This window comes from Prunus persica, chromosome G2 (assembly GCF_000346465.2).
Source record: "Prunus persica cultivar Lovell chromosome G2, Prunus_persica_NCBIv2, whole genome shotgun sequence".
Lineage (NCBI taxonomy): Eukaryota > Viridiplantae > Streptophyta > Magnoliopsida > Rosales > Rosaceae > Prunus > Prunus persica.
This window is the reverse complement of record NC_034010.1, coordinates 14,428,613-14,498,809: the sequence shown is the minus strand read 5'-3', so window position 1 is coordinate 14,498,809 and position 70,197 is coordinate 14,428,613. Positions and strand designations below refer to the sequence as shown.

Genomic DNA, 70,197 nt, shown 5'->3' with positions numbered 1-70,197 from the left:
GGCTGAGGAGCTGCTTGTCGAGGTCGGTGCGCTGGGAGAGGAGGCTGTCAAGGTCCAGATCTAGGGATCGCTGGTAGGCTATGCACTCGTGGAGGAGGCGCGTCATTGCTCCCACGTCCGTCAGGGCTCGCACGTGCGAGAGCGCCTCTTGGGTCCCGAATTTTATCGACGGTTGATCCGCCGGCTCCATTGCTTCTCTCTCTCAGATGGTTCAGTAGTTTCTTTGGACTGTTGAAGATGGAGACGAAGAGGGAGAAAGCAAAAAATTACCGAACGCAATAACTGAAAATGCCGAATTATGTTCACCAAAAAAAAAAACAAAAAGCGGAATTATAAACAACGGGGGGACCCACAAACATAAAACCCACACTGCGAGGAGAGACAGGTACATTTTACATAGGACCTGCTCCACGGAATAGCTGCTCCATCAGATGTGCTTTTTAATTTCATAGAGCATCTCCACCCATAAAGGTTTTATAGGTGGAAATGCTCTAAGAAATGTCTTTAAAAGTTAGAATTCGATACACTTCTCTAAATTTAAAAAGTGACTGAGTCATAGCAAGGGCTGCCACTATTTACGTGAATAGTATCAGCCTTGTCATTTGTGGTTCCACCCATAAGGGCTAAGTCTAACGTAAATACTATTCATTGTATTTTATTTCCTATTTTTTTATACTTTAAACCATTAAATTTGATAATCTTTTGTAATTAAATTTTTGGATAAGATTTTTGGTTGCCACGTATCCATTATTTTTCAGAAAAGATTTTCGGATGAGAATCTCGGTTGCCACGTGTCTTATTCCAAATAAAATTTTCGGATATTTATTAAAAAAATTATAATCTCAGATTTCAGATATGATTTTCACCTTCTAAAATTGTGTCACGTGTCCCATGTCAAATAAGATTTTCGGATATTTAAAAAAAAAAATTATATTCTCATATTTCAGATAAGATTTTCACCCTCCAAAATTGTGTCACGTGTCATCTCTATCTTCTGAATCCCTCTATAAAACTACACCATGAGCTCATACATCTCACACCATCTCTTATATATTCCTTCATTTCTCATATTTTACAAAACACATTCTACTCTCATTGTCAAACTTGAGGAGGGTGTTGGAGAGGCAACAAAAAGAAAGGGAAGAAATCTGGCGTAGACGTGTTGAAGAAGATCGGGACGCTGATGAAGAAGAGGAACAAATACTTGCAGCAGCAGTGTGTATGCTTAATCAATCAAGGCAATACCGTCGTCATCGTGCCCCAAATGTGGACAGACGTAGAGAGTCTCAGGGTAAGAATCTCTTGGAGGATTACTTTATCCCAAATTCGTTATATCCTGTTTCTAAGTTTCGAGAGAGATATGGAATGTAGCCACATTTGTTCCAAAAAAATCATGCATGATATTTGTAATTACGAGACATACTTCATTCAAAAACATGACGTTGTTGGAGTTTTGGGTCTTATCCAGGAGCAAAAACTTACAGCTGCTTTGCGGATGCTTGCTTATGGGGCATCTGCAGAGCAGGTGGATGAGATTGAAAGGATTGGAAAATCTACTATCCTAGAGTGCTTTGTGAGATTCTGTGATGCAGTGGAAAATTTGTACACGAGGGAGTACCTTTGCAAACCCACGCCAAGGGACCTGCAAAGGCTTCTACAAAAAGACGAGGCTCGGGGTTTCCCAAGAATGATTGGAAGCATCGATTGCATGCACTGGCAGTGGAAGAATTGTCCTACTGCTTGGCAAGGAGAGTACGGGAATCGGAAGGGCCAAAAAAGTATAATTTTGGAGGCCGTAGCTTCATGTGACTGTTGGGTTTGGCCTGCCTTCTTCGGGGTTTCCGGATCTCAGAATGACCTCAATGTCCTTGGTCAATCCCCGGGGTTCGACGAGGTATTGCGAGGTCATTCCCCCCAGGTCACGTACCAAATCAACAATACCGTATACTCTGGTGTGTACTACCTTGCCAACGGAATTTATCCTAGGTGGATGACATTCGTGAAAACAATTCTGAATCCTCAATCCGAGAAGGAAAGAAGCTTTGCTTCCTTTCAAGAAGGTTACAAGAAAGACGTGGAAAGGTGTTTCGGTATCTTGCAAGCTCGTTGGACAATTATTAGGGGTACTGTTAGGATGCTAGATGAGGAGGTGCTGCGGAGTATTATGATGACTTGCATCGTCCTCCACAACATGATTGTGGAGGATGAGTGTGACTACGATGCTCTTGAGGTGTTTAAACCCAATCCCATGAACACGACGTTGACAAGAATATAAGAAAGGCCGATGGGACCAAATGGATTACCAATGGAGCCCGAACCGTTACTTCGGGATGGTCGATTCAACAACCCCATGGTTGATCGTTATCAAGAAATGCAATCTTCATATGTTCACGAGAGACGTCAAGTTGACTTGATTGAGTACTTGTGGGAGATGAATGGCAATCATAATGGATGAAGTCAAGATTAGTGCTTTGTTTGGAATTAGGCTTTGTTTTTAATTATGCTTTATTTTGTGTGTGGTGTTTTTTGGAATTATACTTTTTATTATTATTATTATGCTTTTATGTATGGTTTGTTTTGTGTGTTGTTTGCAATAAATTAAGGTTTGTTTTTAATTAATGTTTGTTTTGATGCTCAAACGTTTTTAATAAATAGTCATATTATTTAATGCTTTTTGTATTGAATAAAAAGGAAACAATACAACAAATTAAAGGATAACACAACAATACAACATATGGCAAAGGTGTTTCAATACAACCTAATAGTTTTCATCATTTAACCAATCCGTATTGCTAGGTCCGTCGTCATGGAAAAGTTTTCTTCTCATCACATCCCTTCGTCTATGCTTCCAATAGGCCTTTGTTTCATGAGACATATGACTCGTATCCATGGCCATGATTTTCATCTCTCTATCATCCATGTCTTTTTCTTGTGCCTGTTGTTGTTGAATTGCAAATGCTTCCTCTCATGCCATGTCCGCTTCATCTCTTTTCAAGTCTCTCTTAATTCTTAGTGAGGTGTTCTTAGCTATTTGCTCCAATAATTGTACACATTCATTGTTCGAAGTGCCCCCTTTCTTGGCCTTTGCCGCCTTTCTCTCAATAGGTCTCGGCAGACGTGGGAGTGGTGACTCCGTTTCCATTGGAGAGTCTAATGGTGAATAGGTTGATGGCGAATCGTGGAGCAGCATCTCATTCAACACAACAGCGGACCGGTGGGAATAATTTTGAATTTCGAACAATCCTTCACAACTTCCCAACATTGAAAATGCACGAAACTTTTTTTGCCTTGCCCCACGGTACCGAACCACATTTGTGCTTGTATAATCTATTAAAAATAAATAATTGGAAGTGCAAGAAAAAAAAAATTTATGCAAGAAAATATAAACTATTTTGAAATGCAAGAATAAAATTGATTATGCAAGAAAATATAGAAAAATTGGAAATGCAAAAAGAAAAAAAAAGATTATGCAAGAAAAAGAAATAGAATATGCAATAATAAAAACAGTTACATTAAATTGATTAAAATGGCAATTATAAATATTTTACCTCATCGGATAGATTTTGATCGCTTCGAATGTTCTCCCTTGCTTTTGTCAAGGCATCCCTCCATTTTCCTAACTCTTTATTCAGAAGTTTCCATTTACTAAACAAGGCCATTTCGGTCCGAATAGAACCCGATCTTTGACAAAATTCTCCATGAATTTTGGTCCACATATGATGGAACTTCATCTCATTGCCCGTGATAGGGTCATGACTAACGTTCACCCAAGACTGACACAACGCAATATCTTCCTCAGTTGTCCACGAGCCTCCGGCTTCGACAGAAGATGCCATTTGTTTTTTTTATACAAATAGAAAGTAGTAGAAAAATGTGAGTGGAGAGTAAAAAATATTGGAAGGAGAAGAGTTTGTATGGAGAATTGGTGTGGAAAGTGAATAATGTGAGTGGAGAGTAAAAAATATTGGATGGAGAAGAAATTGTATGAAGATTTGGTGTGGAAAGTAAATAAAATGGTTAGGTATTTATAGGGAAAAAATACATAATTTTTTGGTATTTTTTATAAAAAAAATTCAGATTTTTTTAGCCAAAAAAACGAGGACTATCGAATTTTTGGAAAAAAACCGATCAGAGAGTCCCGGTGACACGTGGCACATGCCCGTTGGTACGGTAAAAAAAATTTGAATTACCGCGCGATAACGTCACCGCCCTCGGGCTGAAGCCCAGGCGAAACCGCCCCTTGGGCTTGCCAGGGCTGGTGGGACCTAGGGCTTACCCGGACCTGCTGTTGAGCGCTGGAGCTCGTTTGGGCTCGCGAGGGCATCCTTTTGCCCCGTTTTGAGTGCACGCTGGACTTGCTCTTAATTATTTAATTGTATCATGATACAATTTTGAATCATTTTAAGTTTCAATTTTGAGATGACCAAACATGGTGACTGCTTCAGGACCTTTTCTAGTTTTGGCAGAACTTCTGGTTTTTGAGTTTTTTGTTTCTTCTTCGCTACTTCTGTATTAATGAGTTTCTAAGTCCAAATCTAATGAACGACAGTAGTTGAATAAAAAAATAAATAACAAATATGTGGTTTGAAAGTTGGAATCCTTATTTGCCACGACTCATGCATGACATGTATATATGTTTATTACTAGAATGTTGCAAACTAAAATGACAAGAACAATGGATCATGGTTTCACCTTTTTGTGGAACAAAAGTATGTTCTCCTAATGTTGGTCCACAACTGTGCTACCAGGTTATCAATCTCTTTGTCTATTTGTTGTTTAATCTTTTATTTGTGATGTGAAGATCGATAGAATGAGGGTGAAGAAGAAAAACAGTAAGAAAGAAACAAAAAGAGATAAAGTCTTGGTAACCTTCCATTTTTATTAACTTTTGAACTCTTTGTGTGTGTGTGTTTGAGTGATAGAGATGCAGATTTCGCTCGATTCTCGAAGGATTGGTGTGGCAACTGCTCTTGAAGCCACGGCCTGTGGCATCCATTATACTTTCCTCAATTTTGCTCAATGAATTGAATGATTATGGGTTTGAAAGGTATGCAAAGATCCCAGATGAGGAAGATGTGCGACGAGAATTACAGTGAAGACACTGAAATTGTAAGCAAGATGACTTCTACTATTTCAGGCTTGCAGCAGGGCAGCCACCCAAAGTGCTACCCTTTCGTAGCGGGTAAGTAGAGAGTCTTTGTTTCAACTTCCTTAATAACTTATTATGTGCCCACCATGTTCTTGTATTCAAATACTAAAGCCCCATATTGAAAGTAATTTTAGATATTTTAATTTTTTTTCTTACCTTTTTTTTTCTTAATTTCGGAAAGGACATAATTGCATCTGCCAAGCATTTTGTTGGACAAAGAAAGGTGTAAATGAGGGGAATAATTTATCATTTTAGGCCTTTTCTAACCCAAATGGGGCTATAAACCTAAATTTTCCTCCTCTAAAAAGTAACTATTTGGGTTTTGCCCGAATTCAAACTGTTTTTTCTCCAAACCCTCTAGACTCAAATTTTAAGTCTGCAACTTTATTAAATTGTTTAAGAATAGTTTAAGTCATGGATAATTTTTCTTCATATAATCTTTTTAAATAACTTCATAATTTAATTTTTTGCACAATTTGACCTAAAACAATGAAATTCCACAAATATAATTTTATTCCAAAAGAAAACATGGAAAGTGTGAGAATGAAGAAGATGATGTGCTTGAAATGAGCCAAATCACACTATATGGATGCTTGGACTCGAACAGGACTTTTCTTGAGAGGAGCATTTGCTCCAAATCACTATACTACTGGGTTCTTTGCAAAAAGAAATTCATGGATTTTTTTTTTTTAAGACATGATATATACGCTATATATCGGGAGACACCAAATAGAAAAGGGATGTAAGTAGACACCAATTTTGGGGATAGTAGATCCGACTCTGGTTATGAGATGTTCATTGGTATTGCTTCTAAAAGATGACGAGGCAAATATCAAACTAATTTCAAGGCTTCTTCTTTTTTGGGTCAAATCGAATGAACCGAAATGCATTGATAATAGGATGGAACCAAAAAAAGAGACTCCCAAAGTACCAAACTGGCCAGCACATGATCACTGAGCACAGACCGCAAAACAAAGTAAACAATATTACAACACCTAACATAGCACAAGGACCATGTCCAGATAACCAGTTGTTCGGTGAGAGACAACAAGACAACCTCAAGCTTAGAGGAGTCAGAGCCATCCAAACTGGCACACAGCATTTGGCACTTGTTGGCGGGCAAGGGAGACCATCGTTGTAGAGAACATGCACAAGTGAGGTGGGGGGAGGAGAGGGGGGCTGGATGTCCAGACTCCCGGGCTCAACCTCAATAGTGCGATAGTTGCCAAATGATCTGTAGCTTCGTTTCTAGACTTGCGCATCCAAGTCCAGGTACAATGTTTGAAGTTGTGATGATAATCGCGAATTCTAGTAAGAATGGGGTACAGACACCATCGTCCCCTTCGGATATTGCCATTGATGCTGTCCACGAGTTCCTTTGAGTTCGATTCGAAACAAGCACAAGTAAGACCCAGCTCCATTGCAAAGAGACAACCCTTAAGGGCGGCATTAGCTTCAGCCATGATTGCCGACTCAACCGAGAAAGGAATGACGTTGGTACCCACAAACATTTCATGCGCATTACGAATAATAATATCCACACCATCTCGGCGAGAAGAAGAGTGCCAAGCCACATCAATCTTTAAGTTTGGAGTGATTGGAGCATACCATAGGCGCGTAGGGATGGGTTCATCATGTCTGGTCATTTTATCCCTTGTCACGTCCAAAATCATATTAAGCTCTGTGAGTTGAGAGGTGATGGATTGAATGGTGAGGATTGGATTAAGGGGCACATCATCAAACATGGCTATGTTCCTTGCTTTCCAAATAGCCCACGCAGTGATAGTGATTTGGCGTAAGATGTGCTTTTGTGGTGCACTCCAAAAGCCATTGATCCAATTAGGTAACACTTTGCCTTTCAATTCTATAATTAAGAGGACCTCCAGACCATATTAGACTCACCCAAGGACAAAGCAAAATAAGGTGCTCAACAAACTCCTCATGCTCTTTGCATAATGGGCAAATGGGGGTTTGTCTGATCTTGCGATTGAAAAGAGCCAGTTCAATTGCCAAAGTTCCGTGAACTGTCCTCCAGAGGAAGTGTTTCATTTTGAGGGGGATTGCTGCCTTCCATAGCAAATTCCAAACTTTTAGGCTGACCTCAAGAGAGTAAGATGGTCGATGCTTCATATTGGAAAGATGTTGGTGTCAAACCCCAATTTTTTTTAATTTTATTAGGAGTGTGAGGTAAAAGAAAAACTAAAACTAAAAATTTAAATATCAAGAAACATGAAGATTGAACATAAACTTCTATTTAAACCGAAGTACTTTACATTGTAATTTTACATGCAAAATAACAGGAAAGTAACAGACTTTTAACAAAACATCCAAAATTATCCACAATTCGTTCTTCTTGTTTTCTCGTCACAAACTAAACTTCAGATTCAAAACCTGCAATAAATTCATTAAGGGGGAGCACTACATGCTTAGTAGGGGTCCTGTGTCTTATGTAATTAGCGAGATTTATAATGTACAATTTATGCAAGGTATGAATGAACTTCAATTCTATCCAACCCGTTAATCTATATAATAGGGCAAGCAAATCTGCATGTGCCACATCATGCATTTTACCACTGTGATTCCGAATGCCCTATTATATAAACTAACATCTATCTCAGTTATCCCATAATTCTCTTTTTGCTAGTCATCTTGTCTACACTATTGATCTCTAAGCCCAAATCACCCAATCGACAATTATACCGCCGATTTCCTAATCTACTGTGCACACGGGCTCGCCTAAACTTAGTCCCTACAATGGTCAGACTCAACTACACAAAAGAACATTCCCATTACCCTCTTTTCCATGATTTCTTTATCAACCCAAGAATTCCAATCACCACCGATAACATATGAACATGTCAATATTAATCAAATTATAATGATAATTGACAATATGTAAACACCAATATCAAGAATAATAATCAAATAATATTACCAAGCATAATATAGTATTCACAATATTTAATTAAATCAATTTATGTAAAGCTTCCCTAAGAAAAATCCCTACCTCATATCCAAAGCTATTGTATAACTCCCAGTCGCAAGTCCAAACACTTTAAGCTTCTTCAAAATCTCACCATACTTTAGTTCTCACTCTTCTCTTTCTCTATCTACGATTTTTAGGAAACTAAAGCAATTTGAAGAACCTATGATACAAGAAGCATTAGGTAGTGCTATTTATAGGACGCTAAAGTCGGCAAAGATATAGATGAAAGCTTAATATTGTGTCACACAACTAGTCTTCAAGTTGCTAGACTACTTGGGTGGCTTGAAAATAATCTGCCACCCCAAATAGCCTTATGCGTTGGCTTTGTAGAGTGCTTAGTGAGCACTCTCCAATTAAGATTATATATATATATATATATATGAATACCAATTGTGCTTACACCTCTTACTTACATATCCCACCTCATGCTCTAACTGGATTTGAGGACTCTATATTTGCAACACGTCAACCTTTAACAAATGCTTAGTAAGCATAAAGGCCATTCTAACAGCTTTTGTAAATATATATATATATATATATATATATATATATTTTCAATTATTCAGTTTTGAAAACTAATAATTATAAATATTTAATTTTATGAAATATTAGTATACATATTTAAAAATATGGGGTTTCACAGTTGGACATGAATAGAATGGTATCTTGGTATGACGGAGTACAACCCATTCTTTTCACCTGACTAGATCAACTGGTCCTTAGTTCCCATATTTCCAATTGGGATGCGTTAAATCACCGTAGCCTCTTCATCCGTTATGAAGCCTCTGATTGGTTCCAGATTCTAAGTCTTAGAGTCCCAATCAATGATGGTTTTCCACTTTCATGTTGGCATAATTGATTTGGAGTTGAGGTTGCAGCTGCCCACAAGGAATGGTTGTGACCCATCTATCAATCCATAGCCGAGCACGAGAACTAATCATAATCTACCATCTAGCTCCTTGGAAAATAATTCTCCTTCCTTCGATGAAGCTTGCCCAAGCCCAAGAGGGTCTTCCTCCTTTTTTGGCTGCAAGGAAGTTGTCAATGGGGAAATAACGAGCTTCAATCACATTTGCCCAAAGGGAACTAGGTTCAGTATTAAGTCTCCAGCATTGGCGGGTGAGGAGGGCCAAGTTGAATTCATGGAAGTCACGAAAACCCATGCCCCTACTTTGCTTTGGTAAGCTTAGAGTTGCCCAACTAGCCTAATGCACTCTTCTTTCATCCCCCTTTTGACCCCACCAAAACTGAGCGACCTCTATTTCCAGCTTTTGGCAAAAAAAAAATTTGGAAATTTGAAGATTCCCATAGGGTATGTCGGCACCAATTGGGCCACGGCCTTTATAAGAATCTCTCTGCCCGCTTGAGACAAGAGGTGTTGTTTCCAACCGCCAACTTTCCTTAGCAAACTTTCCTTTAAAAGTCAAAGCCTCATGCTTGGACCTTGCCCAAAAAGTTGGAAGACCCAAGTATTTTCCAGGATCAACAACAAGGGTCATACTAAGACAATTGCTTAGCTCTGCTTGCATAAACATTGGAGTATTCAGGCTGAAGAAGACGCATGACTTATCAAAGTTGATGAGTTGGCCGGAAGCATGACAATAACCATTTAGGAGCTGTTTCACATTTTGGCAGTTCACAAGATTGACCTTCAAGAAAAGAAGGGCATTATCTTCAAAGAACAAGTGGGAGATAGTAGGACCATTTCTCCCAATTTTCAGCCCCTGTAATAAATTAGAATGACATATTTTTTAATTGGGATAGTGCCTCACTGACAAAGAGAAATAAATATAGGGATGAAGGATCTACTTGTCGAATTCCAAGGGAATGTGTGAATGCTTTTCCAGGTTTTCCATTGATGGTGACAACAAACTTCACAGTTCTAATGAGACTCATAATTAGGTTGACCCAACGAGGATCAAACCCCATCTTGAGCATAACTGCCTCAAGAAAGCTCCACTCCACTCAGTCGTAGGCCTTGTTCATATCAAGCTTGATTCCAAAATCATATTTCTTTGTGGTCTTCCTCAGTTTTAAAAGGTGGAGGATTTCATAAGCAATAAGGATGTTGTCTTGAATTTGCCAGTTGGGAACGAAAGCATTCTAAGTCCGGATATAAGCTGCGGAAGGTAGTGTTTCAAGCGGTTCACCATGACTTTTGATAGAATTTTGAGAGGGAAGTTGCATAGACTGATGGGATGGTACTCGGAAACATTCTTCGGGTTCGGGACTTTTGGAATAAGCACAATATTGGTACTATTCAGGGCCCCGAGGCTGGTTCTCCCAGCAAAGAATTCCTCTACGGTGCCCTGGATATCGTAGTGGACAATCTCCCAGTAATTTTGATAAAAGATCCCCTGATAGCCGTCTGGCCTGGGTGCCTTGAGAGAGCCCATTTGCAATGCCGCCTCCTTCACCTCCTGAACAATTGTGTCTTGCAACAGTGCATAGTTGGTTTAATTTGAAACGACATGATCCACATAACATAAGATATCATCTCCATTATGCGCAGCCTCGGTGGAAAAGACAGTCTTGAAGTGGTCCTAAAAAACACGCCGAGTCTCATAATCTCCAGAGTACCATTGACCGTTGTTATCTTTGATCCTTACAATTATGTTCTGTCTTCTTCAAGCAATTGTGGAGTGGTGAAAAAAGGCAGTATTGGCATCCCCTCCTTTAACCACTTGACTCGAGACTGCTGGTGCCAGTTTTTTTTCTCCTGGGCCCAATTCTCATTGATCTCAGCTGTTATCCTTTTGATATCATCATGATTATTCTCCCAACAGGGCTGTTTTTCCTGCAACATACAATTCTTGGAGTTTTTCTTCTTCTTATTATTCATAAACTTATCCTTACTCCACCGTTGCAAGAGCTTAGAGCATGTCTCAAGCTTACGTCTCTATTTCTCAATTGACGGATCTTGAACCTGAGAAGCCCAGCCTCTCTCAACAATTTGTCTTACTTCCTCATCTTCTGCCCAGTAGGATTCAAATTTGAAAAGTTTCTTCCCTCTTTGGAAAGGTTGGTTAGTCTCCAGAATGATAGGTTTGTGATCGGATCCAACGGTGGGGTGGTGCGTGATCATTGAGTTTGGCCAGAGTTCCTGCCAATTCAAGTTCGCTTTTTATATATCAAGTCTCTCTTGGATGAAAAAGTCATTCTGACGTCGCGCCCTCCACGTAAAGCACGAGCCTTGGTAGCCTAAGTCCAAGAACTCATCCTTTTTCATAAAATCCTGGAGAAATCTTGGTATAGAAGGGGAGGGGTCAATTCCTTCATTTTTTTCAAAAGACCACATGATCTCGTTAAAGTCCCCTCCGCAGAACCAAGGAAGGTTCGCATGAGGGAAGTCAGACTCCATATTGCCCCAGAAGTCCTCCTTCTCTTCTCTGTACGGAGTGTCATAGACCCAGGCAGCTATGTTTTGGATACCAATTTTCCCGTTTGTCATTCTCGTATCAATAAAGTTTTTCAAGAAAGCAATTATTTCTAAGTCATAACAGTTGTTCCATTACAGACTGAGCCCCCCCAATTGCTCAGATTGGTGGGACATAGAACCCATGTTGACAACCATAGCTTCTTTGTACTGTTGTTACTCACCTTGGTCCCCATTAAAAGCACAACAGTAGGCTGATATTTATGGATGAGCCCCCGGAGAGCTCGTACTATTAAGGTCAGCCTTATGCCTTGACAGTTCCATAATAAGTAGATCACTGATGTTGTGCGGCTGTTGTAGGCCAGCCTTTTGCTTGAGTTATACAGACCTCAGTGAGATTTGCTTCAACAAAGACATCCCTTTTCGTGTTCTCTGCTCGTCTAGTGGTACTGCTCTCTCCACTATTTTGCTTCCTTGCCTTGTAATACTTTCTCTTGCATTTTTCGCTGCTTTGGGTAGTTGCCTTCTCCGTTGCAGTTTTCTGGATTAATCCTGGGTCATTTGCTTTATTGTGGCTTTTGTGCTTCTTTCTTGGTGAGCCCAAATTGCAAGCTTGTTCCCCATTGAGATTCCTTTTCAGGCCCACATTATGGAACATGGTTTTCACTTGCGAAACAAATCTGTCTTATTAACTAGACTCCTTTTTGTTTAGAAAAACAAATAGCATAAATTGATTAAAATACTTCCAAAATGTGTCTTATTTATATCAGTACAAACTATTTTAATAATTCCACTTAAAGTATATACATGTATGTATATAAAAGTATGTGAATTATTAACTAGACTCCTTTTTGTTGAATTAATAAAAGGAAATCTTTATACATATGATTTTTTATATCACAAATAGTCTCTGAACTTTTTGAAGGCCCTCATTTTAGTCTTTAAAATTTCATGTCATCAAGTCACCAACTTTAAAAGGGCATTTTCATTACAATATAGGTCATTTTAGTCATAAAACTAACATTTTTGCTCCAAAATATCATATTTTCTCCATTTAGTTACATTAATGAGAGCAGATAGCTTTGTTGAGCAAAATACGTGAGATTTACTTTTTGTTATGGGTAGATAGGCTATGTTTTGACGAAAATACTACTTTAAAGTTGATCATCTGATCAATTTTAACGAATATTTTGACAAAATGCTACGAGATGGACTATATTGATGTGTTGAGCAAAACATTAAGGACCAAATTGATTGATTATAAAGTTGAAGGATTCAAATGAAAACTTTTGAAAAGTTCAAAGACTATTCGTGATTATAAAAAAAAAACCTTAAAAAGAAGGCTAAAAGTCATTTTTTGTCCTTGTAATTGACCTATTTTTCTTGTCCATGTACTTTCAATTTGGTCAATTGTGCCCTCGTAGTTTCATAATTGTAGCAATTCAAGGACAAGTCACGAATTCTGTCAATTTCTTTCACAATAGCAGGGTTATTTTTGTCTATTTATGCCATTTCTAGTTCTATAATAATAATAATAATAATAATTACCTAAAAAGAAATATGATTATCCTTGAAATTAATCTCAATTTTCTTATTCCAATTTTATATCCAAATAGCCTACATCAGACAAATAAACTTGCATTCATCATCACAACCTTGACATTGTGAAAATCAAGAGTGACAGAAATACTCTTGAGACTGTGAAAATCAATAATGACGGAAATACATTTGACATTGTGAAAGAAATTGATAAAATTCGCTACTTGTTCTTGAATTGGTATAATTATGAAATTACAAGACAATTGATAAAATTGAAACTACAAGTCACAATTGATAAAATTGAAACTACAGGACGAAAAGTGAAGAAAATGTAACTTTGGCCTAAAAAGAAATATGTGTCAAGTCCAAACGTCGACTTTAATCTTCTACTGTTTACATTGTCTGTACGGAGACACTCACAGAGCAATTGCTCGCCTGTTGATGCAGAGATCATAACGTTAGTGTTGGATCCTTCAAACTGAATGAGCGAATCTTGACCGTCCGATCTCGTTCACATTGCCTTTCAGATCCAACTCTCTGGCCGCCCATCTCGACCCTGATCTCCTCCCAACGATTGTATTCACTAACAATTTCAGGTGCATAAACCTCTCCCCTCATTTTTTCCATATCAAATCTGAACTCGTTTCATGGATGAATTTTTTATTTAGTCGCTGGTTTAATTGTCTGTTTGTTGATTTATGGATGAATGTGGACAGTTTTCTTCGGTTTCTGAGATTTTTATGTAGAAATTTGGAAGTTTAAGCTTTATTTCACGTGAATTATGATGGGTTGGTTTTGGTTTTGGAAGATTGAAAAGTGAAATGAGTTTTTATTTTTGTTTATACTTGATTTTCTTCTTTAATTGTTGCTATGTGCCGGAAAATAGTGAATTTTACTTAAACACTGTATAATTTGCAAGTTGCTGAACACATATATGCAGAATTCTAAAAATAAATACAACAAAACATATATGTTGACGCATGTCAAATGATGTCTGTCAATCAAACAAGGTTTACAAAGATTTTATTCGATGAGTTCTGCCAAAATGGATGAAATGTATGTTGTCAGATAGGGAGTTGTGTAATTACATGGCAAAGAACTAATAGCATGTTGACTTGGTATTTGGATAAATCATCCTGATCAATAAGAACCGTTTTGGGTCATTTTAATTAATATGAAATAACATAAATTCTTTAGTTTCTGTGGCATGCTTGATGGTTACTGTAGATTTCATAATTTCATATAAACAGAGCTTAATCGCTGTTCCTGTTAGTCCCTTCGAAAACCATTATCATTAGGCTACTTGTGCAATTGAACTAAACTGAGGAAACAAAAAAGGAAAGGAAGGAGATTTTTCCCAACTTAGCATTTTTCTGATAAGAGTACTACCAGTCATCTCAGATCATGAATCATTTTGCCATGGTGGTCCCATTTTTTTTGACATACCTTTTCTTTCTTGGGAGTCTTCAATTTTAAAGGCAGCATCCTCCATATTGGTTGCAGTAACAGTCTTTTTGTTTTTGTTTTAATTTTTATAATTTGAAACAAAATTTGATTAATATTAGCAATCAGATATTACAGAGGACGAGGTGGTCACTGAAGCCAAATATAAATGCAGGTAATGGTACAAATTTTCATTATGATGACAAAAAAACTGCCTCCTGCAAAGTAGAAGCCCTCCAATTTGCGAAGATAGCAAAAAAAAAAAAAAAAAAAAAAAAAAAAACAGAAACCTGCGAACAGTAACAGGCGTTTGTTGCTCATGATCAAACCACTATAATTTCCTTTCTGTCACTTTGTTCGCATGTTATACTCTGTGTTACACAAGAGAATGTTTAATGCATCTATTACTAGTATTTCACTTTTCAAATTGCTCTGCTATGTCAATAGCTACATTTTAGGTGATTCCTTCCTATAGGCTACAAGTTCAAGTGGGCCTGTATCGTAGTGCTTCTGAAATGAAACTAGTGGTGATGCTTTTTGTTCCTATCCTCTCAAATAGGAATATGTTTCTTTTGAAAAGAATTTATGGAAGTTCCATCTGTGAACTTATTTTAGTAGTCCTGCACTCTCTTGTTGATCTATATCTGAAGCAAGCCAAAACAATTGGTTCACCTGCAGACGGCTTCTATGGGAACAGAAGAGATTAAGAAAGATGTCAATGGCAGCAATTGGCAAACAGATTTGGCCTATGACCAGTGGAAAGCACTCCCTGTTTCTGGTCCACGACCACCGGCTCGCTACAAGGTACACCTATATTACAATTTTAAAGAAACTCTAAGATTAAATCAAAGGGAAATATCTTCTGAAGTCCACTTTCTTTCTTCCCCTTGATTTGTAAGATTAAAAGCTTTTGTTTTGATGGTAAGTGCACAAAAAAGCTTTTGTTTTGATGGTAAGTGCACAATCAAACTTTTTGTGTATCTTTAATGAAATATACACTCATTATCTATCACAAATATATTTTTTATTCGTTTTGAAAAAAAAGAAAAAGAAATCGTTGACTAAATACTTACCATGCTGTTTTTCTTTCCACTATAGCATGCTGCTGTAGTAGTCGATGAAAAATTATACATTATTGGTGGGAGTCGTAATGGTAGGCACCTATCCGATGTTCAGGTATTGTACATGCTCAATTTCTTTTTGACTTTGAGGTCCTTCTTTTGCTGTAATGTAGTATTGGACTCTTCTTGCAGGTCTTTGACTTTAGAAATTTGTTATGGTCTAATATAAAACTGAAACCCAATTCCGATAAATTTGAAGACAGTGGCTTGCAGGAAGTTCTTCCAGCCATCTCTGCTCATAATATGGTAAAAATTCATGTGCACAATTTTGCGTTTGTGTGTATTTATTTGTTTATATTTGCCCTATACTCCTTTTGTTTGGTTTTCAGTAGGCAGTTGAACAATTTTGTTTCTGTCTTAATAGGTTAAGTGGGGAAACAAAATTCTTCTTCTTGGTGGAAATTCGAAGAAATTGTCTGACAAAATAATAGGTTTGTTACTTCAACAGCCATATTGTTAGTTCATGGATAGTGTAGATCTCTCCTGAGACATTTGATAGTGCACTTTAATTTCCATATTGTTAAATCCTTATGCAATGTTAATGGACTTGTAGTGTGGGTCATTGATCTGGAAACGCACCTCTGTGGCATCGTGGAGACCTCAGGAAAAGTTCCGGTATGATGATCAAATCCATGTTTTTCCTTGTGCTTTGTGCTTTCAACTGTTTCATTATTTATTATTTATTTTTGTTTCAAAGTTGGGTGAATTATACTTTTGCCCCTGTGCTATCACTTTGCCATATTTTTTTTTTTCAAGTTGCATAAAATAAACTTTCCCTAGGCAAGTGCATTTCACATGGATGTTACATCCATCTCAGCTGTAACACCCGAATAATTTTGTGATGGCAAAGTGATTTTTGCCCACATGGTACAAAGTGAAAATAGACCATATAATGGATCTCAATATGTGATATTCCTTCTCTAATTTGTTTGCTCTAATATATTTGATTTTGTTCTGTGGTAAATGAAACTGTTTGGTACGCATGCCAATTATATTTCAGGTAGCTCGTGGGGGGCAGTCCACAACACTGGTTGGTTCTAGACTGATAATGTTCGGTGGAGAAGACAGGAGTAGAAGATTGTGGAATGATGTTAATATTCTGGATCTAGAGACAATGACCTGGGATGTGGTGGAAGCAATGTAAGTATCTTTATACTTTTATTTGAAACTACTTCTATGCCGTGCTTTTCGAAGAGTTATGCATTACTTTCTTGTGTTATGATAGGCAGACACCTCCAGCTCCCAGATTCGATCACACAGCTGCAGTACATGCAGAACGCTACCTTCAAATTTTTGGTGGTTGTTCTCATGATACTTTCTTCAATGATCTTCATGTACTTGACTTGCAAACAGTAAGTTGTTTACCGATCACATTAAAACTAGTCTACAAACTGTGCATTTGAAAATGTTTTAATTTGTTGTTTTTCTGTTGACAAGTGGATTTCTGGGCTAGAAGCATATTGGAGGTCTTTGTTCAAATTGAATGTAGAACGTTGTTAGTTGGTAATTATTATGTTGTCTGGCAAGACAACTATTACCTACCAACCCTTTTGAGACCATATTGAAAATTATTTTCACTTTATATTTATACCAAAATTGATATTTATTGTAAGAGCTATTTTTCTATGCATGAATACAAGCTTCTCAAATTTTTTGCTTCTATCCTGCCTGTAATTAAATGAAAGAAGACTCTTATGTTTCTTTTTACTCTATCTGTATACTCTCTTGAGATCAGAAGATTCAAACTTCATACAAATCAGTGGTGGGCTGCATTCATCAAATAGAAGTTCTTGTCGGGCTTTTGGACAATAAGAGAATTAGGTTCTTATGAAGAGCAAAGTATCTAATTGCTGAGTCTGTCCATTTGCCTTCTACCATATCCCATACGTCCTGGGATGTTAGAGTTTTTGTTGAACTTATTATTTATAGTTTGAGAGGACCATAGTTTTGAAGGTTTTCTTTCATACCTTGAAAATGTAATTACTTCGTCCTATATCAACAATATGATTCTCCATGCTTTTTAAGCTGCACATATTAATTGTTGTATTATCAATCTTTTTTGTTTCTTTCCCACAATTTGTCATTATTTTTCAGATGGAGTGGTCCCAGCCACAAGTTCAGGGTGAACTTGTCACTCCTAGGGCTGGTCATGCTGGTATAACAATTGATGAAAACTGGTATATAGTTGGCGGTGGAGATAACAAAAATGGTACACATAATTATATGCTTTACTGAAATCTATAATGAAACAACTTATTCACTTAATATGTACTCTTGTGGCTTTTACTGATTTGTTGATACATTTCCTTTGCTAGCTTTTATGATACAAACTATAAAATGTTACAGGTTGCCCAGAAACTCTGGTATTAAATATGTCTAAGCTAGTGTGGTCAGTGCCAACCAGTGTGAAGCACAGGGATGCACTTGCAAGTGAGGTCTGTTCCTTTCTTTGATTATATATATGTTTCTTCTACAAGTTTCAGTTTTAAAAGAAAGTTGGATGACTACATGGGTTGAGATACAGTTCCATAAAAATACTTCAGGAACATGGCAGTGATCATAGTTAGTAATATACGGGATGGAAAGGATACATATGCCATTCATACCTGCATAATTGGCTAGATTTTATACCTTTTAAATTCTTCTCATTCAGCGGCTCATTCTTTCAATCCTCAGAAGGAAAAGAAAAAAGCGGTTCACCCTTTACACAAACTATGCTAGTGATGACAATGCGAATATTCTTAAGCAATAATTCCATAAGAAAATATGGAGTGCTAGAAAGAAATTAAATGCGTTCTGAAACATTTCTGAAACTGTAAAATATACATAAAGGTAAAGGAAACAGGAATAAGCATGTGAAGTAAGAGAGAAAATGTTAAGAAAAATAAAGGAGAAATAGAATGTGATAGAATAGTGATGAGATCTTAGTATTTGTGGAAAGCAAAGCTCCCCTCTTTCAAAAAAGCCCCTTAAGAATATAGAATTTGGTTAAAGGTCCAATTCTTTATTTTATATTTCTTTCTGCTTGTGTTTTGTCTGTGCCTATTACTTAGTCATGTACGTCATAAAAAAAAGTCTGTTCGTTTTCGTATAGTCTGTATCTGTTAGGGTTGAGTGTCAATACTCTAATATGAGTAAACATGAAATTCTATTATATTGGTTTGCACTTAAGAATATGGTTTGGAAACAGGGACTCAGTGTCTGCTCAGTGACTATTGATGGAAAGAAGCATTTGGTTGCCTTTGGTGGCTATAATGGGAACTATAGCAATGAGGTATGTTAATGACAGATTTCATGTTCATTACTCAGAAGTCTATATTGTATGAATACAAGTTATCAAGTGCATTATATTTTGCATATTTAAAATGCAGTAATGTTAGTTTTGTGACCAGTAACTTCCGCATGACTCATAATTGAAGTTGTCTAATCTGATATGTGGATATGGTGTCTACTTGAGATACATGGGCCATGGCGATCAACATCTAGATGAAAGCAATACTCATCTTGAGGTAGCAATGGGAAAGTGGACATGATGATTTGTAGTACCACCCTAAAACAAGTCAGGATAAAAATAATTTGAGTCAGGCTTAAAGTTTTCTTGGAGCTTGTTTATGTAAAAGTTGTAACTCCATCCAAGTTTGTTTGAGAATGGCACCTTTTAGAAAAGAAAAATCTCCGGTAGTATAGTGCAACATGGTCAAATTTGTGCATTCGACCGGTTAAATAAATTGTCTTTATGTGCATTTATTTGCTAGTTGTCTGTGCTATCTCAAAAGGCTCTACTATTGTTGTACCAGTTCTCCAAGGTTTGTAGCTAGAGAAGAGAATAGGACAAAGATACACTTCCTGAAACAAAAGATCTCCCAGAGTTGTGCAGTTACTGTGCATATGGTGATGCATAATGGTTACAGAAAAGAACATAATAAAAACTCAGAAAGAGAAAGATAGTTTATGATCACCAATCCTAGAACCAACTTTGTGGTAGGGTTTCTATCAAAGATGAATACCTCCCTCTAAAAGGGTAAGGAATGAGTGGAACCTCCCCTCCAAAAAGAAGCTGCAATCTTGATGTTGATGGGCATGCACTTGCCCTCTGTAGTGCCAAAAGGGTATTTATTACACTAAAGATTGAGCCCCAATCCTATTATCTGATCTTTGTCTTGCATTCTTTTGTAATTAGAAGGTTGAAAAATAGTCCTTTCTGGTGTCTTAGCCATGAAATGGAACATGGGTGCATTTGACATAAATAAGAAAATTAGAACTGAGCGCACATTTTTATTTATATATATATATATCATATATAAAGAGGTAATAAGAGATGCTAGACAAGGAAATTAGAACTTAGTGCATAACGTTTTATACGCCCTTTATGCTGGACAATTACCATTTAGAGTGATAACTTGGTTATTTGTTAACTTCCTGCGTAGTACTCTAATACTAGATGCCGAATCTTACAGCCTAATTGATGCCTAATGTTCTCTCTTCTGAGTTTGCAGACAGCTGTTTTTCCATGAATTTTCTATGTAGTTTGTCAATGTAATTTGTTCTCTTATTTGGTTTATTTCCTCTTCTTTTCTTACAGGTTTTTGTAATGATGCCCAAACCGAGGGACTCATTACAACCAAAGATATTCCAGTCACCAGCAGCAGCTGCAGCAGCAGCTTCTGTCACTGCTGCATATGCCTTAACTAAAATAGACAAATTAGATTTCAAGACAGCAGAATTGAACTCCAAGGGGGCTGAAAACCATCATTATGAACAAGATTTCACAATTGACCTAGAAACACTTACAGAGGAGAAAAGCGTGCTGGAATTGTCGCTTTCACAAGTCAAGACAGAAAATTCTAGGCTCGGGCAGGAGATTGAAGAAGTCAACAATACTCATGCTGAGTTGTCCAAGGTATGCTCCTTAGATACACTAGCAAGGTGATTATCATGTTTTAGAGTTTTTCATCCTTTCAACTTTCCCTTTCAGGAACTTCATTCAGTCCAAGGGCAACTAATAGCTGAGAGATCAAGATGCTTTAAATTGGAGGTTTCTCCTTCCATCATTTGTTTTTTTTCTTATTTGGCTTGGGTCAATTATTGACGTGCGCTTTAACAGATGGAATGTGTTTTACATGGTAGCTGATTCTTTTTCAATATTCTATTTGTAGGCTCAAATCAGTGAACTACAAAAGAAACTGGAATCGGTGCAGTCCATTGAGGATGAAGTACAGGCACTTCGGGGACAAAAATCTGCATTGGAACAAGATATGGAGCTTGCCTCATCTGGTCAGAGACAAGGTTCTGGCGGGGTTTGGCGGTGGATTGCTGGGGGTGGCGGCGGCGATGCATAAAAATTGTAAGGGCAGTGCATGAAGTCCTGAGAAAAAGGGGAAAAAATGGAAGTCGGTTCCAAAATATTGAATTGGGGAGGAGCACCTATGACTGTTATCTGTGACAACTCTCACAAGAAGCTCAGGCAGATCTCAGCAGTGGCCAGCGGAAGAATATGTGAAACTATTTGCATTTCATCGGAATGGAAAATCTCGAAGTGATGACCCTACAGTAAGATTTTCGTATTAAGATAGTGTAAGGATGAAAAATACAGTCTAAGATAGGAATATGTTTCTATAAAAGCGTTGTTGTTTGGATTCCATAATCAGTCATTTGATCATTTTTTCTATCTTCAGATTTCTATTCTTGTCTGAAGTGATCGTGAGTAAGGATTTGTAAGATACAGTTGTTCGAAGTGTTTTTATTCTCACGGCCTCGGTGAAGGTTTGTGATATTTAATTCTTTTGGCCAATCCAACTCGTCATTACACTAATCTTTGATTAAAGTCAGTCAGGTTTTGTGTGTTACAAATTTACAAATACTGTCGCAAATTGAATTACTAGAAGGATTGAGATTTCAAATCTGAAATCTATTTGATTACAATGAGAATTGACTGGTTAACTTAATAAATCTAATTTAACGAATCAAATATGAATTAGAGTAGTTTGAGGTTTTCTTCGAGAATCTTCGCAAGCAGTATAATTTAGTATGAGTTGGTAATTCTTCGTTCCGAACAGAGTTCTTCCGCTTCTAGATTAGGTATAATTTTTCATTGTAATCAAGTCTAATTTCAATACAATTATTAAATTTTATAACACTATTAATAGTGCATGTGAGTTGTGACGTTCACATGGACGGTGTTTACATAAATTGATGAAAATTAAATATTTAACAAGTGTATATGGGTGGCACTATTGTAGAAAAATTTAAATTTAAATTTTAACCACAAAACTTTTTTAAGTGCATCCAATTAAATTCACGTAAGAGACAATCAAATATAAAACTCTCCATCAATGGAAAAACAAAATATATATATTTGACAAGAGGGTAATGAAAATAACTAAAAGGAAAAATTGAAAAAATTGAAATTACAATAGTTAAAGTGACAATTACCGTACCATTTGTGACAATTACCATACATCTCTCTCCTGGCGTGGTATTGGAATTGTTGCTCCTCCTCTGGTTCTTCGTCGTTGCAATTTCAAACATCGATTCATCAGTTTGCGAAGGTTCTCTTTACGCTGTAAATGCGTAAGCCTTCGTTTTCCAAGCTCATATTGACGATCACTGATCAGCCCTCCGATAACTGGTCAGCCTTCTCTTTGTCTCTTGCTAGCTCACTCTGTATGAAAAAAAAAAAGTTGCTTCGTTTTCCTTTTCTCAAATTTTGTTTGATTCAAAGAGTTTGGTTCTTGTGGGCCTTGAGCTGAAGAAAGTTTAAAACTTTTCAAGTTTTGGAGCTCAACCCACGAGAAATCAGACCCCATGAGGCTGTTAGAAAGCTCCAAATTCAGCCTCTTCAAATTCAAAGCTTGCTCATTAAGCTCACAAGTGACCCCGTTTGGCCCCTTCAATTCATTTGTGCAAAAGAGGTGGAGAAAGCCTATAATTTCCGCCCAAACACGCTTAGAAGATCGAACCAGGGACTCAAACCTAGACAAGCTCACAACCCACCTCAAGAAACTCGATATCATCTTAAAACTCCATGTCCTCGTGTCCAGTCGGAAGCGCGGACCATTTGTGTCCTTACAGCTAATGTCCCGATGGAGGAACCTCGTGGGGCTTAATGTCGGCATTGGCGCCTTTGTTCACAAATACCCACATGTTTTTGAGGTGTTTACACATCCGGTACGGCGCAATTTGTGTTGTAGGATAAGCAAGAAAATGATGGGTTTAATAGAGGAAGAAGCAGATGCTATGAAACAATTGGAGCTGGAAGTTGTCCGTCGGGTAAAGAAGTTATTGATGATGTCTGTGAGTGGCACTCTTCATCTCCATGCTTTGAGGTTGGTTAGGAGAGAATTGGGGTTGCCTGTGGATTTCAGGGAATCCATTCTTGGTAAATATTCGAAGGATTTTAAGTTGGTTGATTTAGAGGTTGTAGAATTGATTAGTAGAGATGAAAATTTGGAAGTGGCTGAAATTGAGAAATGGAGAGAGAAGGAATTTAGAGAGAAGTGGTTGAGTGAGTTCGAGACAAAGTATGCATTCCCGATCAATTTCCCAACGGGGTTTGAGATCCAGGCTGGGTTTAGAGATAAGTTGAAGAATTGGCAAAGACTTCCTTATGTGAAGCCTTATGACAGGAAAGAGTCTGTCCGCATTCGTACTTGTGGAGGGATTGAGAGGTATGAGAAACGGGCGGTTGGTATTCTTCATGAGTTCTTGAGTTTGACAACAGAGAAGATGGTTGAGGTTGAAAGGTTAGCTCATTTTCGGAGGGATTTCGCTATGGATGTTAATGTGCGTGAGCTTATCTTGAAGCACCCTGGAATTTTTTACATATCAACCAGACGTAATAGTTTAACTGTTTTTCTTAGAGAGGCATATAGTAAAGGGTGCCTCATTCAGTCTAATCAGATATATGATGTTCGGAGGAAAATGTTGGACCTTGTTTTCCTAGGGAGTCGAAATACTAGAGAAATGCCAGCTCAAAAGGAAATCAAGGAGTTCAAAGTAGATGGGGATGGTATAATGGATGGAGACTGGGTTATCCCAATGTTAGAGAACTTGGAGAATGGAAGTTGAAATTGGTAATTCAAGGTTTCAGGAATACAGTCAGATTTAGGGATGGAATTATGGATGGAGACTGGGTTATCCTTGTATGAAACATGTTTCATCTCTTAAATAACTTGAGTTGAGCCCTTCAGTCAAGAATGTGTGCCCTAACCACAATGCGGTGATTTGTAGTTCCCAATTAAGATATCCCTTTTAATATCGTTAACATGTATGATTTTGTGGTTGGAAAAAGGATCTCTTACTTGATCTTTGAAATTTTACTCTGTATTTTACGAGGCTGCATCATTGCAGCCTTCTGTTTGTTGTTATACAAAATCATTTAGTATTTGTTTGAAAATAGATCATGCTTGTCTATGTTTATAACCCGTGATTTTACTCATTAACTATTGACCCAAGCATTCACAGGCTTAATTCTGTTCTAATAATAGCTAGCTAGTCAGTGATATAACTTTTTTAGGATTATTTATGCCATATTAATTATCCATCTCATAATTCATCTAGTGCTGAAACCAGGATTATGTTAGAACATGAAAATCTCTGAGCTAGTCTGAACTCTTAAGAAAGTCTTGAAAACTTGCACATGCCATAGGGTTTCATATCTCCTAGCTGATTTATGTTGTTGGTCCAAACTAAAGATGGAGAGTGAGAAAAAGAGCCTAGGAGTTCATTTAATGGCGGATTTGAGAGGGGTTATCAATTAATTTAGGAACCTTCTGTGGTGGTGCACAATTGCTTCTGTTTAATAGTGTCTTTAAAATACCTGTAGATCAGAACAAGGAAGAAACTTCTTCAATAAGATTTGTAGAAATAATAACATTTACATGTAGGCACATGCAATCCCATGCTCCAACTATATTTTTTCATAAAGTTGCAGTCACCAATTATGACCTGATTCCCCTTCTGTTCTTTGTTTGTAATTCTAATGGCAGAATTGGGTAGTTTTTAGAAAACTTATTATTCCTGGTTCCGAAAAATAAAATAAGGAAATTAAAGACTTTATGCTGGAGTAATCAACCAGTTCCCTAGTATCTCTCTTATTTGGTGGTTGTCAAAGTAAATTGGAATGTAGAGCATGACATGGAGGACTCATTCTCCAGATGAGTTTAGTTGTTTTCGTTTCAACATTAAGCAATTAACACTGTCCGTCTGGCTAAATCAGTTGGAAAGACAAATTCTCAGATATCGTTTTCAAGGGAACTCCTAGGTTGGAAAGAGATAATACAAGAGTTCCAAGATGTTCTGGTTGATGCTTTTTATGTTGGTATTGCAGACTCTCTGTGTAATTCATATGTCTTCATGTATAAATTTTATCATTATTCTAAGGGCCTCATATATGCCAAAAATGATTTATTTCCTTGTAGTGCATATCCAAAATGGTATGTAAGGAGTATAGGAGATAACAGCAACTACTTCTTGTGTTCTAGGAATACGACTTGGACATTTCCCAGTATCTTGTTGGGGTGTGTTTCTGGTACTTGGTTTTTCCTTCTCTTTGTGACTTGACTTGTCTGAACCGGTTACTGACTGATCTGTCATCTGTTGTACAGGCATAACTCTATTTTTCTATGCTCTAAGAACAACATGACAAGGCTAGTTTCTGGAGGACTAGATATGAGTTACACAAGAAATCTGCTTGTCTTAAAATATATGGGTCTATAACATTTTGGAGCACTCTATAGCTTTTTCCAATTTGATATTCTTTTACAACCTAAAGCACCACAGATTCAGTGGCTCATTCCGGTCATTAGTCTTCAGGACCTCTCATTGAATTGCTTCAACTCAAACATTTGATTAGTGAGCAATATGTGTTGGCGATATTAATTAAGCGAGAGGAGAATTGGATTGGTTCTTAAAGTATAGAACATGGATTGGTTCTTCAAATGTAAAAAAACTCAATTGTATGATTCAAATGACAATCACATGCTTTGCAATCTAACTCTTTCCACCTTAACCTGTATTTTTATAACTCCATTATCCTCTATATATTTAAACAGGGTACTAATTATGTTCGCTCATGCATTAGCAGGCCATCACACGTTTGACTTTCTAAAGGTCCTCCAGATTTCTAGCTTCTCCTGGAATTTTGTAAAAGGAGTTGGGCCTGCAGATGACCTCGGAATGGCAAAGGAAGAAAACATCACAATCTGGAGACTATTTGCTGTTTGCTTTGTAAATTAACCAGTTCCTTCCTTAAGATTTTACTTGCAGGCGACCTCGGAATGGCAGAGATAAACCCAACTCTTCTTACTTTTTTGTAGGGGGCCACCTGAAATTTCCGAATAGAAAAGTTAAAAAACAGTGTTTCTTAGACTGATGGCTACAGAAAAAAGAGGCAAAATTACAAGGAGTGACCTGGCCGGCAACAAATTGAATGACTTGGTCTTCAGTGAGTCCATCTGGACTAGCTGCTCTCACCACATATGCCATTGGTATTTGTCCTGCTTCTTCATCTTCAACCCTACAGTTTGTTTTTTGTATTATGGAAAGAAACAGATATAGATAGAAATAGAGAGTGACAGGGAGAGAGAGCTAAGTGGCGCACGGTATAACGGCTGCATCAAGAATTTGAGGATGACTCAAAAGTATTGCCTCCAATTCTGCCGGAGCAACCTGCACAATGATTCAAACAGTTTAATTTGGAGCTTGTGTCTGGTTCTTGACATTTGGAAAACTACTCAATTTGTAGAAAAATGCTAGAGAGATCACATTTTGGCCATACTTGCTGACCACTTGATGAGGCAGTGAATTAACATCAATTGTCACTCATGCGGTAGCTAATCCGGTCTCAAAATGTGATCATCTAACATTATTGTTTGATTAATTATACAAACATCAGTCGTAATGTGAAATATTGGTTCAAGTATCCATTCAAGTAAAGTATTGGTGATAAGATGAGTTTTACCTGATATCCATTATGCTTGATGAGCTCCTTGATCCGATCAACAATGTAAAGAAGCCCATTCTCATCAAAATAACAAAGATCCCCAGTTTTCAGCCACCCATCTGAATCAATTGTTGCAGCTGTTGCTTCCACATTCCCCAAATACTCTTTCATAATAGTAGGGCTTTTCATCCACAGCTCCCCTTCCTTATATGGTGGCAAGGCCTCTCCAGTCTCAATATCAACTATCTTAGCACAAAAGGTTGGCAGCAACAACCCACAAGAGGCAGGGTGACCCCTAGCCTGTTCATCCGAAATGAAAAACGTTGCTGCACCACAGCTTTCTGTTAGGCCATAGCCTGGCCTCATCTGGACCCAAGGAAACCTCTCTCTGAACTCATCAACTACTTCTTTGCTCAATGGTGCAGCTCCTGAACTTACTCTCCTTAACGACGACAAGTCACACGCAGCTTTGCTTGCATACTTTACTAGTCCAAGAATCACCGGTGGCACGGCAGGTATGTTACTCACCTTGTGAGTTTTTATAGCATCCAACATGGTGTTGAACTCAAACTTTTGCATCAAAACAGTGGTGATTCCTGAGCAAAACAATCCAAGACCAAAGAAAGCGAGCCCGTAGATGTGGAACATAGGAATGAAGCACAGAAACACATCATCTTGAGCTGATGTCCCGTCTACAGTCCATCTAAGCGTTGTCATAACGGCAATGAAATTTGCATGTGTTAGAACTACACCTTTGCTTGTCCCAGTAGTCCCTGAAGAGTACAAAATAGCAGCAGTGTCCGACTGAGTTGGGCGGGCTTGTATTAACTCGGTTGGAATTGGATCACAGCCTTCAATCAATTCTTCAATGCACAGAGAGTTGTCTCCACTCAACAATGGCCTCGATGTTAAAATTGTAGGCACCCCAGTTGGGGCCAACTTGTGAAGCTCCTCAGGAGCTGAAATAGCAAGCTTGGCACCCGAGTCACGAACTTGCTTACCGATTTCTGACTTGGTGTTGAGCGGATTGGCAGTGGTTAAAACTGCACCAATGGATAGCACTGCCAGGCATATTGTTGGGTACAGAAGTGAGTTTGGGGACAAGAGAAAAACCACATCCCCTTTTCTAACCCCAAGTCCCTGGTACAAGCCTGAGGCAAGACACTGAATTGAGTGATGAAGCTGTGCATAGGTGACACGCTGGTTGGTGGCTGAGTCAATCAGTGCAACTCGTGACTTGGCCTGGTGATGGGGTGGGAACTGTGACAGTACAAATGTGGCAGTGTCAAGGTCAGGCCTGGTGGGGATTTTGTGAAGGTGACCGAGGTTGGGCAGGGCATGATATATTCCGGTTTTGGCATCAAAACCGTTCATACTTCCGTCGGTATAGAGCTGATCATCGCCGGAGAATTCTTCAGTAGACATTGTTGCAAATGTGGTACACTAAAGTTTGGTGTAACATGGAGCAAATAAATAGGACAGTATGTTGGCTTATATTATTGTTGTCTGAGTATGACAAGGTCGAGGTTTAGCTTTGTTAAAAACGTCCATCAAAGTTTATATATATATATATATATATATGTTGTTAGTAGCCGGCCGACCAGTTCAACGAATATTCATTTATGTTTTATGATTATGCCTTAAGATACGTAATATGGTTGATAATAACGTAATAAGACATGTACTAATGCCAATTAGCTTGACAGAAATTCCTGTGTCATATACCAGCCGTACAGAAGAAACAAGAAGGAAAATGGTATATCAAAATACTTGTCTCCTTCCTCTCGAAGTAGGAACGCTTTCTTGCTAATCATAGCTTTACATGCGTGCATAAATTTTTCTTTTGTGTTTTAATGAATTGCTTAGGTATCAAACTGTGATTTACAGGAATTATGAATGTCTCTTTCGAGGGTAGGAGGCAGGCAGTGTCGAATAGTATATAGAGTGCATACTCTGAGGCATAAACAAGAGAAAAAAAAAAAAAATCATTTATGGTTGAAATTAGATGGGATTTGATGAGCTCATTTGAGTTTTACATCATGTTTATTTGTTACTATAAATGTTATAGCATTTGCGTAGAGCTTGAACTAGTAAACAAGTTCTCAGAAACTCAACGGTCCCCAATTAGGCAGAAACAAAATATGTCAATTCATTTTTCAACTGGCATTGTGCACAGAAAGCCTTTTTCATCTGGAAAAGCTGTTGTAATTTATTCCCAAGTGCAAGTAGTCTCCAAGGTTGTCTGGTGATTTTCAACTTTCTTACATAATAAGGCCTCCCAGAAAGAGAATTTGAACCTAACCACCCTTTTAAATTGGAAATCTTGAGTAGCAGCATCATTAATGCGAATCATATTACATCTGATGCTGTTCTTGTTACTCAAGGCCTTAAAACAAGATTAAAAGTTTGGCATGCTAGAGAAAATGGAGGCTAAGTTGCAAGGTACTCGTAGCTCAAATAGGTAAGAGCATTTACTTATTACTTGAGATTGTATTTTTGATTCTCCTCTCAACCAATATTGCTTATATAAAAAATAAAAAAAATGAAGGCTGAGTTTTCACAAAGGGACGCAAGTATTACAACTTTACAAGTGCTTTGGTGGTAGATAAAAGGCAAAAAAGTCATTTTATGTCAATGTAGTTTTTCAGATTTTTCATTTTTGTCCTTGTGGTTTCAATTATAATTTCACTCATGTAGTTTGATAACCATCGCAATTCAAGGACACATCTAAATTTCCGTTCAATTTCATGATACACCTCTACATGAGGGATACGTGCTTATTTCGTCACATAATTGAATGGAAATTTAGACGTATCCTTAATTACGATGGATATCAAACTACAGGGATCAAGCCAAAATTTAAACTACAAGAACCAAAGGGGAAATCCGGCAAACTGGACGGACCACCATAAGTAAATTTTTCCTTGAGATTAAATAAGTGGTAGAGTGAGGCCTTGGGCCTTTATTTAATCTCCCACAGTACAAAGAAGCTCAAACGGGAACTCCAGCCCAAAGGAGCCCATCAAAATGGATCCTAAAGAATTTTATCACCCAAATTAGAATGTTATTCTGGAGGAGCGAATCTGTTTACATTTTCGCTCCAACAATTCATTATTTTTATTCTATAAATTCAACACCTCCAATAATTTTTTTGTTGGAACTTGCTTTTTTCAACGTAAACAGACAAACACATTTGTCCTCTTTTGGTTTGGCTGTTGAATTGAAACTTAAGCGAATATGCAGTGACATATAGTCTTGTCTTGGTGTCGTGTGGGATGTTGAAAACACGAGCACCAGAAAATAGTGGTGGGCACTAAAAGGAGATGGAGATAGAGATAGAGATGTATATGTAGAAAGATAGGCCCCTTTTAGGTTAAATTTGTGCACTTGGTTATGTTCATGAAATTCTGCCCACAGATTCAAGGACTAGCTAGCTGTTTGACATTTTTTGCAACTAAAACAACTTGTAGGAACCACAGAACTAGACCATGTCAAAGGCTTGGACTTTGGCTGTTGGAATGCTACTGCAGAATCTATATATATATTTATAATTAAATTTTTTTTTTTCTGAGGAATATATTCATAAAATATTTTGAGTCACTATTATTGAATTCAAATATTGGAACTTTTCTTATAATAAAAATTTGAACTACAATGAAGACCAGCATATAGTGTATGCCTAAATCTAATTGATGAGGCATTTTCTATTCTCAACCAGATGAAGACCCTCCCTCGATGCCAGCCTGACGTTTTTACATACAGTACCTTAATAAAGGTTTGCATTGATGCTTTGATATGCCAATTAGTTGAGTCTTTATATGAGGAAATGGTTGAACGGTTAATAACATCGAAGTTCTAGATTTGTCGACATTGGGTTTAGACGCAAGAACAGAGTTAGAGAAGAGATCATGACATATTTTGCTTACATGCACAAGATCATGGCAACAACCATTAGTTTACACCAGTCTCACCCACTTTTGAAAATATTGCCTCCAACTTCACGAGCGCACGTAATGGAGATATGTTTTTCACATTCTTCCAAGATCTTCGAATTTGATGCCTTTGAGGTTTGAACTAAGATAAAAGGTACAAGGGAAACTGTAATTTCAACATATCGATTCCAAACCTGTGTACTCTTTGCCAAAGCAGTGTGGAAGAATAGATCATGGCATGTTTTGCCTACATACACAAGATCATGACAACAACCATTAGTTACCCTAGTAATACCTTCAAAAAAACTGCCACCGACTTAGCGAGCACACTTAATGGAGATATGTTTTTTACATTTATCTAAAGTCTTCGAATTTGATACCTCTAAGGTTGGAATTTTGAAAATCATTCCATATGGACTCGCCAAAAGCAAAACGACCAATAATGGATACATATTTAGTGCGGCCATAGTGCTTTGTAGTATCGACTTAGTTTCTATTTATAAGTGTTTGTTTATTTATAAGGTTTCTTGCAAGGGTCCGAATGATGGAATATGAAAATACTCAAGTACCTCATAAATACATAACTGATTTAATTCCTCGATAATAAAGACGAGAGTTTCTTCAACTTGGTTAAGTTACAATACATTGTCATCCCATAATAATCGCTTATGATTGAACCTACTAATTGTACGACATCAATATAGTCCAATGGTTTATATCGCTAGGTAAAAACGTCTGATATTAACAACGTTTTTGTATAACAACAGGAGAGACACTACTTAATTACTACCAATAAGGTGGGTCTGCCTATCTCTAAAGATAATAATATTGGCATAGCTTCTCTCCATTAAAGTTCCATGGAATGTCTACTTAACTTTATATATTGTTGATCCAAATGGTGAATCCACGACTTCTTCTTCTTGGTGTGTGAGATTGAGTTCGCACACTACTTTGCCTGGTTGTCGTTGGCTCCTTGCTCGCTTCCCCTACCTACTCAAAGTTGATAGAAGTTCAAAAATCCAATCAATAGGTGGGTCTAGTCCTCGAATTATTGTTTGTTGATGCAAGTTCTTTGACTAGTTTGCCACGTAGATTACATTCCATTTTTGACATGTTGATTCAAACTTTTGTATTTAACTTATTTGAATTTAAATTTTTTCTTCCTATTATATCCTTATTGTCTAAAATGAGTAAGATGAGAATTTATATGCCATTAATGGTTAGATTTGATCATGTACAATTAAACAAATAATTACATTTTGAATGTAAATGTTGAACCTTCATTTTTTTTTCCTCGACTCAAATTCCTATTTAACGTGGATTTTATTATTGCACATACTTTTAGGATTATTTATTCTTTTGGAGATACAATTTCTCCTTGAATTTAGCTTATTAACCAAATGCATGTTTTTCTTTCTTGTTCTTCATCTCTATCTTCTTCTTTTCTTCATTTATATATATATATATATATATATACAGTCCCGATCTCTTGGACCATAGGAGTCCAAGAGATTTGTGAGAACTCATATTTCGTTGGACGTAAAATTCAAGCGGTTCACTCAATCTTGAACTCCTTTTAAGAAACTTTTTTGAACCTTTAGATTTATATCCAACGGTGAGTGACCACAATCTCTTGGACTCCTGTGGTCCAAGAGATCAGGACTGTATATATATATCTTATGGTAGAGAATGTTGATCTTGTACGGTCAATTGACAATCTGTACATTGCCACTATAATTCTAAAGCCTCCTCATGCTAATGATTTTGAATGTGACCTAAGATCATGGCATTCCATATTACAAGATTCCTTTCCCCTTTCGTTTTCTTCGAAAAGTTGTAGGTAATTATTTTTATTTTGGTTCACCCTATGGTAGAGGCATAATATATACTTTTGTAGATAAATTATCTTATGGTGTAGGTATATATGTATTTTTTCATATTTTAGACAATGAATAATAGTATTTTAGGTACATTTTTTTTTATAGGTAACATACAATTTTATCTGTCTATTTACTTGTATGTTACTTTCATTGATTAATTTGTATTTTACCCATATATTAGGTAAATATTATCAATGAAAGAATTCTAAATTTAAATTCTGAAATTTAATTACATGTAAATAATTCATTAATTTTAGATTTTCAATGTTTTCCTTATTTACTTCAAAGGGTAAAATCGACACAATAAAAAGAGTAATAAAAGTCAAAGGACCTACATCTAAAACTAAAAAGGCATGGACTAAAACCAATGACAGCTAATTATTTTGGACTTAAATCTAAGAACCCCTTATTATAATTGCCTGATATGACTAAGTTGGTTGCTTTTATAGAATTGTGTGTCTTCGCGATAATTCTATCCGGCCTAACCAACTTAGAACTCATTATAAGATACAGGATAGGCTTACAACAAATTTTTGTTAAATTTTGAAGGAAAACATAACTTTCACTAAAAATTCAAACCATCTTGCTGAAGAAGACACCAACCATGGTGCAGCATAAATATTTTGATCACAAACTGAAGTTCTTTTCCTTGGTAATCAACCACATGGTAACAAAGCAAGAACTTTTGTTTGAAGAAGCTTACTATTATTATTCACCAAAACAGACCTAGTAAAAATGAAAAAGAAAACGTTTTCCTTCTCTTCTCACATGGCAATTTTCATATTCCACAGAGCCTAAATCGAAAAGAGAAAAGGGAAAGAGATTTTTGTGGATGAGGCAGAGTTGACAAGTGTCATTTGCATGGCCTTATACGAAATTTCAAATCATCCTTTTCCAACACACACTGCCTCCTCCCTTTCTCATCATCTCCCTCCCTCTCTCCTTCTCCCTCCAAATCAGTCTCTCTCAAAACAGACCATCTCTTCACCTATCTTTGTACACAGTCTCTCTCTCTCTCTCTCTCTCTCTCTGAACCTCTCTGTCTCTGTTACCATGGCAGTAGCAGAGCTATCAACACCTTTATACACAAAGACCCGCCTTGTTCACTCATCCCAGCTCTCATTCTCCTCGACCCATCTCCGCGGTCACAGGCGTGTCGCTTTTCGACCGCTCCCTCAGGCTAAAAATGCCAGAATATCTTGCTCTGTTGCACCCAAGTAAGCTTTTTAACATTATATATTCCACCGTTCTTTTCTTCTGCTAGTAGTAATTCTCATTCTTGATCTCAGTCAAGTTCAAGCTCCTGCTGCTCCGCCACAAACCGTGGACCCGAAGAACAAGGCTGAGTGCTTTGGCGTCTTCTGCCTCACCTATGATCTCAAAGCTGTAAGCTGTCTTCCTGTTATTATCTGGGTTTATGCTGATTCAATGGATTTTCTTATGGATTTATTATGGGGTTTTGACCGTTTCTTAATAGGCCTGGAGCTTCAGTTTGTTATATAAGGGCCTGTTTTTCGTCGGTCAGTTTGTGTAGTCGAATTGCCATGCATATTCAGACTCTCTTTACCAACTAGTAGAATAAAATTGGCTCTGCTTCCCTTAGTAGTGATTCTATGAGACCTATTTGTTTTATATTTGAATCAATTTTTACTTTTTAGAAGTGAATCAGACAAAACAAACTTTTTATCTGCCAATTTTTCTTTCTGCTGAAACAAAAACCATGCAGTTCAAAGATATCTAAATTGGGGTTTTTAATTTAAAATTTGCCTTTCTCATGGCTTTGAGGTTGTATTTGAAATTGATACGGTTGTGGATGTCCTCTTGAATCTTGTGATTCTATTATATCTAAACCTTGAAAGTTTTCCACACATAAGCCTTATAATGTGTCACGTATATGAGCTGTTCTCAGCTTTTGGATACCAATTTTAGCAGAATCATGATGCCTGCCATTGCCAATGCTCTTCAGCAATTGATAAGTTTTGCATATGTTTGGATTGGTGCCTCTACTTAAGAACTTGATCTGATTTAGACTAATTGGTGTTTCGATTTTTTTTTTCTTAGCTCATTCTGAATACTTTGCATTGTCAGTCATGCTCCTAGTTTTTGGTAGGTTAGAGAGAGAAAGAGAGAGAGAGAGAGAGAGGGCATATCTGAATATTAACTTACAGTTTCTTTCCTATGCAAAATGGGCTCTTGAGATCAATCTTTTATTTATCAATGTTGTCTATCTAATAACTGTGGTCCAATGCTCACAGGAAGAAGAAACAAAATCCTGGAAGAAATTAATTAATATTGCAGTATCAGGTGCAGCTGGGATGATATCTAATCATTTACTCTTTAAAGTAAGTATTTCTTGCATCCAAGCCTCTGTCTCTTTTTCTTAAATTGTGGAGGTCTTGATGAGTGATTCTTTCTGAAACTTATCAGTTAAGCTTGCAATTTGGCCCTATTAATTTAACACAAACATTATATTACTATTTCTGTCATTATGAGTTTTATTGCCATTGAAGCCTGCAACCATCCCGGCATGTTTATCTTAGTTTTAGACTACAATCTTTTCGATAACCTGTTCAGTCTAAGAAGCAGTCTAAACTATATTAGGCTTAAACTGGAAAATAGGGCATATAGCATGTAGTATCTGAACTGACAAGAAATTGGATTTTACTTTTATTTACTACTGAGCATTCGGATGTATCTCCATTCAGTTCCCAACTAGGATGTGGTAATTCAAACCATTGTAGGATGGAGCCTTGACGTATCGTAGCGTGAGCATAAAAACATCATGAAATGACATTTTATTTGTTCCCATCTGTTATTTTGATGGCTCTTTCTGGCCTTTTCTGCTGTAGGACTCCACACTAGAGATTCAAAGGTGATTTCCAAATGATAATCTTTAGTTTGTAGGAAATGGTTAAGGTCCAAGCTTTTGACTAATCTATTTTAAATTGGTTAAAATGAAAGTTCTGCCTTTTTTATTAAAGAGAAAAAGAATTTCGTCCGTCTATTTTCACAGTAAATTATTTTCACTATTGAAATATAACTTCTTCTTTTTATTATTAGAATTTAACAGCGTTGAATATTTGCAACATGATTTTCTTCTTAACCAGCTTGCATCCGGTGAGGTTTTTGGGCCAGACCAACCTATTGCATTGAAGCTATTGGGATCTGAAAGGTCGTTACAAGCTCTTGAAGGTACGGTTCTGAAATAGACATTATTTGATTATAGATTCACATAAATGTGCACTGCAAAGTAGCATTTATTTATTGTCTGCAGTGTGATCTAGAACCCTACCTGAAATTACACACATAATAGAATAAGTAAACATAGATATCTGTGCAACCACTTATGATTGGTTTCCACCCTTATAGTTGTGAGGAAGCAAACAAACACATGCAGACAGGATGAGCTATGAGCTTATGTGTGCATGTAATTGTAATCAAGTTATTGATACAATTCAAGTAAGCACAATATTGAATTAAAGTATGTCAATGCGCCCTATCTCTGGACTGAGTTCAAGGTGTTTGACTACTGTGTCAGATACCTGGATACCCCTTACTTGAGGGTGTGACTGTGTTTCGGCAGTCAGAAAATTAAGTAACATGCATTTAGTGATGTTAGAAAGGCAGTCAGCTAGAATTACAGTGAAAGATAAAATTACTGATCTATTGGAATAACTTGCACAAGTTTCGAATTCAGTAAGTGTAGTGTTCTGATTAGGTATCTTTCTTCAGCATCACTAAACTTGAACTCTCCTGAATTATGGTTGGTATGTATATGGCTGATTAAGAGGACAGTTTGTGTGTGCAGGAGTTGCAATGGAATTGGAAGATTCACTATTTCCGTTGTTGAGGGAGGTCAGCATAGGCATTGATCCATATGAGGTGTTCCAAGATGCAGGATGGGCACTTTTAATAGGGGCAAAACCTCGAGGTCCTGGAATGGAAAGAGCTGGCTTGTTGGATCTAAATGGGCAGATTTTCGTCGAGCAGGTTCCATTAGATTTTCATATCTCGCATGCACCTCTCTTGCGTAGACAGTAACACAAGTGGTTCTATAGTTTCTGCTTATATATTTTTTATTTCTAAAAACAGGGAAAAGCTCTTAATGCCGTAGCATCACGTAATGTCAAAGTGATAGTAGTTGGCAACCCTTGTAACACAAAGTAAGTTATTATTTTCCTTCTCTTTTAACTTCTTTGGGGCAGAGGGATGCACAGGTAGTGGAGAAATGTAATATGCCTATCACTGCTAATTATATTTCTTCCTTATGCAGTGCACTCATTTGTTTAAAAAATGCTCCAAACATACCTGCAAAAAATTTTCATGCTTTGACACGGCTGGATGAAAACAGAGCCAAATGTCAGGTAAAAATATACCTCACAGACATTAAGTAACATAGGTGATACTCACTTTAGGATATCATGACCAGAAGGAATAATAACATATTTGGCTTATGATTTATTCAGCTAGCCCTCAAAGCAGGTGTCTTCTATGATAAAGTGTCAAACATGACCATCTGGGGAAATCACTCAACCACTCAGGTTATTTAAACACACCGTTATTAAAATGTGGATAATTTTCTCTACCTTCTCTTTTTAAAGAAGAATTGTGTAATTCTTATCAGGTTCCAGACTTCTTAAATGCTAGAATTAATGGCTTGCCTGTCAAAGAGGTCATCAAGGATAAAAAATGGTTGGAGGAGGAGTTTACTGAAAGCATCCAGAAGGTGAGACTCTGGAACATAAATTTCCATGATTCAACATTGTCTGTTATTAGACCGTATCTACCTCTCATCCTCAAAACCTGAAGACTTATTCAATTTGCAGAGAGGAGGTGTGCTCATCCAAAAATGGGGAAGATCTTCAGCCGCATCAACTGCCGTGTCAATTGCAGATGCTATAAAGTCTTTGATTACTCCTACCCCCGAGGGCGATTGGTTTTCATCTGGAGTAAGTTCATGCCTGTTTGATATGAATGCACATCATGTAAGCCTATAGATACTGTCTACCTTCTGTAAGAACCAGACCATTCTTGACCAACCATATGATCAGAACCTACTTCATAAGTGATGGTGGAGAGACACAGTATTTTGATGCCCCCAACTCTATGAGAAGCAGAAGCAATTAAATTGAAATGTCTTTTCCATTTCCTCACATTTTCGCTTTCTACATTTTGGTTGCCAAAAAAAGTCTGCTTGTGTATATACTCCAATGAACTTAATTATTTTGTTTTTCTTCAATGGCACACTTGTTCGTGGTTATTTTAATGTCTAATTCTTGTCTGCCATTCTCTTGTAGGTTTACACCACCGGAAATCCCTATGGTATAGCAGAGGATATAGTATTCAGTATGCCATGCAGATCTAAAGTAAGTTTATGTGGGAGATTTTCCTTTCCTACTGTTTATGATTATAATGTAGGTACTTCCAATAAGTTATTATAACTCTCCAGGGAGACGGTGATTATGAACTTGTGAAGGACATACAATTTGATGACTATCTTCTCAAGCGAATAAAGAAGGTATGCCCTCTTCTCACCCATTCAAGGCTTCTATGCACTATTGACTTATTAAAGTACTCTGGAAGCATGGAAATAAGAAATTTATGCTCTATAAATGCAGTTGAGTGAACAAGCAGATATCATAGTAGATTGATAACAATGACTAGGATAACTGATTTAACTAATTGATTAACATCAATTTTTGGTATCATTAGGGACGCAGTATGTCTTAGTATTCAATCTAGACTAGAAATGTGCTGCAGAAATGAAAGTTGGTTCATATGAGAGAGAGAGAGAGAGAGAGAGAGAGAGAAAGAGAGAGAGATAGAGTCTTCTTCAATTCATCCCCAGCTAGTATTTTTCAGAGTTTGGACTAATTGTCTTGTTTGACGCTATAATTTTTGCAGACTGAAGCTGAGTTACTAGCTGAGAAAAGATGTGTCGGTCACCTTACTGGGCAGGTATGTTTTTAATTGTTACACTTTTGATACCTTCTGTATTGTTGATACCATCAGTCATCTTAGTTCCCATGTTTGCTGCTTTCCAGGGTATTCCTGTTTGTGATTTACCCGAGGATACGATGCTTCCTGGAGAGATGTAATCCTAAGCAGATACCTCTACGTCTCGAGAACATTTAATTGAGCAGATGAGGCAAATTATACAAAAATTATTTATGTAGTGTAAGCATGAGAATAAATCAGAGGGAATAATGTAACTCATTAAATTTTGTGATTGTAATAAGTTTCTGTTGTGGACCCTGGATCTTGAACATTGATGCCTACTTCTGCTTGTTGAGTTGTAGCCTAGATGTAATGCAAGTAGTGGCAAATAACTGTATATTCAGAAATGCCTATGTTATTCATCATCCATTGTATAAGCTGATTGCCCCAAGTGGCTATTAAGTGCCTACTATGGGCTTCTCTTACAGCAATAAACTCAGAATGTGCACCTCCGATTGTATGTGGGCACCCACAAGCACCATCAATCGGCAAAATTGATTTGGATTAGAGGATTAAGCGAAACTACAGAGGGCTGAAAATATGTACATACACAAAAGCTCACAAACGTTTTTCTCAAAACGATTGACCAAATCTCAGCCGTTGGATGAATTGAATCCAATGGTGACATTTGCCTATGCACTTGGTACATAGGAGGATTGAAGAAAAATGGGACATCAACAAACACTCACAAACGTTTTTCTCAAAACCATTGACGGTGGTGCTATTATGTACCAAAAACAAAAAACAAGAGATTATTTTCTACATGCTGTACTTGTTCCGATGCTACGGGATCCGGCATATTGAAAGCATGATAAATTTTAACTTTCCTACGCATTTGAGCTCCTGCAGAGTGGCATCTTGCGATGATGTAGAGAACCATTGAAGTGGTAATGAGTAATGCATTTGCTCCCTTCTCTGCAAAGGTAAAACTATGAAGTGTACCTCGCTTTCAAAGAGTTGGTCTACATCATGGTTCACAAAAATAAGCAAAATAGTTGTAAAAGCACACCCTACATTATAGTTTTTCTAGGCTTCAATTACAATGAAATAGTACATTAAACAAAAAATTACAATGAAGCATTACATAAAACAAAACTTCCGTCTTGCATTCGTTCAGTATATAACTATTCAAAATAGAACACAGTCGTGATACCATCTTATGCAAATGGTTTGTATAAATAACTAGGTACGGAAGTTTGTATACGGTATACAAATTAAACTAAAATATCGAATCTGCAAGAACATTCTATCCCCTAGTGAGACTCGGGATATTCACTACCAGATAGTCCCACCTGTTCCATCGAAAACGCCCTTACTGGAGAAGCATCACCTGGTATAGACATAGCTACCAATTTTGAAACTCATTGAGAGAAATAGGACCCAGAAGAACATAAACAAAAACCAGCCCCGCATCACCACACATCCTGTCTTTCCAGAGAGAGAGCCATCCATTGGCACCAGATTGCCAGAATTGCCGTCATTCTGCGACAGCTGAACAGAAAAGACAAGGTTGACAACCCCATCCTTGCCAAAAGACCAGTCCATCCTGTTGTCACTTGAAGTTATGTCTCTAATTCTGATCATGCCGGCAGTAAGATGAACTGAACTGGAAGATGCTGCACCAGAATTTAGCCGAAGAATTGCATCTTTAGCAGGGAATTCTGAAGCAAATGCAGGTGGAGCGGGTATGTTGCCCAACATCATGTGACTGGCCTTTTTGATGAAGGGATAGTTAACATCTGGACCACAATAAAGGCACACAAGAATGAGCCCAGAAAGTGAGGAAAAGAAGACCATTGACAGAATATAGAAAGTTCTTAAAATATCATGTACCAAACATAAGCTTTCAATACTCTTTAATATACATATATAAGTTACTAAACGAGCGAATGATGCTAGCCTGCTTGCTCAAATTAAGATGTTATACCTGATTCAAGCTTGAACTCTGGCTTTTGCTTCGATGAAGATGCATCATTGGTATCCTCTGCTTGTGCAAGATGTTCAACTCCCATTGGTAGTTGTTCAGTTTCGCCATTCCCAAGCTGCTATAGAACGGTTTGTTAATTGAAAGATGCTACTTAAAATTCAAAATAACAGGAGGAAGAACCTCTAAGTAAAACTTCTACCTTCTGGTCAACTGGAGATTGGTCAGGAACAGAATTTTCAACCCCCATCATTCCACAGGAATCAAAATCAATATACTGAGAAATGTCATCATCAGCATCAAAGTATGTAAGGTACTCATCAAGCATGTCAAAGCCTGCAGTTGACTCCACTGGATTTGAAAGATCATTAGTTTCAAGGAATAGCCCATCACCAACTGGTGGATTTTCAGTAGTGTTAAAATAAGGTTCATTAAGTGGGTAATTGACATCAGCAGGATTCGTATCATTGCTTGGTTCAATGAAACATTCATCTTTGACTAGTTTTGCATCTGCCTCATAGTGCTCTGGTACGTCAAAGAATTTCAAGTCATCACAATTTTCTGAAGTTAAATATTCATCTTTCACTGTCTTTCCACCCATCTCATAATCCACTGGTAAGTCAAAGAACTTCTGGTCTTCATGGTATTCCGTAGTTTCCCCAGTGCCTATCACAGCCGTTGTACCATCATCAACAAACTCCCCAGAATGCTCAACATAGTTGCTCGTCTCCCCATAATAAAAGTTCAATGGAGGACATTCAGATGGAATGCCTGTGTCAAAATTCTGAAAAAAGAAACCATTTATAAATGTACAGCATCTAAGCATAAAAACCTACATAACACAGGCAGTACAGAGGTTAATCATGAATACGCTAAACAAGAAAACCTGGCAGAAAAAGCAGGCACTGGAAAATTATATGTATTATGGAACTAATTCATATCCATACTCATAATTTAAGAGGAACCCTCAAAAGAGGGTAAAATTTCAACTGTGCCCTTTCCAAATTAAATAAGTTGGATAACACGTGCAAAAATTAAGGTTATTTAGTAATTCAATCACATTCTCACTCCAAACAAATGTAAGAATTCAAATAAGATATAAATTAACAGTGCAAGTCATCCAAAAGTGCTGTATATAGTAAAGTAATGCCCAGTTTCAGCCTTAACTGGGAGCAATTTTCATAAGTCAAAGAAAGGATCACCAATAATCTGATTTTAAAAAAAAAATAAATAAAAGATGATCGCCAAAGCTTGAGCATATATAATCACGTGAAAAACACACTACAATAACTAATGAGATAGTTCTTCTGAATAAATTGCTCTCTATAACAAAAGAAGAGCAGCAGCAGCAATACGAAGTTCAAATTCTATTTAAGTAACTTAGTGGGCTGTTTTAGTTATTCCTCTGCACAAGTTCATTTGCCGACATTGGTTAACTCATACATGCATGTGCATACTATACTTCCGGAACTTTACACTCTTTTAAAGTATTTGTATTTTCACTACCTTCAAGTTAGATTACAATGGAGACCTTTCTACATAGTTATGTAAAGCATAGTCGGATCCAAGTTACAATCATTTGACCTAACAACTAGAGCATAGCCCTCTATGATTATTCATGCAGCGCTCTCTACCATATTTAAACTCCAATAGCTGGACACAATCAAGATATAACCTTTTCACTTACCATAACACATCAGGGGGTTTCCCACGTGTTCTGTTTATATTTTAGTTCAGTAATTCTAGCAAAATCTATCTATCCCCATATGACACAATTCACCTACCAAACATGAAATGTAAAAGCTGAAGTGAATTAACAACCTGATCATTGTCAAACGCTTCAACATATGCCCCATTGCTGACATCATTTGTCTCAACATATGGCCCTCCGCTGACTACCACTACATTATCAGCCGCCAGTTCACCAGGTACACAAGTCACATCATCATCGTCCCATTCCTCCTCAGCAATAGGAGCACCATACTGCTCCCCATTCTTCGGTCCCGTTCCACTCTTCTGGAATATCCTACAAAGCACATACGGATCTTTCTGGATCCAACCACCACCACAAACCCAAAAATCAATCCCAATTCAATAACATCAAAAAATGCAAACAACACATAGACAACAACAACAACAAACCCAAACCTGCGGAATTCCAGATTTCTCCAGCTCCTCATTTGAAAGGCGATACTCATGCATAACCCAATTAGTTCTGGCACCTTTCGGGGCCCTCCCGCTATGGAAAACAAGGGTTTTCTTCATCCCGACATTCCGGGAATTGTGTAGAACCGGGCGGTCCTTACCAGTAGTCTTCCAGTACCCTTTTTCAGTTGCCCGATTCGTCCTCGACGAATTTCCATACTTCTTATCCAAAAAACTGAAGAAGTACCACTCCAAATCCCCCGTCTTCAGCTTCGACTTGCCTATTAAGACCCAAAAAACAAAAACCCATAAAAATAAATCAAAAATATAGATGCAGGACACCTATATATACACATATATGGGAAACTTAGAGGAAAAAAAAAAAAAGATTTTGACCAGGTAGGTCCCAGGGCTCTGTCTTGTAGATATCGATGACGGAGATGGGATCAAATCGGAAGTTTTTCCCAGACACCTTACGCTTCAGATAGTACCAGACCAGTTCTTCATCGGTCGGGTGGAATCGGAACCCGGGAGCGAGGGAGTTACGGCCCATGAATGAATCAAATCCAGTAAAAATGAAAAATTGTGTCGAAGAACTCAAGGAAAGTAGGGTTTACGAAAGACAAAGAAATTTCAATAATTGGGAATTAGGGTTAGATTAGGGTTTGGATTGTATCGAAATCAGAAGGTTGAAAGTTGGGAACGACGGAGGAGAGTTAAAGAGTCCATTGGGTAGGTGCGCGAGAGTGCGACCAAACTCGAGCTTTTGGTAAATATAGTGATTCTTGCTTAAGAGAGAAGCAGTCCGCGAAGAATTGCCGGTGATTTTGCTTCGTCACAGGCAGTAATTTTATGATTCTCTCACCGACATCAATATTTGACTGATGTGGTGATGCTGTTTAGGTTCCAAGTGGCATGGATGTTTGATTACTATACGGCTGATGTAATTGCATCCGTCAAGTTACCCACAACGACACTTGAAAAATGGATATGAGGAAATATGAGATAATTATTAGTTTTTAATTACAAGATTAAAAAAACAATTCTTTTTCTATTTTTTTTATAAAAAAAAATATTTATAAAAGAGATGGGGTTTTACTCACACACTAGTGTTGGGAGGTTTCGAAACTAAGATGAGTTTTTGAATAGATGTAAATCCAGAACCATTTTTTCAAAATTGGATGTGTTAAAGAAAAAAAATTTAATTTGCTTGAAAGAAATGGAAATGATAGTTTACACCCATACTCTTTTACTTGAAACATTTTATGTTCATTTGTTTTTATTTGGTGTTTCTTAGAGCACTTTCAGGGTGCAAGGCCAACCCAGTCAGGAGGGGGCCCGAGCTTAGTTTCGAGGTTCCAGCGGGCTTCAGCAGCCCGGCAATAAGTGGAGGCCACCAACTCAGGCAAGCCCAAAGACAAAACGAGCACAAGGTCTTGCCCAAGGGCATGTGACGTCAACAATGACATCAGCTGGTGTCAGCCCTGATTTTCGCCAATGGCTAGAAGCCACATGGCTTGTCCGATCATAATTTGTAGTCCAATCCAACGACTGCCATTTTTTTGTTTAAAAAATTCGAAACAAATTTTAAAATATACCAAAAAATTCTGAAATTTTTTTCTATAAATATCTCCCAATATTCTTCACTTTCCACACCAATTTTTCTTCACTTTTTCAAATTTCATTTGTGTAAAAAATACAAATGGCATCTTCCCATTGAAGCCGGAGGGTCGTGGACAACCATGGAAGATGTTTTGTTGTGTGAGTAGGTCCAAGTTGGTCATTGCCCGATCACGGGCAATGAGATGAAGTTCTCTCATATGTGGAGAAAAATTAATTTCGAATTTTGTGAAAGATCAGGTTCGGCTCGTACAGAAATAGCCTTGGCTAGTAGTAGAAAATTTTGAATAAAGAGTTGAGGAAATAAAGAGATGTGCTGGCAAAAGCAAGGGACAACACTGGAAACGGCGAAAATCTTGGCAACAAGGTAAAATATTTGTAATTGTTGTTTTATTAAATTTAATGTACTATTTTTTTGAAATTTTCTTGCATTTTCATTTTTTTATATAAAAATTATGCAAGCACAAATGTGGTTTGGTGCCATTGGCCAAGGCAAAAAATCTTTCAACAATCACCAATGTTTGGTGAAAAATTGTTCGACATTCAAAATTATTTCCACGGATTCGACCATTGTGTTGAATGAGACGTCATTCCATGATTTAACGGCACCAAATTCGCTATTGTATTCCCTGATGAATCAAGACTCACCAATCCAAAGGAAGTCGAGGCCTATTGGGAGAAAGGCGGCAAAGGCCTAGAGAGAGAGTAATTCCACCAATGATGCTACTGAACAGCACAATAAGAATTGAGAGAGACATGAAAAGAGATGCGGATTAGAAGGCAAGAGATGAAACATTTGCAAGAGAAAGGGAGTATGCAAGCAAACAAGAAAAGGAGAAGAAGGATCAGGAAACCATGGCCATGGATACGAGCCATATGTCCCTTGAAACAAAGTCATTTTGGAAGCTAGAACAAAGGGATGTTATGAGAAGAAGACTTTTCCGTGACGATGGACCTAGCAACACGGATTGGTTAAATGATGAAAACCATTAGGTTGTATTGCTTATCTTTTATTTAATTAGTTTTATTGCTTGTCTTTTATTGAATAAAGAAAGCATTCAATAATATAACTATTTATTTAACACATTGCATACATCAAACAAAGCATAATTCAATTCAAAATACAAAGAATGCATAATACATTACAAAACACAACCAAAACATAATTTTAAAAAAAACAGAAACAAATCATAATTCAAACAGAGCATACAACAACATAAAGCATAATTAAAAACTAAGCATTAAACTTGACTTCATTGACTGTCATTGCCTTTCAGTGCCCATAAGTGCTTCATCAAGTCAACTTGACGTTGTTGATGCGAAAAAGTGGTTCGGCACTTTTGGGACCAACTTAGTGATGTCCAAGCCTTCGGAATGCTCTGGGCCTCGGCAAGAGGGCCTGATATGCAAGATAAGAAATGCTCAGTAAAACCTAGGGCACCGGTATGGTACCGGCCGAAGGCTCTCTGATGCTTAAGTAAGCATGAATTTAGTAAGTAATCTGGATAGAGCTATGGCTAGATTGCCAAAAGTTCCAGTTACCTCTATATTTGGGACTTGTGCTCTTTTTTATAAGCCTTGAGAGGTGTGCATGTTGTGTAGAATTTCGATGTGGGACTGTTGACATTCACTGTGGATGCTCCACGTGTCCAGAGGGTGATTTTGCCCTAATTGCGTGATCGGCAGACCTGGGTGCCGAGGGCATCCCTACTGATGCTATCTTTGTGCACGTGTCTTGCTCTTATTGGCTATTGATTCTGGTATAAACAAGAGTTCCCCAAGTTCCTAATTGAGAAGGATTCTCAGTAAGGACTTGCTTTTGTCTTCGGTACCCATGAGTCATCGGAAAAATGTTGAACATTCAGTTTGCTAGTATGGTGCCGTTCGGCGCATCTATGGAGCCGAGGAGCCGGGGTATCTTTTGGGGGTATGATCTCTCAGCACAAGGCCCTCTCCAGGCATCCCAAGGGTCACCATATCTCATTGCACCATTCGGTAAACATGCCCTTCCGATCAACAGAGCCTGGCTCGTTGTTTTATGTCAATTCCAGAAGATTTGTCGTCGCTTGAGCTTCCGGATGTATCCTCATCGAAGAAGCGGAACCGTTTTGGACAGAATGACACTTAGTCTTCTGTGCCTAGCGCGCAGTCTGTTCTCGCATGTGATTGGTGCCATGTGTCAAAGAGCGCACGCGAGGCAGGGCCATCATGGCGCCGGTTGACGTTTGATTCCTTCTCCTATAAATAAGAGTGACTTCGGATGAAGAACTCACTTGTGTTGTGAGAGCGACTCGAGAGCATTCTCTAAAGGCGATTTTCGACGAGATTCATTCAGCAACTAAGGCGATTTCCTGCAATTTCTTTGTGGTGGAGCGATTTCCAACAACTTCCGACACCGTAGCAACAAGGTATTTCTGTTCCCTTTAGATATTTTCCAATTAAAAAGTGTCCTTATGGCTTGATCTAGATTATGAACATGCATGAACACGAAGAACGTTCAGTAGTCTAGCTGTCGTAAGTAGTGATGGCCATAGGAAACCTTAGATTGATCTTTTTGCATGGCATTTAGTTTCCCTTTTCTTGTTTGTAAATGTCCTTCTGCATACGATACAGAACTTAATGCTTTCGACGGCGAGTCCTCGGATGATCAAAGAGAATTTTGTAGCGTGGCACTAAGCTTTGATAGTGCCAATAGCGAGGAAGCCGAAGTGGAGCTTGTCAGTGAGAGAATTAAGGTCGTGCCGTCCTTCGGCAGGGGAAAAGTTATGCAATCGAACGAGGTGGTTCTGTTGGCTGTGGTGCCGTGCGGCGAGGTTTGTGCCAGCACTAGCCAATACTGCGAATTTCTGATAAGGGATATGCGGTTGCCGGATCGGCATGTCAGCTATCATTCGGAGACCTCTACCTCTGCCCGAGGCGACATCCCCGCCGAATCTTCATCTCACCCTGTGGTGACTATAGCTCTATAGGGAAACCCTAGAGTACCGTTAGGTCAACCTAAGGAGCTTCTGTTCGATGTAGATTATTTAGGGCCTAATTTGATCACCGAAGTCAAGCTAGCCAAATTTTGCGCGGAATATCTTATCCCAGATTCGGTTAGATTGAGGATCCTTGGGCCTACTAAATCTGTAAGCAACCCCAAAGACGGTGAGGTTGTCTTCTTCACAGATGTCTTGAAGCAAGGCGTTTGATTGCCTCTGCAGCCCTCCGTTAAACGGATACTGGCCAATCTAGGCTATGCTTCTGGTCAATACAACCCCAATTTATGGGTGGCCTTGATGGGTGTAACTGTGGCCTTCGGCCTTGCCGAGGAAGGTGAGCCAACATATGAGCAGTTCTCATACCTCTACAGCGTCACGAAGTCAAAGTGCACTGGGCATGGAGGTTGGGTCCAAGCGAACTACTTGTGAGCGTCCGAACGGGGCCACTTCGTGAGGGCAGTGCCCACCTCACAGAAGTCCTAGAGGAATCGGAGGGTTCTTCTGTCAGGTGACTGGGAGTCACCTTCGGACAGACCCGTCCGCTTACATATACCCACCACTTTTCAAATGGTAGGTAGGTTTTTAGGTTCTTATTCGGCACCTTCTATGTATATCTTCTTCCGTTTCTTATGTGTACCTATTTTTGCAGGTAAGTTGAAATAGCTTGTTCCCACCAGAGCGGACATACAGAAGGTGGAGAGAATGAAGAGCAAGGTGCCGGCTATTGATCGAATTTATCCAGAATTCCTCTTTATCGTCAACCTGGTAAAAGCTCACCTCGTCGACCCAGCTGAGAGTAAGTCTTCAATCCATTATCGTTCAGCATAGGTTCTCTTTACATACAATATTTACTGACCGATCATAAGTGTTCTTTCTCAATGATTGATGTTAGGAAGTAATCGGAGGTTTCGAGGAGGTCCCTCTTGCTGGGAGCCAAGATGAAAAAATAGCAATGACAGCAGCAATAGAGACAAGGCTTTTCGGCTCCAAGAGTCGTTGCTCTAGAACCGACATAGGCCGACATGGAGAATCAAACTCTGGCGAAAAGGCTTCGGCAGCTAGACGGACAGAACTGTTGTTCTGAAAACTTGGTCGCCACACCTTAGGCTCATCAAGACATTACCAGTAAGTGGCCCTTGGTGATTGAGCTGGATGCTCCTGCTGGGTCGAAGAGGGCTTGGGTGCAGGCTCATGGTAGGGTTATCTTCGACGTCGAAGACAAAGACAGTTCAATTTGTGAACCACATGATTATAGGTTCGCAAATGGACTTATCTAAGATCGATGAGTTACTGAAGAGAGGCCTTCGGGAGGAAGCAGGCCGCGCCTTTTTTTTGCAGGCATCGGTAAGTTTTGTTCTTACTTTTCCGTTGTACTTCACAATTTACCTTCGTTCCTAACTGCATGACTTGTGGTAGGTGTCTATGGACATGTGGCTGTGCATGAGAAGAGCCATCAACGCTACAAAACGTGCCAAAAGGCTTATGATAATGGCTGCCCCAAGGTTGCCGAGGTCGACAAGGTGCTGCAAGATCATGCCAACCTTCTCAAAAACAAAGAAGCCCTCGAACGGCAACTAAAGGCTTTAGAGGATAAGCTAGCCGAAATGAAGGGTGCCTTGGAGGCCTCTGTGAATGCGGCAAAGGAGGTTGAGACGACCAAGGAGGGGGTTCGGGTGGTTCTGGAGATAGAGGTCGCCGTTCGTGAGGCGGTCAGTCTGTACCAATCATCGGAAGAATTCACTATTCTTTTAGACAATGAGGTGAGTTTGGAGATGATGGACTTGATCTACCGATTCAAGCGCTTCAACCCGGGCCAAAAACTCAACCTCAACTTTGTTGCCGATCCCCCTCTTCTACCGGAAGGGCTTACGAAGGAAATGATCGAGGAGTATGAGGGTCCTGCTGAATCAGGTCCCGAAGTCGAACCCAATGCCGAAGGTCGTGACGTTCTGGGCACCGTAGATGCTGAAGCCTGATTACTTCTCTGTCTTTGTAGTAGTTTTTTATTTTATTTGGATCTATAACTGCCATAAGGCAGTTTGTTTTGAACATCTTGATACCGATGACCTCTTTTATTTAGTCTACCGTTTTAACTTTTTGATGTTGCTAATATATTTCATTTGTGGTTTTGAATGAATCTTACCGATCTTCTCGTTATTGCCGAAGGCTAACAAGGGCTGGGTCTTGATAAAACGGAAATAAGACATAATTATAATGGCATGAATAAATACCTAAAGCTTATACTAATTATCATATTGCCGAGGGCTTAAGATAAAAGCTGAATATTTCAAGTGAAACTTCTATCGGTAAATGTTTTAATCACCGAAGGCCGAGAAAATGACTATAGTAATCTGACCAACGGTAAATAACTAATGGTGGTCCCTACCATATTATTTTAGTTGCCGAAGGCAGAATAAATAATCGAAAATGATCCTTCGAACGTTTTGTTTTCTGTTGAAGAATCTTGCAAAGTAATATAACTGTCGATAGATGGTCTTTGCCGTATTATTTTAATCTTCAAAGGCTAAATAAATATTTAAGATAGCAATTGTCTCAATGGACCTTTTCATTAAATGTTGCCGAAGGCTAAGATACGTATTGTAGTTCATCGTTTTACAATTTTAACCTGTCGTTGGCTAGGAGACTTACTTGAAATAGTACTTGAAATGTTCGACATTCTATGGATGACCGAGGGTTTTACCATTGTTGTCTCTCAGTCGGTACGTTCTAGATCGGAGGATGCCGATGACCTCATAGGGTCCTTCCTAGGAAGGTCCGAGGGTTCCTTCCGTTGGATTTTTAGTTGCCAAGGGGACCTTGTGCATGACCTAGTAGCCGATTCTGAAATAGCGCGGCCTTACCCTTGAGTCATAGTACCAAGAACATGCTGCTTGTAAGCTTCATTCCGAACGTTGGCTTGCCCTCGGTGTTCATTAATCAAATCGAGGTTCAGTGCGAGCACTTCCTCGTTCATATTGGCCGTGAAACTTTCCATTCGGTACGATGGCTCACTCATTTATACTGGGACAACAGCCTCCAATCCAAAAGCCAGAGAAAAGGGAGTTTCTTCGGCAGACGTTTGGAAGGATGTCCGGATGGTCCAAAGTGCTTCGGAAAGCTTCTCCAGCCAGGCACCCTTGGCATTGTCGAGTTGCCGTTTCAGTAGCTTCTTGATAATTTTATTTATGGCTTTTACCTGGCCATTTGATTGTGGGTGAACTGGTGAAGTGAAGAACAAGTTGATTTTGAGGCGAGTGCAGAACTATCTGAAGAGGTCTGAATCAAACTGCATGCCGTTGTCAGTGATGGATGCATAGAGAATACCAAATCAACAACATATGTAGGTCCAGACAAAGTTTTCTACTCTTGATACCGTAATCGTCGCCAGGGCTTCGGCCTCAACCGATTTGGTGAAGTAGTCAACGGCTACCACAACGTACTTTACTTGGCCTTTACCTTGCGGCATTGGGCCAATTAGATCGAGTCTCCACTAGGCAAAGTTCCATGGACTTAAAATCGGCGTCAATGGCTTTGCAAGGATATAGGGTACGTTACTGAATCGTTGGCATTTGTCACAGTTCTTCACAAGTGTAACTGCATCTTAATGCATGGTTGGCCAGTAATATCCCTGCAGAAAAGCCTTGTGTGCTAGCGACTGGGATTCCAAAATGATAGCCACAGTCTCCGCCGTGGATCTCCCGAAGGACGTATTCCCCCATGTTTGTAAAGGATATCATTGATGATGGTGTATCTCAAGGCCTAGTAACGCAGCTTTCGAGCTTGGAACTTGTCAAAGAGCAGAGTACTGTTCATCAAGTAAGCGTGTATTGGAGACATCCATGTGTTCTCATACTGTACGGCACATACTTCAGAGGTTTCCGTACTCGGTTGAGACAAAATCTCCACAGGAACCCTTAGGTCGACTTTGTCATTAATGCCCGAAGTTAATCTGGCGAGTGCGTCGGCATGACTGTTTTCTGTTCTGGATATTTGTCGAATCTCATAGGCCAAGAATTTCTGAAGTAATTAATATGACGTTGATAGGTAGGCTGACATGGATACATCATTGGCTAAGAAATCGGCAGTCACCTGGTTCATGATGAGCTGGAAGTCATTATTGATGTTGATCTGTATGGCGCCCATGCTTTTGGCTACCCGAAGGCCTGCCAAAAGGGCTTCGTATTCTGCTTCGTTGTTGGATGTTCTGAAGTTGAATCGGAGGGCATATTCCATTTTGACTCAATCAGGAGCAGTCAATACTAGGCCGGCTCCACATTCTTGCTGATTCGCTGAACCGTCTACATGCAGGATCCAAACTGGGATTGATTGGTTGAAGCGCTTGGCATTCAGTAGGCACAACCTATCTATATCAAGGTCTGCTGATGTTGTCGAGGGCGTTAGTTCAGCCACGCCCTAGCCCTGCTGGGCTGGTTTGGGTTTGAATTGTACATCAAACTCCCCCAGCTTGATCTCTCATTTGACCAATCGGCCAGATGTTTCAGGTTTCTAGAACACCTGCCGAAGCGGTTGGTTGGTTAGGACAGTGATTGTATGAGCTTGAAAATAGGGTCGGAGTTTTCTCACCGAGGTGATAAGAGCTAGGGCCAGCTACTCAAGGGGAGGATACCAAAGTTCTGCGCTCTGTAGTGCTTTTCTAACATAGAAGATCGACAATTCAGCTTTCTCTGGTTTCCAAATCAGCACAAAACTGAAGGCACTCTGGGATACCAAGAGGTATAGAAACAAGATTTCTCCAGGAATGGGCTTTGACAGTAGTGGTGCCTTGCTCATGTAGTTCTTCAGGTCTTGAAATGCTAGGTCACATTCGGTGGTCCAAATGATATGATGTTTGCCCCCTTCCAAGGCTTTGAAAAACGGTGCACATTTGTCAGTTGCCTTCGAGATAAATCGTGTTTTTGGGGTTCGCTTCGATCCGTCTATGGCTAATCATGAAACCGAGGAACTTTCCTGAAGATACACAGAAGGTTAGGTTTAGTCTCATTCGGTAATCCTTCAATATGCCGAACATGAAAGATAGATTGTGCAGACGCTCTTCTACAGTTTTACTCTTTACTAACATGTCGTCGACGTAAACTTTCATAGTACTGCCGATGTGTTTGGCAAAGACTCGGTTGACCAGTCTCTAGTATGTCACTCCTGCATTTTTCAGGCCAAACGGCATAACATTATAGTAGTATAGTCCCCTGTTTGTGATGAATGTTGTGTGTTCGCTATCAGCAAGGTCCATGACGATTGTTTCCAAATCCTCGGCAAGCTACGCTTGCGATCGTCGATGGGTCCTCTACCGTTCGGCTGTCGATTTGAACGTCATCGCATAGCAGGTTTGCGCGCTCAATTGGTCTCCCTGGATTGCACCTATGTCGTGGCAGGTTGGAAATTTCATGAGTAACATGTGAGGGAGCTGATGGGCCTTGATCCCGGTGAGTGCCGTTTGTCCTATTATGACATTGTATGCCGTTGGGCAATCGACAATGAGGAATTGGTCATATATCATTGTTTTTCGTGGGGCAACGCCGAAGGCGATAGGCAGACTAACGCTTCCAATCAGCTGAACCAGATCCCTAGAGAAACTGAGTATGGGCGTCAATTGCTGGTTGACGTGGCTATCGTCTATTCCCAACTCACAGAATGCATCGGCAAAAATCACGTTTATCGAACTCCCAGTATCAACTAGCACCTTACCTACATCAAAGTCGGCAATCTCCGCTCGGATGATCATTGGGTCATCATGGGAGTAAAAGATCCTTTCCTCCTCCTTCTCGTAGAAGGTGATGGGTTCCCATCGAATCTTCGGCAGTTTATGGTGCCGATTTATCTCGATGCAGAAGACCTGAGGGTATTATGCAGCACGGACGTATTGTTTCCTCGAACGGTTGGATATACCTGCCAAAGTTGGGCCTCCGCTAATGGTGCTGATCATATTAATCTGCCGGTTTGCATTTAGAACCGATGCCTGTGGCAGCCTGCCCTCCCAAATCAATCATTCGACGACTTTCCTCAGACTTATGCATTCTTTGGTATTGTGACTGTTGTGCTGATGATATTGGCAAAACTTTCCAATATCCCGATTATCCTGTCGATTGGGTTTCTGATTGGCCGGCTTTTTGTATTATCTCGTGCTCGTTCATGAGTACAGCCTCGTAAGCGGTGTTGAGCAAAGTGAAAACTTCCTGACCTCGATCATGATTCGGTAGAGGCACCGGGTGGTCATTTCGACCGTATTTACCCTTTCCTTTCTTTGAGTGTCCCTACCGAGAGTCCGAGTTGTCCTTTCGCTTATTCTTTCAATCGGAACGTATGGTGATCCTTGTGCTGAATAATACTTCAGCCTTGTCTCCTTCTGCTGAGCCGAAGGCCAGAATTTTGAGTCAAATTATTCGGCCTTTGCGTGGGTTGTTGCTTGCTTCATTAACTCGTCATAGGTATGCCAGTTGCTACTATGCACCAAGTACCGAAAGTGTGAGAATCGAACGCCATTCTTGAAGGCGTCGTGGGCTGCCCTGTCATCAGTCTCCGGACACCTCAAGTACTCATGACTGAAACGCACATCATATTCTCTTAAAGGCTCATCCTCCTTCTGCCGAATGGTGTACAAGTCATCGGTAGAATACATACGGTCTGTTTGGATCATAAAATGATTGAGGAAGATTTATTTCAACTCATCGAAGGAGTCTACCGTTCCTGGTTCCAATCTGTAGAACCAATTTAAAGCCACTCCGGCAAGCACAGATGGAAACAGCAAGCGCTGCCCTTCGTCATTGAGACCTTTGCACCTTACGGCAGACTGGAACGAGTGGAAATGCGTCAAGGGATCTTCTACTCCGCTATAAAATGGTATGTGCAGTGGCTGCACATCCCTGTCCTGTCTAGAGTGCTTGATGTGTTCGGTGAATGGTCTTGGACGAAGCTTCCCCCAGTCAAGTTCTTGATAACGGGTTCGGTCATCTTCCATTTTTTGGACCTTCTGGAAAAGGAGTCGAATGACGGGGTCTAGGCTAGGAATCTCCTCTGATCCATAATCCACCGAATGTCTCTATGACCTTATTGGATTAACCTTAGAGTATCGCGTTGGCGTTGCCAAACGATAGGTGGACCCTTAGATTTTAAAAAGGGACGTACTCGTGATTAAATTCTGCAGTGGATTTTAGACTCTACACCTTTCGGATTGGGGATTTATTTCCAAGAATCCTCATTCGTGAGTCTTGGAGATGCGCCCCAATTCTGATCGGTGACCTTTGTTTTCTAGCTTCCCGATCTATCAGCTGATGGCGGCAGTCGGTATAAACCTTCTTCGGCAGGTGGGGTTTACCTTTTGGGGCTGGAACTACTAGGTGTTTGGAGGGCGCGAGCGTTGCCTTTGCCCCCCTTTTTACCCTTATTCTTTCGACTTGGAGTCTGCAGGCTCTGAGAGGATTGTGTAGTTTGGATATTTTGTGTCTGTTGCTGATTGAGCAGCTGCTGGGTCTTATCTACTTTGGATGAGAGAAAATTGTTATGTTCCTGCAATTTTATCATGTCCTGCAGAAGAGAAGTGATTTGGGCTAGGAGCTCGGCTTTGACAATTATTTGTCTTACTGGTAAATTGCCAAAGGGAGTGCAAAGGAGTAGCGTTGGGCTAGCTCCGCTTTGCCTTCCGAACGGTCATCCCTCTTCTGGCAAAAATACAGGTACTGATGTGGTCCCTATGTGATAGGGATAATGGGTCGATTAAAATCATTTCCCACAAACGGCGCCAAACTATTGATGCAAAAAGGTAGTTTGGCACTTCTGGGACCAACTTAGTGATGTCTAGGCCTTCGAAATTCTTTGGGCCTCGGCAAGAGCACCTTATCTACAAGATAAGAAACGCTCGGTAAGACCTAAGACACCGTTGTGGTACCGGCCAAAGGCTCTCCGATGCTTAAGTAAGTATGAATTTAGTAAGTAATCTGGACAGAGCTATGGCTAGAATGCCGCAAGTTCCAGTAACCTCCATTTTGGGACTTGTGCCCCTTTTTATAAGCCTTAAGAGGTGTGCATGTTGTGTAGAATTTCAATGTAGGACTGTTGACATTCACTGTGGGTGCTCCACGTGTCCATAGGGTGATTTTGCCCTAATCGCGAGATCTGCAGACCTGGGTGCCGAGGGCTTCCTCGCCGATGCTATCTTTGTGCACATGTCTTGCTTTTATTGGCTGTTGATTCTGGTATAAACAGACGTCATTCATGAACATAAGAAGATTGCATTTCCGTATAACAGTTAATCATACGATTGTTATAACGACCTTCCCTAATCAACGAATTTGGAATAAAGTAATCTTTCAAAAGATTCTTACCCTGAGAATACCTACATCTGTCCATGTTTAGGTCACGGCCGACTTGTGAACCACGGTGACGGCCTTGGCTTGATAGATGGAGCATACCCACTACCATGGCAACTTGATCATCATCTTATTCCTCCTCCCTTTCTTCTTCAGCTCGTTTGCTCATTCTTTCTTCAATTTCTCACTCTTGTCTCTCCAAGCACCTCCTCGTGTAAGACATTGAGAGTGGAATGTGTTTTCTACAATCTGAGAAATGAAAGGATAGAGAGGATATGGTGTGAGAGGTCTGAATTGAGGCTCTGGTTTTATAGAGGGATTTAGAAGATAGAGTTGACACGTGGCGTAATTTTAGAGGTGAAAATCTTATCTGAAATCTTAGACTTGTATTTTATAATGAATATCGACACGTGGCAACTGAGAATCTTATCTGAAATATGAGATGTGAATTTTATAATAACTATGGACACATGGCAACCAAAAATATTATCTGAAATATGAGATGTGAATTTTATAATAAATATTGACATGTGGCAACCGAAAATCTTATCCAAATTAATCGTTTAAGTTATAAAAAATAAAAAAATTAAAGTGAATAGTATTTGTCCTTTACCATGGCAATGGGTAGAAACATAATAAGCCTTTTTGCAAGGGCATGCACTATTCACATGAATAGTAACAGCCCTTGTCTCCCCTTACCATTTGCCATGGTAAATGAGTGGAAGTGCTCTTAAAGGGCATAAAATAAAAGAAAAATTATGTATTAGACATAATTAACTTTACTAATTAGTATTTGAGACATTGGGTATTTTAGTTTGGGTTTTAATACCTATGAAAGAATTGTTATTTTGAATTAGGCCAAAGAGGAGGCCAAGATTCGTTGGGCTTGTCTAAATTATAGAGATAAAATACAATTTTACCCTTTTTTAAGAGCCTTTGCCAAAATTAGATCTTGTACAAGAGATCACGGAGGCGGTGTCGGATATGATTAAGCCAACAATAGCTGAAGAAGCAGGGTGGGAGACAAGAATCCATTGGAAGGAGACGGGAAGATGCAGATGCAGGTGAAATCAAAGCCAGAGTTCTCGCAGAGGGAGCTTTCTTTTCTTTTAAAGCTGATTCCATAGTTGATACAACTCTAATACAAGTTTTTTAGGATATGGAGTTCTAGGTTAATAATGGGTTTGTTGTTTAACACTTTTGTCAATTTTTGGGTTTTGGGTAATAAAACTGTGAGGGATTTTTATTGGGATTGTTGTATTTGGAGCATAATAAGCAATTGTTTAGCATATTGTTAAACATATTGTGTTTGATCTAGGTTTTGTCTTATTTCAAAACAAGCAATATATGTTATGAATATTATATGTGATTCTTGCTGTTATTATCACTATTTTATACCTAGTGTTCCTTTCTAGAGGATTGGCAAGCTGGGTAGAGCATCATAGTCAGGGATGTTGAGCCACAGGCCAAGAGAAACAGCTGTAGGTACACCCCCACGGAAACTAAAAGGATATCCACATAATAAGTCTGTGTCTTCTCTGTATGGATCATAAAGAGTGTTGAAAAATAGAGGAGTTGATGGATTTAGCAAGTTTATATGTTGTTCGAGTGCATTGATCCCAAATTACACAAATTACTGATTGTATGCTTCTTTTTCCCTTTTCTTTCCTTTTAAACTGGACTAATTACTATTGAAAAGCCAGTTTTTACATAATTGCATGTTCATTTCTTCTTGAATTTTTTCAGGTTTATTGATGTAGTTTTGACCATACGTGGGGGAACTCTATTTCCTATGTGTGGTATAAACTTGGCACTCAACCGTGAACTGATTGGACCAACAATGTACTTTGGACTCATAGGTATTGGTGAGCCAATTGGAAGATATAATGATATGTGGGCTGGCTGGTGTATGAAGGTAATTTGAATTGCTTCATTTTTATTCCCTGTTTATGTCTACTGAGAACTTGTTAGGTCTATTCTATATGAAATAAACAACTCTTCCATGATATAAAGCTCACTTACTATGCATTTGTCTTGATTTGAAATAAGCAACTTCTGATTATAAAGCTCATTTACTATGCATTTGTCTTGATTTGAAAATGGTTGATGCCATCACTGTCATATGATATTTTGCAATACCATTTAAGCTTTAGTTCAGTGAAATTTTACACAGGTTTTGCATTGTAATTTTGCACAAACTACATTGTAGTTTTGGTAATTACAATTGAATTTTTGCTCTTTCCTTGGCCTTCAACTTCATCAATTTGAAGAGTAGAGGCTACCCATATGAGGAATTGGGTGGGCAAGAGAATAGTAGAACTACCCAAGAGCAAGGGAACTCAAAATTAGACTATATTGCAGTTTTGGAAACTGCATTACAGTTTTCATTTAATTACAATTTAATTTTTGTTCTTTCCTTGGCCTTCAACCTCACCAATTTGAAGAGTAGAGACTACCTAAATGAGGAATTGGGTAGGCAAGAGATGAGTAGAACTACCCAAGAGCAAGGGAACTCAAAATTGGACTTTCAGAAACTGCATTGTTAGAAACAAAGTATTTTACCAACATGTATATAAATAAAAAATATTGTTTTGTTTTGTTTAACTCTAGAGCTGAGCTTTTTTTCCAAACTCAGCATTGCACTTTCCATTTTTGTATTGTAGTTTCCTTTTATGCATTGCGGTTTCCATTTCTGTATTGCGGTTTCCGTTTATGCATTGCAGTTTCCGCTTCTACATTGCAATTTCTGTTTCTGCGTCGCAGTTTCCATTTTGTTACTTTCATCTTGGTTCCTCCATTTTGCTTTTGTAGCTGTTTTTGTTTTTGTTTTTATTTTATTTTTAACATAATTGATATCTACATTGTAGTTTTGTTGCAGTTTCTGTTTTTATTTTCATTTTTTGTGTGAATAAGTTGAAATGATTTTATTTTAATTTTTTTTTAAACTGTTGATTGTTTATATAAATATTGTATAACTGAATATATATTACAAAATCAAGTTTGGTGTAGTTGTTTGTAAAATTAGGTACTACATTTTGGTCTTTGGCCTTATGCTAATTAGATGAAATTGTATTCATATCTTCCAAATTAGTAAACTATATTGTGTTTTAAAACTAAAGCTCCCTAAAAGAAATTGCACCACTACCTCTAGATCTCCACACTCAAACTTCATCACAAATTCATCATAATTCTAAAAAAATTCAGCAACAAAAATGCTATACTCTCTTTGCAATAAACACTTTTATTCTATGACATTAAATTAACAATTTGATCTCAAGAAAAATATTTTTTTTAAGTTCCGCATTAGATAAGTGTTACTTCAAAATTTCATTATAGTTGAACTAAGTCAAAATTGAAACCATGATATGAGAATCAACACCTAGAGCAAGCGGATACATCTGTTACCTCTCAACCACTCTATAATGACTATCAAATTCGTACACATGACAACAAGACACACATAAGTGCCCCAGTGGCACCGCCCTTGACTCGCCCCAATGAACCTTGTACCCAGGGACGGTCCTAAATTTTTCAAGCCCCATGATAAATGTAAAAGATTAGGCCCTTACATATATATATATATATATATATATATATTCACTTTAAGTGCTAGACTCACTCTCATTTTTCAATCAAGATTTAACTTATTCGAATTAACTGAAAATTCTAATCCTTAAACAAGATAAATACTTGTAACAATTCAATCATTTCTTTTTCTTTTTCATTTTTGATTTCCAGATTGTTGTTTTTTCAAAAATCATTGTTACTTGAAATCAGAAACAGTATAAGGAAATCCAATGAAATTTAATACTTCAAATAATAAACAAAGAACGATATAACTTGGAATTTGAGGAATCCCCCTCCATAACAACAAACTTAAAACTTCCAAATTTGCAATCAATTAGAGCTTAAATAGTTGAAACACCCCATGTTACTTTTTTTTAAAATATTAAAAATATATATAATAAATATAATATACCTCTTTATAAAATATAAAATAAAATAAATTTGGCCCCCCTGGGCAATAGGCCCAGGATAGTCGCACTCACTACCCCTGTTCAGGGTTGTCACTGCTTGTACCCAATCTGTTGACCCCTAAACTTTCCCTTCAAACAATCAAACTCGCCTATGGATGTGGAGGTGGATAGTATTCTTTTCAACATCCTGGCTGTGATTCGAGAAATCTAGAAAGTAACCTTTGTATATGCACCTCATAGTTGTAACAAAGCTGCTCACGAGGTTACATCTTTTGCATGTAGAGTAGGTGGTAGTTTTTATTGGGACTTTGTACCTCCAGTATGGTTGTTTAATACCTTAGTTGGAGATGCTAATGTATGCATTTGTCTTTAATAAAAGTTCCTTTTCTAGGCATAAAATAAACAATCAAACCCGCCCCCTTAACCACGGGCCTAAAAGAGTGACTTCTTGTCCCAACTTAGTGACCATTAGACCCACCTTGAAATAGTTATCAAACAACTCTAAATTTATTGATTTAATGGTTCATCAAACTTTTGTGTTTGCTTGTTGGTTCATCTGGAAGTGGAGAAATAATCATGTTTTTAACTCTGTTATTGAGCTGCCTTTTTGTCCTAGGATGGTTATTTTCTTAGTGGTTCATGACTAGATTAACGCTTCTACTATCACTACTAAAGCCACTGTGAAAACACAAGTTTTTCTTGCTTGGAGCCCTTCTGTTCATGGTACCTTCAAGCTCAATGTGGATGGTTCTCGATAGGCTACTTTTGGATGTATTGGTGCTAGAGGGGTCCTTCGAAATTCACTTGGAGAGTGGAATGGTGGTTTTGCTATTAATTTAGGGATAGGCCAGGTGCTGGAAGCTGAACTTTGAGGTCTGCTCTTTGGTTTGAAGCTTGCTGCTGATAGTAGAATGTCTAAACTCATCATTGAGATGGATTCTGCTATCGCAGTTTAGCTAATCCAACAACACAATCTTCTCCTCCTTCATCCTCTTGCTGCTTTGGTGTCCAGTTGCGTGGGGATCCTAAACAAGTTTGAGATTTATCATATTTATAGGGAGAAGAACATTGTTGCAGACATATTGGCTAGTTGGGAGTCATAACCTAGATCTAGGTTTGTATATGCTTGATGAGGCTCCTGATTGGCTTGGCTCTGTGTTGGTGGATGACCTGCTGTGGTTGTCCAAACCTCGTATGATTTGTGTTGTTTAGTTTCTTTGGTTGTTGGGGATACTTACCCCTCCCTTGTTCACCCAAAAAAAAAAAATTTGAAACATAGGTAACATTTAGTCGAAGACATCAATTACATTAACATTTTCGTTCGTAATTTGCGCGCATGTGAGACTCATAATTTCTTTAATCCGGTGCCATGAAGATTAAAAATTAAAAATTTATCTATGAAGCATTCTAAAACATTGTAAATAAATAAATAAACTTTTATAAGAGAGATTGTGTGTTTTTGGGCCTAAATTCTGGGAGCCCAGCCTATTTATGCAGCCCACAAACATGGAGCACAGCCTGGGCTTGATATTTAAAAGAAGCTGAAGAGCAGCCCAAATTAGAGAAAGCCCAGACTAATTTCTTGAAATTCTGCGAGCCCAGCCTAGAATTTGTCAAACCCATGATAAATAAACAGTCTTAGGCTTTGAAGAAAAGGAAAGCAACCCAATCAATATTAGAGGCCCACATCTTTTTTCAAAAATGGCAGAAGTTTAAGAATACAAAAAAATGAGTAAAATAAATCAATTGCCAATTAAATGCAATTCATCACCAAACAGGACAAAAACCTCTAAAAAAATTGGATTAGGCTCAGCTTCTGAAGAATTCTCACCACTTGATCTCAAAAGCAAGTCAGCAGATCTTTTCTTACTAAAAAAATAGTTTTCCCAGAAGAGCCCCACATGACTACCTGACTTTGAAAAAGTCAAAAATTTCAACTATCATAGAGGAGTTGATAGAGAGTTAATGAAGTTGGATATAAAAGGAAGACTTCTCCAAATTTCTGCAACCAAAAAAGATCAAAATCCCTTTTTATATACAGAGAAATTCTGCACAATAGCAGGTGACCTTTCCAAGAGATAAGCAGACTACAATCTCAAAAGATAAGTAGGAAGCAAGGGGGTTGTTCAAACAGAAAAAGCAAACTGACCATCATAACAGATTGTGTCTTTCCTTCTTCACAAAAGAACAAACAGAAAGCAAAAGGGGTTGATTTTCTTTTTTGGGAAAAGCAAGGAAAAGACCACCATGGCAACTGACTGTTGACGGTTTTTCCCTGTCAGAATCGATAACTTCCCATTTTTGTGGCCCTTAAAAAGAAAGACCTTTTGAAAATATTTGCCGCCCATTATTCAAAGATTAAAAACCTCATTCCAGCATTTCCTATAAAATAAGAGATATGATGAACAGATAAAGACATCCAAAAAATCAATCAAAACAAAAACTCTCAAGGTCACAAATGACAAACTCAAAATGATCACTTGATCTCAAAAGCCTTCAAACATTGAAGCAACCAAAGCTCATTGAGCCACAAGAAACAAGTCAGCTATAACCAACAATCTCTTATTTCAGTTCAGTTCAGAGAAATAGTTCTACAAAGCGAGATTCATTTCGTTACAAATTTGGTTCAGCATAAGCCAAATCAAGCAGAGTCCGGGTACAAATATGAAAACCTCAACAAATTTATGGAAAGCCCTGATCAAGCAGAACAGGTACTATAGTGCAGTTCCAGCTTAGTAATCATCAAATCCAGCTACTTCTGCTCCTTTTAGATTGAAGAGGCTCCAATTCTACCTGTTTAAAAAGCCTTCCAGGGCTTGAAATAGATTAAAGCTTTGCCAAACTCGAACATTGATATCGATTTACAGTTGAAGGTGTTGATGGTCCAATCCAGCACAAACATACCCAATCCAGTCCGGATCAAAAGCAGCTATCCAGGCAGAAATTGAAGTTCAACGCTCTTTTGCCCTTTTTAGAATTGGTCTTTCCCTTTCTAAGCTTTATAAAAGGGAGTTATGCCTAAAACAATTCACTTTCTTATCATTTATTCTAGCCAGAATTACCAGTTTTTGTACTGTGAAAAATTATGAAAGTCCTCACCAGCCTGAGACAGAAAAAGAACTTACTTGGGATATATTCCCTATCCAAATTCACAATTGTTTATTTAGAATCAGTAACTTGGGGAGCAAGTTATCTATTTTCAAAGTCTACTAGGGTTTTTATTGCTGGCAGTGGCACGCTCATACACAAAAAGAAAGTTAACTTGTTGACCAGTCAATGATTTTCGAGTCAATAGAGAATTTCATCCTACCTTCACAGGATTAAAACCAAAAACGGGTGAACAGTGTGTTGGTGTTAGTATTACACTACAAAATACCAAAATTTGGGCATTACGTTCTCTCTTCCTATCACCAAGTACAGGCGTGCATTAGGGATGGTAACTAGGAGGGTTGGAACCTAGGATGCCATTACCACGGGATTTGGAGCCCCGGTTACTTTCTTATTAAATTATTTCTCCAATAAAATAATAAAATCTCATAACGTAGTGCATAAAGATGCTAACAAATACGATTTTATATACCAGGACATATAATTCTACAATCATGCTAATAAGTAACTACAAGTAAAATTATAAACACAAATTAAAACTTAAAATTGTGAATTAGCTAGAAAAAATATATATTATACATATATATATATATATTTTCATGAACTTAAACCTGAAAGCAAGGCGAGGACGAAGATTGTATTCCCATCCCTAGGCAGTAAGGCATGCCCCCGCAAGTTTAGCAGGAAATGGGAACAAATTGCCATCCCTCCAAGCTGAGATACATTTATTTGGTTTGGTATTAGTGGTTATATTTGATCAGTAAAACATACAGAATTATAGAAAATAGTCTTGGGACACATTGCTCACAAATTTTGCTATTAAGAAAGCCAACGTTCAAGATTCAAATCGGATCAGATGAGACTATGAACTGAATTAGTTTACCATAAATGAACTTTGGGATGTAGTTCCAAGACCGGCAGATAATAATGTCATCGGTACTAAACGCGTATCCAAGAATAAAAATATTGATCAAAGTTAAATTCAAAGAAACAAAACAAGTTTAGTAGCTCAAGGATGTACTCATATTGAAGAAGTACGTAGATTCTAATGAAATAGCATATGATTTGAACTTCAAATTGATATGCGTGTCAAAACAACATTTCTCAATGGTAAAGAAAATACATTATGCCTAATTTTGGCCAAAATGTGCATTTTTTTTCTTCTTTGTTTTTGTTTTTACATGCTAAAGGGAAAACATATTTTCCCTTTGGTTTTCTGATTAGAAGTCTTGAGAAAGGTTGTGTGAAACTATTCCCATGTTTGGTAAAACGAGTGATTGGAATATGAAACCTGCCACATGGATTTGTCAAACCCTCATATGAGGGAATCTCATACCCTTAGCCACCTTTGGAATTTTTCTATCATGATTTGGGAATGTATTTGATGCACAATTATTCGCATAGGCATGAATTTTTGGTTTAGGGTTTGAGGTTTTCTTTTCAAACCCATGGCAAAAAATTTCAATAGAATATTCAGCCCTAGGGGCGTGGCCAGATTCATTAGGATATAAAGCCTCCTTGTGTTTGTCCAAGTTATATATATCTGATTTTCCCATAGGGTGTAGGCATAGGAACGAGGTGAATTGGAGCTAGGCATGACGTTTCTATCTCCATCTACAATATTCAAATTGAGAATTCCCCATTCCCACCTTCATTCGGGAATGAGTTCCCCCAACCCCATAACAAAAGTTAGAAATTGTTCAACTATGACAACATACACTCGTAATTTTTTTAATGTATTATTTAATACAAAGTATAATATAATCCAATTTAATCTAATATACAATATATTCATATGAAAAATAAATAACATTATTCTAAATGGGAAGGATTTGGATCGGGGATTCGAATACCCTCCTTGCCTCACCACGACGTTCGATTTCTTTCATACTTGACCTGTTAGGGGCAAAGCCTCTTGAAAACCCTAGCCTGGGGAAAAAATTGTCATCCCTAATAGAATCCAAGCAACCCAAGAAATTAAGCGAGGTTTGCACCTTTTTTTTTTCTTTCAAAATAGTTCTTGAGCTAGTATAGGAATTCTAAATCGTAGTTTGCACTAATTCTACCCAAGGCTTCTATCACAAGCATCTCTCCACACAATAGCTCTCAAGCCCTGATCTTGCTTTCAAAATATATCTTTTGGAGCTGACCAAGGTCTTAAATATCGATAGTTTTGGAAATATCGGTAGTTCAAAAACATGGAAATATCAATGAAAATATCGGAAAAATATCGATATCGATAAAAATTGGATAAAAACCACGGAAATTGTGATAAATACATGGAAATTTTTAATGAAACTTTAGAAGAAGTTTATTTAGTCAATCATCTATTATTTTGACACAAAAAATTGGAAGAAAATGCATTGCATAGTGGGTTTGAGTGATTTAAGTTGATTATATTGCAAGTTGACAAACTCTGTGACTTAGAAAATTTGGAGTAATTAATGAAAGAGAATTAAACATCCCTTAGTAATTTATTCATCATTTTTTAGTAAAATATTTTACACTTTATAAATTGCATGATAAGATACATGAGTAACCTTATTTCATGTTATTCACTGGACATGGTACGCATTGTTATATTTATTATTTTATCAAAAATTGAAAAATAATTAAAGATGTAAACCAACTTGATTTGTTGTGAAAATTAGGCACTCTACCATGCTTAAAAAATAATAGTGAAGATTGAAAATTAACTAAGAACATAAATAAATTTATCTAAGGAAGAATTAAATAGAAAATAAAGAAAATGATTATAGAGATTTAAGTGATTAAGCAACAATTTATTTCACATTATTTACTGAACATGGTACGCGTTCTTATATTTATTGTTTATCAAAAATTGAAAAATAATTAAAGATGTAAACCAATTTGGTTTTTCATGAAAATTAGGCACTTTACCATGCTTAAAAAATAATAGTGAAGATTGAAAATGAACTAAGAACATAAATAAATTTATCCAAGGAATAATTAAATAGTAAATAATGAAAATGATTATAGAGATTTAAGTAATTAAGCAACAATTTGAAGGAGAATTTAGTAATGTAAGTACTTATAATGAATAATAAAATAATCAATAACATTAAATGGATTAAATAGAAAAGAAATAAATTATATTAAGTAATTAAGTAACTGATCAACAATATAAAACAATAAGTAATTATGTTAATTTCTATTTTGAAAAACAGCTCGTAAGTAATATATATATACTAGATTCCATAGTTTATAATCACAAAGTTATGACCAACGTGGTGGTTAAGTGGCTTCTGATTTCGGAGTAGAGAGGGGTTTGAAGCCCACTGTGTGCGAGCGTGAGTGAGTTTTCAGCGTTTAATTTTTGAAAGTTGTTTCATTTGTTTCCTCTCTTGTTCGAATTTAGATCTTATTTACTCACAGCAAATAGAAATTGTCAAATCAATTAGTAATCAATCGTTTGTATAATAATTTAGTGTTTATCAATATTGATTGTTATGCAAACAGACCCTAAAGCATTCTAGACAGAATAATACCATCAACCACAATCCAGATAATCTCTTGCTCCTAATTTAATTGTAGAGCACAGAGACTGCCAAGTCATTCTTATGCAAAACTGAGGTATTAGCTAAGAGTGGTACTTGCCACATTCAACTATGCACTGACTAAACAAATACTTTGGTTATCTAACAAAGGCAAAAAGGTTGAAATTTAACATAATTCAGGTCTAAACTGCCGATTTCGATGACAGGCTAATCCAAGCCCATAAAGATACAACATAGTTCAGCTTGCTACTGGTACAACAAGCTTGCTACAGTTTACAACATCGTTCAATTAACAACAGACAGTTACCGACTCTATTAAGGAAAACATACTCACTGTAGATAGTTCAACACGGCCCATACGGGGCCGTTAACTCATACAAAGAACACTACGAGTACATACGACTACGAACCACTAGGCGACTCAGACATTGTTCCTCTTCAAATCCTCATTCTCCTTGTTTAGAAGATCGATTCGTGCTTGAAGAATGTTAATCATGGCTTGGGCACTCATCATTTCAAATTTCAATGTCTCCCTCTCAATAGAGATCTTGTGGATTTCATTTTGCAGAGTCTCTACATATTTCAAGCAGCTAGGAGGCACAGATGAATGAAGCAAAGCAGCACTGAATTCAGGCGGTGGTGGTGGAGTAGTATCTTTGGGTTCAAGGGATTCTAACAGCTGATACTCCACCAGTGCAGACAGAAAATTTCTTGTTGTCGTGGTCATCGATGCCTCAGTTGACGCTGTTGTTGTTGTGGATGAGCAAGGGTCATGTGTCATCCCACTTGAAATGTCAGAAGCATTTGAATGGTTAGAATTTGAATCATTATGCCGCCTTCTTTTATACTGGCGTAGTTGCCCAGGATGTCGATTAAACAAAGATAGCAGGGGTTGTGCATCATCAGGACCTGGTGATGGATAATCATCCAATCTCTCTTCCCGATTAACCACACATGTCATGGGATAATCATCCATTCTCTCTGTCTTGCAAAGCGGTAAATCATTTTCATTCTCTGTTGGAAGTTCAGCATCAGTCACAAGAGCATTGCTGATGGGCTGAATATCCTGAAATGAGCAACCAAGATAGACAAGCAAATTGTGGATATATGGTGAATTGCAAAATACAAAGGAAAGTTTCAAGTCAAATACAATGAACAAACCAGTCCAAACATATATGCCGTACAACCCAGATCTACTGTAAAAAAGAACAATATTAATGGGAATGTTTCAAACAGGTCAGGTTGGTTGTACACAAAATAACATGATATCAACTTTGGTTGCTTATAATAGCATGTCATTATCTACTTCTTTTGGTGTATATTCACTCACATGATAAACTTTTGATATGATGCACACATGATAACCTGTAAATCTAAATCTAAATTGCACAAGCAAGGATAGTTTCAACAAAAGATTAGAGTTTAAAGATAGAGTTAAAAAAAAGAAATTGAGAGATTTATAATGATTCAAGAGTCTCGAAATACAGTTGCAATACTCAGAAATATGGTCGGGTAGTATGGTTCTTTGAAAGGCATATGTGTCTTTCATTCAGTTTTTTGCATCCATGATTTCTATATACAGGTCAAAAAGAGACAACTTACAGTAGCTGATACTGTGGTGTCAGTGCCAGAAAGTAGCATTATGAACAATCTAAGTAGTGGTTTTAGTTTAAAAATAATAATATAAAAATATAAAAATAAAAAAATAAAAATTGGTTTCATATTATTCTAAGGCTAGGATTTAATGATTTCCAGCTGTATGTCACATAAATTTCTACAGACCAATGCAATAAACAAAACTCAAAAGAACATTTAACATGTGGTAAAAATTACCTTCTAATAATTTTCTTTGTTTTTCTTCAGTTCTATCTAATATTTTTATCTAGAGCCATGTAAGGACATCATAGTTAATACTTGGAGTTCAATGGAGATCCTTATGTTTCTACTCACCATAATGGGCTAATTAAGACCGTCAAAATCTGATTAAGGATATATTAATTAAGTTTAAGAAAGCCAAAAGTTCTGCACAAAAAGAAAAGGAGAGCACAAATGATGGACATATAGTCACCATCCCAGGCTTTTCTTCAGGGTATGGCAATCCCTTAGTTTAACCATATTTCTGATTTTTAAAAACACAACCTTATTCATGTGGAAAACAAATAGACTGGCGAGTCATATATGCCATGATATAGTTTCCCAAATCAAGACTCTACACATGGAAACACAATCTACAGCAAAACACAGCTTCAGGCACCTGCTGATATAAGGATATAAGGGGGAGAGAGGGGGAGAGAGGAATGCAGGTTGAACTAGTAAACCAGTGACTTGAACAATCGCCTGGTTAAGCTTAAGTTCCTTCGGTGTACCATCCATAAGTTGACTTAGGTATTAACTAGAATAATTGTTTGGCATACTAAAAAATATTGGGAACTGCAAAACTTGAATGTTCACCATTTGGCCTGCTTAGGTATCAAGAAGATAGATTGTTGTGCAAAAGCCTCATAAATCCAACACCTATGCTAAAAGATCGTTAACAAACACCACAGTCATCAGATCAGAACCTAAATCGTAGTTACCATTTCGATGCTCTAAGAGTTCTTCCTCACCACCTGGTCTTTCAAAAATTCCAACAAGCTACAGTCTATGTCAATAGAATCATCGTTTTGTTATCACCTTCAGCAAGAAATGCTGTCAACTTCTTTCTACAACTTGATCTCAAACTTTAACCTATAAACCTTCCAATAATGCATATGCTCCTCTACAGAACAAGCAACATCCTTGCCCTTTATCCCTAACTCACATAAAATCCAACAAAATCAACAGCCTACTGAGTTTTTAACTATACCACCTTCTGATATCTTTCTCTCAAGGTACTTTACTTATTTTACAGCAATCCCTAATCTAAAGTACCATCCTATTTTACTTATCCTCAAAAAAACCAATTTTAGGCCACAGATCCATAAAACAGAATAATATTCCAAGACTTTCTTCTTCTTTTTCGGAAGAGAACTCTCCAAGACTTCAAAGTTCAAACTGCCAAATTCTAGCACGATAGGAGATACAACATTATAAGCCATATCTGAAGAGCAATTCATTTAGAGACCACGGTCAAAACAGTTGCTGATTATTGGAACATAAAATATAGTTACCCTAAATCAAGGGCAAATAATACAGAAAACCCTAGCCACATAATCATAGGAAGTTCTCACAAACCACATGTTCTAATTCCAAACCAGGGACACATAGAATACTCCATCCTTCAAAGAGTACCTTGTCAGACTAATTACAATTTCATCAAGCAGTCATTGCAGCTTTTTCCACATAAGGAAGCCTCCATAAATTGTCTTCCAAACTTCCATTTCAAAATTATGTAACAATTCCAGTTTGTAATGATATCATGATGACACCTTTAAAATGATAAATCTAGAGATGGCATAGAAACAAGGGGGCCATAGGTTATCATCTAAATAAATTAGTCAGTATTTTGTGAAAAACTTCTTCAAGGAAAGAACAAATACATAGAAGAAAACATAAATGATTCAGTTTAGAAAATTTCAATCCACAAGAAGATTGAGAAGTTGAATTAGCAATCCGTGAATTCAGTCCACGGAACAAATAATAAATAAATAAAAATTCTCATTTCCGAGTATGTAGTAACATCCTTTCTTTTGGTGCAGCATATTGGATGTTTACTCCCATTTCTAAGCATACAGTATAATCCTCATTTTATTATTTTGCATGTTTCATTGAAATTTCTAATACCTACAAATGATTAAATATTCCATATTGCCTAAATTAAGGACCTTCAATCAAAACAAGGTGCATGTTTGTCAAAAACAAAAACAAAAACAATATGCATGCTTCATTTGGTTGATTGCATGCTTTGATTGAGTTGTTCTAATGAATAGTTGTTTGTCTTGTTATCAATCACAATCATCATGATACACTAATGATAAAGTGGAGAAATCACTATTTGCATAACAGATGGGCAAACTCAGCCTACACGATAAAAGAGCACCAATATTTATGTGAATAAACTTAGGAAAACAGAAATAAACTGAAAAGCACAAACCTGCTCAAAATTATTTCCTGCATTGTGCACATCAGGACCATATTCCACCATTTCCAGACTGTTACCCTTATTAATGGTTCCATGATCATCTCCAATTATAGTGCCATGGCCATTTCCTTCAACAGAAGTAACATGACCATTTCCTTTGACAGAAGTGCTGTGGCCA

General features: G+C 37.9%; 7 protein-coding genes across 14 annotated transcripts in view; 3 read left to right on the top strand and 4 right to left on the bottom strand.

Moving 5' to 3' along the window:
- Window positions 1-335, bottom strand: part of LOC18785812 (conserved oligomeric Golgi complex subunit 4) — a 3,681-nt gene extending 3,346 nt beyond the window's left edge. The window contains exon 1 of the mRNA XM_007220174.2: window positions 1-335. This exon is cut by the window's left edge and continues 1,379 nt beyond it. Coding sequence (XP_007220236.1) covers window positions 1-190 — 190 coding nt within the window. The 5' untranslated portion in view covers window positions 191-335.
- On the top strand, window positions 13,440-21,417 carry LOC18786146 (acyl-CoA-binding domain-containing protein 4). 5 transcript variants are annotated; one of them, XM_020558109.1, is made up of 16 exons: window positions 13,440-13,646; window positions 14,623-14,668; window positions 14,941-15,020; window positions 15,172-15,297; window positions 15,592-15,669; window positions 15,747-15,860; window positions 15,979-16,045; window positions 16,168-16,229; window positions 16,615-16,754; window positions 16,840-16,966; window positions 17,709-17,823; window positions 17,961-18,049; window positions 18,805-18,888; window positions 20,197-20,514; window positions 20,590-20,649; window positions 20,771-21,417. In XM_020558109.1, the coding sequence occupies exons 3-16, from the start codon at window positions 15,009-15,011 to the stop codon at window positions 20,951-20,953; spliced, it is 1,575 nt and encodes a 524-aa protein (XP_020413698.1). In that variant the 5' UTR covers window positions 13,440-13,646; window positions 14,623-14,668; window positions 14,941-15,008; the 3' UTR covers window positions 20,954-21,417. The 5 variants fall into 5 exon arrangements, with proteins under 5 accessions (XP_020413698.1, XP_020413701.1, XP_020413700.1 ...); XM_020558112.1 differs by lacking the exon at window positions 14,941-15,020 and having other exon boundaries at window positions 14,632-14,668; XM_020558111.1 differs by lacking the exon at window positions 14,941-15,020.
- On the top strand, window positions 21,958-26,535 carry LOC18786031 (protein ROOT PRIMORDIUM DEFECTIVE 1). Of its 3 annotated transcripts, XM_020558213.1 has the most exons (5): window positions 21,958-23,832; window positions 25,097-25,132; window positions 25,220-25,570; window positions 25,699-25,841; window positions 25,931-26,535. In XM_020558213.1, exon 1 carries the CDS (start codon window positions 22,419-22,421, stop codon window positions 23,679-23,681), a length of 1,263 nt encoding a protein of 420 aa, XP_020413802.1. In that variant the 5' UTR covers window positions 21,958-22,418; the 3' UTR covers window positions 23,682-23,832; window positions 25,097-25,132; window positions 25,220-25,570; window positions 25,699-25,841; window positions 25,931-26,535. The 3 variants fall into 3 exon arrangements, with proteins under 3 accessions (XP_020413802.1, XP_020413803.1, XP_007219597.2); XM_020558214.1 differs by lacking the exon at window positions 25,097-25,132; XM_007219535.2 differs by lacking the exons at window positions 25,097-25,132; window positions 25,220-25,570.
- LOC18784640 (4-coumarate--CoA ligase-like 5) lies at window positions 25,791-28,157 on the bottom strand. Its single transcript, XM_007219420.2, has 4 exons — window positions 26,575-28,157; window positions 26,215-26,282; window positions 26,025-26,130; window positions 25,791-25,938 (listed from the first exon to the last, which is right to left on the bottom strand). Exons 1-4 carry the CDS (start codon window positions 27,979-27,981, stop codon window positions 25,810-25,812), a joined length of 1,710 nt encoding a protein of 569 aa, XP_007219482.1. The 5' UTR covers window positions 27,982-28,157; the 3' UTR covers window positions 25,791-25,809.
- LOC18785428 (malate dehydrogenase [NADP], chloroplastic) lies at window positions 33,193-38,788 on the top strand. Its single transcript, XM_007217955.2, has 14 exons — window positions 33,193-33,585; window positions 33,658-33,754; window positions 34,624-34,710; window positions 35,476-35,560; window positions 36,177-36,358; window positions 36,461-36,531; window positions 36,642-36,732; window positions 36,835-36,909; window positions 36,993-37,094; window positions 37,195-37,317; window positions 37,666-37,734; window positions 37,818-37,886; window positions 38,273-38,326; window positions 38,413-38,788. Exons 1-14 carry the CDS (start codon window positions 33,230-33,232, stop codon window positions 38,464-38,466), a joined length of 1,515 nt encoding a protein of 504 aa, XP_007218017.2. The 5' UTR covers window positions 33,193-33,229; the 3' UTR covers window positions 38,467-38,788.
- LOC18785547 (NAC domain-containing protein 78) lies at window positions 39,339-43,241 on the bottom strand. 2 transcript variants are annotated; one of them, XM_007218810.2, is made up of 6 exons: window positions 42,831-43,241; window positions 42,438-42,715; window positions 42,111-42,338; window positions 40,492-41,073; window positions 40,293-40,407; window positions 39,339-40,104 (listed from the first exon to the last, which is right to left on the bottom strand). In XM_007218810.2, exons 1-6 carry the CDS (start codon window positions 42,985-42,987, stop codon window positions 39,692-39,694), a joined length of 1,773 nt encoding a protein of 590 aa, XP_007218872.1. In that variant the 5' UTR covers window positions 42,988-43,241; the 3' UTR covers window positions 39,339-39,691. The 2 variants fall into 2 exon arrangements, with proteins under 2 accessions (XP_007218872.1, XP_020411758.1); XM_020556169.1 differs by having other exon boundaries at window positions 40,293-40,410; window positions 42,831-43,200.
- LOC18786870 overlaps window positions 66,109-70,197 on the bottom strand; it is a 6,124-nt gene continuing 2,035 nt past the window's right edge. The window contains exons 3-4 of the mRNA XM_007218934.2: window positions 70,032-70,197; window positions 66,109-67,025 (exon numbers count right to left, since the gene is read on the bottom strand). The exon at window positions 70,032-70,197 is cut by the window's right edge and continues 581 nt beyond it. Of these exons, the coding sequence (XP_007218996.2) occupies window positions 66,381-67,025; window positions 70,032-70,197 (811 nt within the window). The 3' untranslated portion in view covers window positions 66,109-66,380. The remainder of the gene's footprint in view (window positions 67,026-70,031) is intronic.

Bases quoted from the DNA above. Each gene is read 5' to 3' on its own strand.
- LOC18784640 (XM_007219420.2), bottom strand. From the start codon at position 27,981: ATGTCTACTGAAGAATTCTCCGGCGATGATCAGCTCTATACCGACGGA. The intron at 26,283-26,574 runs GTAAAACTCATC...ATCATTGTGCAG, and splicing joins TCAAGCATAATGGATATCAG to GTTGCTCCGGCAGAATTGGA. The intron at 26,131-26,214 runs GTGCGCCACTTA...AACAAACTGTAG, and splicing joins CTTGATGCAGCCGTTATACC to GGTTGAAGATGAAGAAGCAG.
- LOC18785547 (XM_020556169.1), bottom strand. From the start codon at position 42,987: ATGGGCCGTAACTCCCTCGCTCCCGGGTTCCGATTCCACCCGACCGAT. The intron at 42,716-42,830 runs GTCAAAATCTTT...GGGTCTTAATAG, and splicing joins AGAGCCCTGGGACCTACCTG to GCAAGTCGAAGCTGAAGACG. The intron at 42,339-42,437 runs GTTTGGGTTTGT...GGTTGGATCCAG, and splicing joins AGAAATCTGGAATTCCGCAG to AAAGATCCGTATGTGCTTTG.
- LOC18785428 (XM_007217955.2), top strand. From the start codon at position 33,230: ATGGCCTTATACGAAATTTCAAATCATCCTTTTCCAACACACACTGCC. The intron at 36,359-36,460 runs GTTCCATTAGAT...TTCTAAAAACAG, and splicing joins GGCAGATTTTCGTCGAGCAG to GGAAAAGCTCTTAATGCCGT. The intron at 37,095-37,194 runs GTGAGACTCTGG...TTCAATTTGCAG, and splicing joins TTACTGAAAGCATCCAGAAG to AGAGGAGGTGTGCTCATCCA.
- LOC18786031 (XM_007219535.2), top strand. From the start codon at position 22,419: ATGAGGCTGTTAGAAAGCTCCAAATTCAGCCTCTTCAAATTCAAAGCT.
- LOC18786146 (XM_020558109.1), top strand. The intron at 15,670-15,746 runs GTATTGTACATG...CTCTTCTTGCAG, and splicing joins GGCACCTATCCGATGTTCAG to GTCTTTGACTTTAGAAATTT. The intron at 16,230-16,614 runs GTATGATGATCA...ATTATATTTCAG, and splicing joins AGACCTCAGGAAAAGTTCCG to GTAGCTCGTGGGGGGCAGTC.